A 72089-nucleotide genomic window follows, 5' to 3' on the forward strand; every position below is an offset into this window, starting at 1 on the left:
GGCAAAGTCTCCTCATCCTCTTCTCTGAAAACGCTGCCCAGACTGGCAGGTTTGCCCGCTGCCCCCCTGCGTCTGTTCCCACCGCCGCTGCCCTCCACGTCCTCCACCGGCACCACTGTGAAGTTGGTGGGCATCCTTCGATCTTCGCTCGCCCAGGAGAAGGTATGAGGAGCGGTTCAGTGACTCACACACACAGTAGCACCAGGATGGCACCGGATGTTGAACCTTCACCCCCGCCCCTCCACAGGATACAAGGGAATAGGAGTATCCACAGGAGCCTCAAAGAAAAGAATGGAGCCGCATGGGGAGGCAGGCAAAATTAGGAATTCAGCTTGATCCGCCACATGGCACTCCAAGTTCCAACGTTTTTGTGTCCTCTCTCTCTTTGTGTCTCTATGAAGACTCAGTGCCCTCTAAAACACAGGCTGAAGTGCCTCCTTCTGCTCATGAGGCAGGCCAAAGTCCTCCAGTGTATCTCTTTAGTCTCTCTCTCCCTCCAGTATATCACATAAGTCTCTCTCTCTCTCTCCTTGTTCCTCTCCCTCCCTCTTCTCCCCACTGCTCTAAGACTGCAGCCCCATGTGACCCTCTATTTACCATAGGAACAATGCTGCAGGCCATACATGGTGAACTCTGCAGCTCCTCCCACCACTCTCAGACCGTCCCACCTCTCTCACTCACACCTTGTCTGTAATGCCAGAAAGGTAGGGAAGCAAACCGCATGAAAAGCTTGTTATGCCACCAAGCAACTCCGAACTAGCAACTGGAAACGCAACCTTGACTGAAAAAGAAACCTTCAGCTCAGAGTTGAAGGGTACGAATGGACGCAAACTCTTGTCTTTTCTGGGCTTTTGGCTTTCTTTCTGTCCTCCCTTCAGGCCGGCAGTTTCCGTCTTGTCTCCCTCAGGTAAACAAAATGGGTGTTTCCTTTTTCCACATTGCATTATGGGTAGTGGTGGAGTGTTGATAGTCAGCCTGGGAGGACATCACACATGTGGCACATACACGCCTCCCACTGTACTGCTCCACAAGGGGAAATCACACACAAACACACTGTGCCACCAAAGGAAACACCTTGAAAGACTTGGACACACTGTTGCTCGGAATCCCGGCTACATACAGTAGATTACAAAGGACAGCCACAGGGGGAACACACTGGGCCTTGGAATGTTTGTGGAAATATTATCTTAATGACTCTTTGAGCCTGAATAAAGTAAGATTTGTGAGTAAAAATAGCTTCATGAGAATATATATTTCTGTACTTATATGAATATACACCAAATTCACAAGGTGAATGAATGCGTATCAGGGGCTACATTATATATGCATCTCTGTGTGTGTGTGTGTGTGTGTGTGTGTGTGTGTGTGATTTTGCAGTATAAAGTGTGTGTGTGTGTGTGTGTGTGTGTGTGTGTGTGTGTTAACTCCCATCCCCCATCATAAAGTAAGGGAGATTTAGTGGTGAGTCAGTGAGACAGATAAGGAAGGTAAAGACAAACTCACTCTCTCTTAAACACACACACACACACACACGCACACACACAAATTCTTCCTCACACAAACACATGCACACACACGCACATTCACACCCTCACACAGGTATAGAATAGAATAGAATAGAATAGCCAGTGATCATAGGTAGTGATGTGGAGGTCACTGAGGAATCTCATAATTCCTGTTAGTTTTCCTGAAAACTAAAGCCACGCTTTATAGTTTCAGATGGTTCATAGGATGCTCCAACACAACACAATATGTGAATTTCCTGTATTTTGAAAAATACAGGAATTACCCTATAATTGTTGTACCACCATCTGTCCTAATTAATGTCTTTTGACTGTCATTTAATGTATTTTTACATGTATTTTTACCTTACACATTATATATGAATTCCTTGTACATGCTTTGTTCTTGGATAGTAAAGGTGAATCTGACTGTGATGAACTCCCTTCTAACACACACTTCATGTGTTGGATAAGAATACAATTGTTATGCTTGGTAGTGCATTAAAGTAATAATCCCTAACATTTTCATATAAATCATCTTTTTTTTTTTTTTTATTTAGTCTCCATCTTTGGTGCTCAGCCTCATTGCTGTGGTGTTTCTGCACTGCTCTTCCCAGAGATCACCTGTCAATCAAACAGTGAGTGACATCTTTTTCCTTGGATTTTCTGTTGATGCAGTTTGAGTTTCTCTTTTCTTTGTCTGTTCAGTCATGGTGGCTATCACTGCTCATGCTAACTACCCAGTTCTTCTTCTGTTTATTCAGAACAAACTGCTGTTGCTGCTGCTGGAGACATAAAACACATCACTTTCTGTGCACCAGAGGATTTGTCCTCAGAGACACCTACCAGACACCAGGGATAATTATCAAATCCATGAATGCCAACTCAATACCTGTGTCCTCGTGGAGAAAGTTCTTCCCAAGTTCCCAAGAGAACAAACTCATGAAAGCAAGCACATAGAAGCATTAGCTTGAGATGGGCTGCATGCTTGATGTTGTGCGTACCGCTGTTTATTTTCCCAGCTGTTTCAACTGGCTTTGTTGCACTGTTTGCAAGTGATGCATCGTTGGTCAGCAAATCTTGGGGCTTCCCATTGGCTCTCATCAGTCAAATCGCCATCCGATGCTTCCTAGGCTGGCACCAAAACTTCCAGGATCTTTATCCGGAACCATCTTTGCGTTCTATTGTTTTGGAACGTGCTTCAAATGTAAATCCTTTCATGAACTGGGTAGGCTGAATCATGTTGTATCAATCAGAGATACCTTTATTTATGTGAAAATGTCATGGATTATTAATTTAATACATTTTTCAACATCATTTATATCAGACTTTTACTCCTTGCTGTCAAACATACACCAGTATTTGTTGCTGTAATAAGCCAGTTTCCCCTCATAGTTCAATTAAGTTTTATCTTATCTTTTCTTATCTTATCTTATCTTATCTTATCTTAACCCATCTTTGCTTAGTTTAGCTTATTTTAGCTTTGTTTAGCTTAGTTTAGCTTAGCTTATTTTAGTTTATCAAGCCACATCAATTGTGACTTGTTCAAGCTCTTGTTTTGTAGTAGTCTGCTTCCCCCTACTGGCAACTACACTACAGACTTGCTTTGTTGCTAAAAGGCATACACAAATATTACTGAATTGTACATTAGCAAGCAAAATTAAACTGAAAGGGAAGGGAGATCAGACAATGAGTGGTTGTTGGTGGCATGATGACTCTAGATCACTTGCAAACTATGTGTTGGTATATATTGTGAAAACTCTATAAGTATCAATATGACAAATTCCTGCACATTTATTGAGATTGGTGATTTAAGTGATTCTGACTCCGATGCTATCCAGGCTCTAAACACAGAGACTTCAGACAGACAGATGAATGGCAATGCTCTTTCAGCATGTGTGAAGGTGTGTAGTTGTGTGTTAGTAACAGGATCAGAGAGTGGCAGCTTTCCTTGGCCCTTGGTCCTAGGCGTTAAAGGATGCTGATTGACAGCTTACTCTGTATTTATCTTTACAGGACCACATCATCCAGTATGCATTTTTTTTATGTCCTTCCTCTGTAGCTACTCTCCCTCTAAACCAGTGCGTCTCAATCACTTTGGCATGTAAACCTAAATTTTACTTATCCAATATTTGATAACTCACCTTGCTTTGCTCTAACATTCAAGCTGGGTTTCCTTAAATAGGGATAGTTACATCAGATTCTGTGATCTGGCAAATGTCTACTGTGGAGTGTTTTTGTCCACGACCCTGTCAGAATGTCTTGCTGTGACCCAAGAACTGAGAAACTGTATCTTATGCTGATCAGGTCCCCAGGCACTATGAATTATGGGTGGGCAGACTAAACTAAACTAAACTGACAATCTCCTGCATCTTGTCCCAGGCTTTTAAATCCAGGTTGCCCAGATGTTCGGCCAGATGTTTTGTCTTTGAAGACTGACAAGCATTCGTCCCCAGGCATGACTTTCAAAACTGCTGCTCTGTGTAATATTCTGTATGAAATGTGTAGACGCTGATAAACAGATTTGGCCATTGGAAAGGCAGTGAAAGCTAACATTGCTCTTGTTTTAACTTGCAGAGCCCCCTGCTGCAGTTGGCCCGGTATCTGACAATCTCCCCGCTACAGAACCCACACTGACCGCCACAAATGAAAACTGCTATTTGTTCAGCTTTGTTAAGGAAGTGGTGTATAATGAAGGCGAATATGTTATATTTTTTTCCTTTCATTTTCACACCAGCTGCATCCAAAAAAGAGCTGAGCTTGAAAAGTTAAACTGCATATATAAATTTACATTCACTTTTCAATCCTCTTGACCTTCACTGGAACCCATTTTTTTCCCAAGCTGGATATATTGTTCAATTATGGATGTCATTCGAATCCAGTTCCTCAGGTTTCAAAGGAATTATACATATATATATATATAGATAAATAGATAGATAGATAGACAGACAGACAGACAATTATTTTAATTTAGATAGAGACGTTGTCAGTGCTGTGAATTTTCACTTCATTTTGGATTTATAGCCACAGCCTTCACCCTGAAAGAACATTGCATTACTCAAATGAGAAAAATGCAAGAAACCTGCATATTTAATCTGAGTGGAAACCAACATCACTCCACTGTTTTGTCTGAAACATTATGTTATAGTGTCATGATGTGAGAAGTTGTATGATTCTGTTCTGTAAACATCTATATGCAAGAGGTTTATCATCTATATGCAAGAATTAATTGAATAGTTGTTGTTTTTTTCTGACTGCATGATCTTCCGAGGATTTAAATGTAACAGAGTCTGAAGATACAGCAGTAAGAAGTGTAGCACCTACTCTAGCAACTGGGCCTAAGTAGACCCCTTTAGAAGCAGTTCAGTACGGGCATAGGGCAAGTGCAGCAGGGTTGTGGAGGCTTTAGTTTTGGCACGAGCAATCCTGTATGGAGCAAAGTTGCACCATTTGAAAAGCAGAAAGAGCAAATACATCGGCAGGAGGAAGTGGCAAGGTGTGCTAAAGTTGTAGGGACAATGCTGAACTCGGAAAGTGTAGAGTGGAAAGAACACTGGGGGTTCCAATTCAACCGAGGAATTGGAATTGAAGGGTTAGGGTTAGGGTTAGGGTTAAATTCCATGTTTTTTTTTTGTTTTTTCTTACCACATATCTGAGATTACACATAGTGTTATTTATTATCAATACTGAATATCATAAAATGTTAAAGGAATATTTCAGCTGGTATTTGATGCATAACATGTGATCATAATACATATATTATGATAGAATTTGTCTTTTATTTGATTCATAATATTTCATTTATAATGTTTAGCAAGTGAAGACAACCAAAGTGGAATTTAATGGAATTCAATTCTGTTTCCTGTCATTCCAATTCAATTCACATTCTGTTTCCTTAAATTTGGGTGCAATTCCAACTCCAATTCCAACTCCAGGAATTGAATTGGCATTTACCATGCATTCATCTCAATTAAATTCATAAATGGCCCCAACCCTGGTAGAAATCCCTTTTACAGGTCTTCAGGCTCTTCCATGCAGTGCCAGCAGAGGGCGCTGCAGGCACATGAGGCCCAAAGATTAGAGTTCAAGCCTCCATAGAGGCAGGCGTCCGTCCTGCTGAAGTGTCCTTGAGCAAGACACTGAATTCCTACCAGCTCCAGGTCTCTGTTCTGTAGCTGAGCCTGACCTCTGACCTCAATGTGGAGGAGGGCAAAAAAAAGAGAATTTCTCCTTTGAGGATGAATAGTGTAACATAAAGCATTATAATAACAATGGAATAATGTCAAACTGCCCTTGATCGTGTTACTGAACTTCTAACTGCTCCAGAGATGGTGCAGCTCTCTGGATCTCTCTGCTTGTGTGTGTGTTCATGCGTGCTTGCTTGTGTGTGTGTGTGGGTGTGTGTGTGTGTGTGTGTGTAGTGTAGGTTGGCGGGGAGTTGCAAAAAAAACTCCCATCACCTTGTCCTGAAGAAACCCCCGAAAATTTCCCTGCTGGACTCCGGTGCGTTCTCCCCTAGCTTGTCAGCGGTGCGATATCACTTGGCCCGCGACTGAACCGCCACAGCTTCTCCTTTCCTGGACAAAACTGCTATTTTATACTCCTCAGATGGCTTAAGTGTGAAGGTTGAAAAAAAAGCGAAAGAGAGAGAGGTAGAGGTGAAATCAAATCCCTTCAGCAAACAGCAAAAAGGTCAGTGCTGACGCAGGCCCGGGAGAAGGCAGCCCTCCCTCAAGACTATATTCTTAAGTGGCTAGATTTCTATTTGTAGCATTTTTACCTGTTTACCGACTCCCCCGCTCCGAAAACCAGGTGGCTGGGCAAACATACTGGAGGGTTTGGACGACCTCTTGTGTCATCACACCGGGGATGAATTTCAACTGCCTTCACTGTCCTGTCACACCGCAAAACGCAATTATCGGTGCAAAGAGACTCGTGTTTATCAGGGCTTGGGCCAGTTTCAATTCAATCAATTCAGGAGGTGGATTGCCTTCAGGAGGCAAATTTTGATGACTTAGTTTCTTAAATCCAACTTCTGAATAAATATGAATACATGAGAGTGAATATGAATTGCAGTTAGAATTGTGATTAAATAGGAATTTGAATTGAGATGGTCTAGGCATGACGAAGCAAGGTTACAATGGGTTTTTGAGATTGTGTGTTGCTCTATTATTTTTCCAGTGATGATAACTGACAAACAGCATTGAAAAATGTCATAAAGATCTGGGCATGACCTAAAACAAAATGATTTTAGCTTTTCAACAGAGGCTGAATTCGGTATACACAGCATTATGGTCAACATATAGCATCAGTGAGGATCACATACAGTAGCTACCTTGTGCCATAATCCCCTTCTTTTTTGGGACATGCCCACTCTACATGCAGCAATGCCCAGAACACCCAGTAGTATTTTCATTTATTTAATCTCTCTCTCTCTCTCTCTCTCTCTCTCTCTCACACACACACACACACACACACACACACACATACATACACACATAAACACTGGGTGCTCTTTCGTCACAGTGAAGCAAAAACAACAAGTTAATGAAATTCATAAATATTAAGTTGAAAATAGTCTCGTCGTCGGTGTGTGTGTGTGTGTGTGTGTACACTCGGCCGGCCGTAAGCGACAGGAGGGCACCAGGCAAACGTGCCCAGGCGTCAGACAACTATTTTTGGTACGAGCGGAAAATTTCCAGGGGGATTCTTTTTTTGGGGGGAGGGAGAGGTTGGGGGGCAAGAAGAAAGTCTGTGAATCTCAAGAGTGAGAAAGAGAGAGAGAGAGAGAGAGAGAGAGAGGGACTGTGGGAAATATTGACCCTCTGCCACATTCAGTTGGCACTGCAGGTCTGCGTGTGGGTTACCAACAAAACAGGAGCAGAGGGAGCAATGCCAAGCCCATAATTTGGATGGGGATGAGTGTATGTGTGTGTATGTATATGTGTGTTTGGTGGGTGGGAGGTGGAGGGGGATTCTGGTAAAGCCAAAATTCACCGTATCTGGGCACCAGCCTCATAAGGTCTTCACATTGAAAAAAAAACAAAAAAAAATCCACCCTAACAAGTCTTGTTTTCCTTAAAACAAGTAGAAAAATCTGCCAATGGGATCGAGATCATTTCACTTGCCTGTTTTGAGCATTTTCAGTGTCAGTACATTGAAATAAGGCAGATCGCTCCTCTAGTATCAAGATAATGTAACTTGATTCAAGAAAACTCTTATCCCAAGCGCTCTACCTGGTGGGGAGGGGAGACAGAGGGAAACATAAGTCGGAAGAAGGGAGGTGAAAAGGGGATGGACAGAGGAGAAAAGACAGGCGCTACTGCCAAGCTGAATGGAGTACAGAGGCAGAGGGAGGGAAATGGGAAGGGAGGAGAGTAGCGAATCAGAAGGTGGGTAAACTGTGACCTCCAGACGGTGATCATATAAGGCAAACAGCCATCAATATAACCAAAAATCGGAAAAGACAAAAGATGTGGGAGCACTAATTGGTGCCAGAAATGTCCAAAGCAATCAACAGGTGCTCTTCTGAAGGAAAACTACAAGAATGTATTAAAAGAACAAGAGGGTTTGAGGCACTCTGCTGTGATAGCAAAAGAAAAAAAAAGCCTTTATTTTTTCATTCATTTTTTAAAATAAAGGCAAAAACAGAGTGCCTTCTCTGGTTTTCAATACACAAACAAAGATCACTTATATTTTCTAGACCCTATCCTCATACAATCTAATGCTAAACACCACAAATTTACATACTAAAGATTAATGTCAGTCTAAAAAGGTGGGGAATTCTATTCCACAAATACAAAGCTGGGTAAACTGAGTTAGGGGGGGTTAACTGGTAGGGAGAGAAGGGTCAAAGGAGAGTGGAGATGGGGAGATGCAACCCAAAGTTGATGGACAGGGAGAGGTGAGGGAAGTGAAGTGGGGAAGGAAGGAGGAGATGATCTGTGGGTTGAACGTAGGAAGCAGGGAGTGTGCAAAGGCAAAATAAGAAGGGCGATAGGGAGCGGAGGGTAAGGAAGGATTTCTAGAGGAGAGTAAAGAGAGAGGCGAGAAAGAGAGGGAGCTTGTGCAAGGCATGAATGAGTGTGGAGGGCGTTAGAAAAAAGCGCAATTGACTCTGAGATATCTGTCTGAGATGTGTTTGTGTCAGCCGTCACCCACTCACTGTCCTGTGCAGCTCAGTGGGTAGAGCATTGGCAGTAACACTGATTCCCACTGGTACTGCCTGTAGTAAAAAAAAAAGACGTTGGTTTTAGGTAAGAATCCACATTTATAATATTGGATTAATTTACCTTCAAACATATATAAATAAAAATCCTCTCATTTATTGGCAAAAGAGCACTGGGAAGAGGAATGACTAAAGAATTACTGAATTTGTAATGAGTGTCGCAAGATAAAAAAAAAAATATATTAGAAAAACACAGCAGAAAATGTGGGAATCTTTCGAGAATTTGGTATTACAGTCATTAAACTCTTTTTTTTTTTTACAATTTCATAATGTTCCAGGTTTAACTTTCAATAAAAACTTTTCAATAAAAGTAAATTTCATAAGTAGAACTGTCTGCTGGTAAACTAGATTAGTTGGAGAAACCATCTAATATACTGTATATATAGCCTTTTTCTTTCCTCGTGTTTTATTTCTTTCATTTATAATCACCTCAAGCAGCATGGACTTGAACATCAATTGACATTTAATGCCAATTGAACTGTGGATTCATGAACTGCAGACTTAAATAGCCAAACAAGTTGTGTAAATGCGTAAGTGTGTCTTTTTATATATTGTATTGTCCATACCGCATTGTGCATATGGGTACAATAAACTTGAAAAAAGAAGAGGTAAGTGTCCACCAATCAGCATAGTGCACAGTGAAGCTCATTTCATCGAATGCAGAGGAAGGATGAACTCAATCCTTGCAATTAAACCTTTTTCTTTTAAAGCCCTTCACATGAATCTAGTCACACAAATTGAATACAAAATTAATCTACGATGCACTGCCATGAACCCAATATGCTTTTGTCGTGACTTTGAGAAGCTTCCAGAGCTTCCGTTGTGTCATGAGAAAGTGGGTTGAAATGGCTCAAAGTTATAAATACGACGTAACCATCAGAAAACCCCGCGATGGGGAGATGATTACCATGTTTCGCCACCAAAACACAGCTGCTAACTATGTTAAAATAATAACAACGTCTAAATCTATGAGTGGTCGAGGGCCATGAGGGGGAAGTCCAACCGCACAATCAAACTCTGACACACACACACACACTGCCTCTCATCCTGTCCGCAGTGATTGTTAGCCCACATGCGCGGTGTGTGTCCACCCAGGAGCTAACCGAGTCATATTTAGAAACTGCCTCACTTGTTCACATGCTGGACACATGCAAATTGTGCACTTTCGTCCATGGAGGTGTACTCACACACACACACACACACACACACACACACGTGCGCGCACACCGGTGTGATGTTTCAGTCATGGCCAGCTGCGTTGAAAATTTCAACCATATCTCACCAACCCTCATAATTGCTAAGTCCCTTCCACGTTTCTGTATTTTACTGACCAACACACACAATCAAAAAGGTTTTATCGCTAAAACTGGCAACGCAGGAGTATGTTGTTAGAGTTACACAAATACCAGCCATGACTATTTATTCATTGGCTATGAAAAGACTCATACTTTCCCGTACAGCTAAATGTTATGGATTAAGTGTCCTAGGCCTGTAACTAAGATTATTTAAAGAAGCATGAGATGACAGTTTATGGCTGTAAGTGTAAAATATAGAACCTAAGGAGGGTGACTCAGTTCGGGTTTTGGTCTGAGCGCAAACATTTTGAAGGCTTTGGCCCTGGCGGATTTACTGAAGCGTTCAATGCATGTAATGCCTTGCTAAGGAGTGCTGCTAGTTGGGGCAACAGCGGGAGTATACTTCCACTTCCAGGGCCAAGTTTCTCTCCTTGTCAGGGGGCCCAGAATCCTTAGCAGCTCCCCACGGGTCCTTGCAAATAGTGTGGACTCTGTTTTGTTTCATAGAAAACAGAGAAACGCTTTGGAAGTACTGTACATTGTCTGATACTGCTGGACAATGTATGTATTGTATTAGCTTCTGGCACAGTTGTATTGATCGTGCAATTGTATATGGCCCAAAACATCCTATTTTACCTCCATTCACTGGAGCTTTTACATAGGGATCATACTATAGCATCACTATTAATGCAGTCAAAGGAAAGTTTCTGATAACAAGTCAAGGAAGATGCATTTATGAAAGTGTGCGGTTGCGATTTGGCAGTTTTTAATGTTGTTGACCTGAATAAGAAATAATTCAACACCAGTGAACAATTAAGTGAGAAGCTGGAATCCGGAATACCATTGTATAACTTCTGCCTGACTGACTGACCGCCTGCTTTCTTATGCCTGGATGGGCTGCTTTCCTGACTGACTGCTAGGTTAATTGCTGGCTATTTGCCTGTCTGTCTGATTGTCTGACTGACTGACTGACGCCCCGATTGACTGACTGCCTGACTGAATCCCTGGCTGATGGACTGCTGCCTGTTTCTGATGTTTCTGTTTCTGACTGGTTTTTTTTCTGACTGACAGCCTGGATAACTGACTGCAGCAGGCCGCCTCTGCAACAGGAGCCTGTGAATTTTGACAGTGCTGCGATGCTTGCCTTTTTTCTCCAGGGAACCTCGCCCAAACTCAGTTTTACACATTTGAACCTGGCTCACAGTTCCTTTGTGTGATATACATTCAGTCAGGAGGTCAGATCCATTTCAATCCTACAAAATATATATTTACATAGATATAGTTTTGGTATATAGGTTTGCTAATATATCAGGTTTAATACAGATATTGGTCAGTCAGTGTCGTCCACCACTGATATGATGGAGGTTCCTCCCTATTATTACTTTTCTTATATTAGAAAGCTGAAATGATTCCAGTGTGGTATGGGAGTAGCTTCTGTAAAACCCGCAATGCAATTTTAGTTTCTTTGCGCATTTTCTTTGCTCATTTAATTATTCATTTATGTTTTTATGAATGAAATCTTCATTTAAATGCTGTAATGTATCCCATGGTTTTCCTTTTGCCAGAATTGCATTATTATGGAGAGTTTTCAGTGGAGAGTTTTAGTGTCCTGTGGTCTAAATGCTGTACATAAAGATTGTATGTTTTTTGGCATGGAAATAATCAAATTTAAAGATACTGAATATTGGCACGATATATCAGATAAAATATGATCAGCTACAATACAAAAATGTTTGTATTGGTATCAGCCTTCAAAAACATGGTTGAACTCGGTCCACTGCGTTTGAAAGATCCATAACTGAGAAAGGGCTCTGTAACCAATGAGTGTGTGTGTGTGTGTGTGTGTGTGTGTGTGTGTGTGTGTGTGCGTTTACCTGTCTCCCCAAGCATGTATGTGCCTGCCTGTGTGTGTCTTGCTGCATGTATGTGTGTGTGCCTCTTCATGTATGTGAGGGGTGACTGACGGGGAGCTTTCAGCTGGAGCCTGACCACATCTGTGCCAGTGCAGAGGAAGGAGGGGAAATGCATCCTGGGAAGTTGTGAGATTGAGATCGACAAAACACAAAGTTGGTCTTTGTCTGTCCGGCTGCTGGCACAGCCAGTGGGCCTGAGTACCTTAACATCAGCTCACTCTGTGGACCGAGACTGAGCTTTCCTCACTGTTGAAAAGTAAAAAAGAATATAAAAACTGCTGGAATTTACAAAAACTTGAAGTCTTGAAGTGTTAAGTTGATTGATACAGTATGAATTGAAAAATAAAAACAAGAAATCGCAGAATGCACAGAATTCAGATCAGTCTTGTAGACACTTCAATGTATTCTGATTCAGTATTTTTCTTCTATGGACTTCAAACCTATAAAGCTTCTCTGTTACACATCTTTGCAAAGTTATGATCCACTTTACCCTTTGGATTATAATGAATGAAACTATCAACAGGACCAAAGAAAAAAAGAGTTTTGCTTGTCAAGAAATACATTTCTGTCCTTAGCACCTTAATAACTAGGCTACTTGCTTTGTTGATCATATATGAACATCAATGTTTTTCAGTCTGTGTTGGCACTTTATTATTTTGCTGATGGCAATTTCAGTGATTCATTAATTCAAATGTATTCGCCAGTCGCATTTATTGTGTGTTGCTCTGGATAAGTGTTTATTAAATTCCTAACATGCAAAGTGTAGTGAATCCTGATCCGAGAGGCTTGATGTTTGGGCTCCTAATGCAGCTTTCCTCACTGTAAAACATGAAGCAACTTTTATTCATAAAAGTTGGACTGACAGGGTGTGAAGAGTTTATGCATATTTTTTGTCAGCCTACTGTAACAATATCAAGTGTTTTGACTGAATTGACGATGCGTTTTTTCCATTAACTCAACTTGAAACAACACGTGGAGCCAGCGACAAGAAGCAGGTCTGAGTGCTTTAACATCAGTCCTCCTCCCTGGACCTGAAACAAGCAGCTTTCTCTTCCTCTCCACTCCCCTCAGTTCCTGGAAACACCCCGCGCTTTCTAGAAAGAATTTTCATTTGAAAGTTTGATTCGCGGCCGAATTTGAGATGTTGTTGAAATGTGAAAGCTCGAATTCCTGAGGCTATCTGGAGGCTGCGGGGACTGATATTAAAATAGCGCGGCCACTCGACCATATGTGTGCGAAAACTGAAAACAACTGTAATGTAATACAATGTAAACTAAGGAGCAGATTTGAGCCCCCCCCCCCCTGGTGTTACTAGGATTTAATACAACTTGCTCCAAGAACTGGGAATGCCGGGACCGGGCTGTTGCTTCATCATTCAAAAACAGTTCAGCATTTTAGGAGACTTTAATGCTGAGCAGCAGAATAAAGCTTATTGACTTTATGAACTAAAACCCCGACTGTGTGATAAACACCAGAGATGGTAGAATGTTAAATGAAACACGATTAGACTGCAATGTACAGGTAAATTAAGCCTGATTGTGATTATATCCATAACATCAATAATGATAGTCAACATCACATTGATCAATGAGACAGCAGTTACATTAGTAAAAAAAAAAGGCATATTAGGATTTTATCTCCACGTGTTTTAATTGTAATTCTGCCATGCACAAACCTGGCCAGCCAGGCTTAATCTGTATAAATCTATGGACAAAAGCTGGGAAATGTAGCATGAAATAAAACACCATTATGTTACATACACAATATTTACACACATATGAATACACTGAAACCATGATAGAATTTGAGTATCAAGTATATACCGTGCATGCAAAAGCTGTTTTGACATCTTACCATTCATTACTTGTTTGACTTTATGTGACTGGCAATGGATTAGGAATATAAATGAACAGGGCAACAATAGCAATGCAGCATTTGATAGGATAGACTGTTCAATATTATTTACAACAACATTATGTACAAAAATATACAATATGTATTCAGACTGTCAGCATTGTTCTTGTATACCATATTACCATTATGGCTAAAGGCAGTGATACACTAAGCAACGTTTTAGGCAACTGCGATGGGCAACAATGCCTAAAGAGTTGCAGCATTGTCTAGATAAGAGCATTCTGTTGGAAAATGTCTCTTTGTTGCCTGTTGCTGGGAGCTTTATCCATCTACATTGCCCCAAAAATTACCTAGTGTGAGATGTACATCTTGAATTATTCAGACACTCTGAAACAGCCTCAGACGTGATATTTTTGCCTAGATTTTCTGAAATGATGTGAGGCAGCCTAAGTGTTGCTAAATCTGGTCAAAATGCTGTAGTGTATATCAGCTCGTAAAAAAGCCCCATGTTTTCATGAAATCACGATAGCACAAGATGTGTGTAGCAGTCCAGTATGGTATGTTCAACTTTAATTTTAAATTTAGGGAAAAGGGGTAGAAAAACACAAAGTGCTAAAAATGAATTTGTTCTTGGTTGCTGTTGTGAGTACAGAAAAAAGTACAGAATTCCGTACTGGCATACTTTTGTTCCAGGTTTACAAAATTATCATTTTTATCTCTTTTTCTATTATGGGATGCTTGTTCACTTATGACCATAGTGAAACGGGAAGCCTTGAATAAAGTCATGTTACAGTTTTAGTGTCGGAGGCTGGATGAGAGGCGGAATCGTTTAGGTATGAATGTAATTGCAGGTCGTGAGATGATAATGAATGGGTTTGCTGGATATGAAGTGGCCATGTTTGACAGGCACTCTGTCCTTTGGGAGTGGTTTTTCAGATGACTGCGAACACTCTGAAGGCTTTTCCACCTGTGGGGTTCACCAGGCTGGGAACAGGAGAAGGGAAAAGGGAGAAGATATAAAGATGTGTAAGTGGTATGTGCATTTCAGAGTGCTGACAAATTTTGACTTGAAGTTGTATTTGAATATTAATAAAAAGGAATATTGATGAAAGTCATTTCATCTTTCGAAAATGCTACTAAAAGGCTATAAAAATCATAATCGAGGCCATATGCACAAGGTTTTACTGGTGTTTTCAATAATGTATGTTATCAATAAGAACAGGAGCTCTTAAACTTTCTCAGCCCTGGTCCCAAATAAAAAAAATTGTCTCTTGTACTGTTTCAGTCCCATTAAAACATTATGTGGGGACCCACCAGCAAAATACCTGTGACCAATCTTGGGTCCTCACCCATAGCTTTAGGAACCAGGGTGCAGACCAAGGGTTCTCAAGCCAAATAGCGCCAAACTTTATGTTGTTAAAGACTAAATAAGCCCCCAACCCAAATCTGTGTAAAGCCTGACATCTAATGGTAAAAAGCAAGCTACTTAAATTGTCATCTGCTATTGGCTGGTCTTTGGTGCCCGGTGATGTTTTCAGTTGCTCTTTAAAATAACACAGGCTTGTAGAGACCTGGCTAAGCTTTACCAACGTAACTTACAACTCAGATCATATTACTTCCATTGTAAGTTTACATTGTAAGTAATTTGCCAATCACATTGATCAAGGTAATAATGCTACATGGGAATCCCAGACTTGGATGTAAAAAATGTCCATCTCTGCATACACAAAAAAAATGTATATGAAATAAAATTCCTTGTATTTCTGGCCAGTTCTCCCAATTGAAATACACAAACCTCATATTTCTTCTTCTTTTTTGCCATACCTCTCTGAAGTGATGCTATTCTGATAACTGCCACTGTATTGCTTCCTTTTATCCACTGGCATCACATCAAGGTAGCCTCCTGCTTCATTCTGGATCACTCCAGCATGTATGGCTGCTCGACAGATACTGGATTTCTGGACAAAACACAGAAAGTGTTCAATCAAACCATATTTATAAAGCACATCTAATCTGCTCTGCTCTCTAAAGAATAAATGCAGTAGCTGATTGTTGCATGCTGCCAAGATTATATCATATTATGTCAAAGCCACATGGATAGCTCAACACAGTGCCTCCACTTATGGTACCTAACTGAGGAACTGATAAGACTATGTTAATATGACAGTGACTTGTCATGTGTGTTTGGGTGTGATGGTTCAATGGCAGGTTGAAGCCCAAAGTGCAATATTGCTCTTCTAAACACCAATATTGGACAGTCTTGATTCTATGATTGTAGTGGTCGATTAATTATGATAATGAAACAAAATGCAAGGACTTACGTCTGAGTAATATTTTGTTCCAATGACTCGGGCTCGAGTATCATGCAGACAATTCCTGGGACAATACAACCTAAAGAAAAAGCCATATCTCACTTTAGGTGATAGGATATTTACAGTACATCTATGGGTCTATGTTCTTGCTGTTGAATCAGTGAGATATATTATATTAATCAAATTACAGATTGTCTTTTAGTGTAGCTGCCTATGATGTAAGGAAAAGCTCTTTCCCTGCATTAATGGAGCATGATTATTTTCAAGCAGATTGTAGTTTTAGTTATACAAACATTTCTTGGAGGCAGAAATAATCTCATTGGTTGAGTTAAGCCTCAGTGGGTGGAGCCAAAGAACCACAGTTTTTCAGAGCGCAAGTGAGCTAACTGCCAAATTTGAAAGGGCAAAGAAAGAACTCTGGTCAAAATATAAATAAAAAATATCAATGGACTTCTTTTTCACTAGTTTATGACCATGCAAATGATCTTTGCTCAGCTAACTAGATTAAGTTTTTTCAGTTAGTAGCAAGAGTTCTAGGCTTCATATTATTAGCTTCCTCTTCTGTTACCTCTTGCCTTTTTAATGTTACTTGTCTAACATTGCTTACTACTTCGTTGGCACCACTCACTGAGGTTTAACTCAACCAATGACATTATTTCTGCCTACAGAGCAGCTCTGCCTCCAAGAAATTTTTCTCCAAACTGCTGTCTTCAATGAATAAATGTTACCTGGGACAGTGTCGTACAGGTTTCTTGAAGGGGCAGAAAATTGCCACAGTGGTCTCACATGTTACTGCCTTAACTGGGAGAAAAAGACAGCAAAAATATGGTATAAAAAAAGAGTACAGTCTTGTTGAAAATAGATCTTCACTGAAAACATGACAATTGTATCTTCATTGTCAAAAGTGGTTTCCTACCGGGCACCGTAGCTACTTTGAAGGCATTCGCACTCCTGTTTTTCCTGTGAATTTAAACAAAACGGAAGTTATGGTATTGTGCTGTGTTACCATAGATCATATGTTCAGTAGCCCTCCATAAGTGAAAATATCTCTCTGGACTGAATTAAACTTAAGTAAAATTAAACTCTTTTTAACAAATAAACCAAAGAGAGAGACTGACACATACCCAATTGACTGAATGCCATTCTTGTATGACTTGGTGAATTGTTGTTTTCTGCCTAGTCGGGTCACATCCAGCCATCCTCCATCGTTGTCAATAATGCCAGCATGTAACCCAGCTCCACACACACTGGATTGCTGGAGTAAGCGACAAAGACAAGGCTATTTTACAATATACTCCAGAATAACAGCAGTAACTTGTGACCAGAAGGGAGCCAGCTTTTGATTCTCCTTTTGGTGTGGAAAATCTGGATTGGGGAAAGTGAATGATTAACAATCTCCCCTCCCCCAACAACTGCTACCAAAGTGTCCTTGAACAAGGCATTTAACCCCCGATTGCTACAGCAGAGCTGCTGAGTGGCCAACAGTAGAAAAATAGAGTTGTACTCGGCAGCTCCCATTTCTGTAAGTATATGAATGTGAAGCAAAGCGTATCTTAATAACAATATGAACTTTTACTGGACACAGGTTAAAAAAAATCAGCTGTGAATACGGTCTACCACAGAACCAGATCCACTGTCTCCGTCAGTGACTACCCTCTATTTTCCACTTAGTGATATCAAGATCTCATTACAGACTATTACCAAGAGATTAAAGTCTTAGACCAACAGACTCATCTACACAATTGCAATCTCCCAGCTGAAATTTTTGGACTTATTATGGGATATTTTTAATCTGTTTTAAATATAAAAAATATATATATATATATTAATGGCGCTTTTCCACCGCATGGTACCGGCTCAAATCAACTCGACTCGACTCTACTCGCTTTTGGTAGAACTACTTTTTTTCCCACTGCAGATAGTACCCCCTCAATGTGTTTTCACGTCGCCTTTTGGTATCGCCTCAGCTCGCTTGGAACCTCGACGGAGGTGCTACCAAAAAAAGTACCAGGTACCAGGTAATATGGTACCTGGTACCTGGTACTTGCCCAATGGAAAACCAAAAAAGGTGAGTAGAGTCGAGTCGAGTTGAGCCGGTACCATGCGGTGGAAAAGCGGCAATATATAGCCAAGTGCAATAACTTTTCTTAATTCATCACTTCTACAGTTTACATTTATTCTGGATTTACATATTCTTTTATTATGTGAATGTATTTTGTATTAATTTCATGTGTATTGCTTGTTTTTGTTCATGCCTTGCTGCACAAAAATTTTTTGCTCACAAGATATAACCTTGACTTTGAATAATATTGCAAACTACAGTCTGACTTCTTAAATAAAATTGACCTAGGGAGAGGGTCCCCATAGGACAAGAGTAGCAATATGTTTTACTAGGACTTGGTCCCAGGGTAAGGTACTGAATTTCTTATATTGGTTTGCTAGCTGAAAAAAGTTTAGGAACTCTACTGTAGCCTTTTGCTGCACTCGATAGGGGCTGTTATTGCACAATAAAAACACAAAAGATTGTCCCAAATGATAATTTACCATGTCATAATATGCAGTCCCAACTACTTTTCCAGGCCTGTCAAGGCAACCAGGTGGACACTCATACCTATGGGCAGAAGCAATAGTTAAGTAAACAATACATTGCCATACAAGTTCACTCCATTCACTAAAATTAAAGAACACAAAAACAAAAACAAGAAACCATAAGATTCTAAACAACTATCCAACAATGTCATTTTTTCTGTAGCCAATGAAATGCCATATATACAGTAATCACAGGACTAGAAGATCAGAAAGGGACTATAATACAGATAATGCAACAAAGTTAAGGCAATGATGGGAACGTATTTAAAAGTTCTTTTGGTATGTTTGTATCTGAATTGTCTTATAACAAATACAGTACCAAGAATCATTTGCAAATACTGTATTATGTAACCCTGGTCTGCTACAGTATTACTCTTTTTGTTAGTGTGTACCTGTTACAGGTCGTCCCCTTGCACTGATCTCTCAGCTTTGTGTCACACTCCATCTGTTGGCCTAAAATCACAAGTAAGCATATTACTTAGAAAAATATTATGTTCATACACATATCTTATAAAAAATCAAAGCAAAATAATGCACACTGTCCTATTTGCAGAGATGCATCATTGTGGGAGCAGTCCTTACACATCTGCTCTGTGCTGACAACCTGGTTCCTCTCCAGGTTGTCATTGGGTGAGGGGTTGGGGGACTGGGCTCTGGGTTGGGGGGGATCCCTCTCCCTCACTGGGTCAGGTTCTGGTTCAATGTAGTTGGTCTCCTCAATCTCAGGAGCTGGACGCCTCTCAACACCCCCATCTGAAAACATGAACCGGTTATGCAATAGGTTTATAATAAAACCAGTTTCTAAAAACCTGGTCACTTAACACTACTCTTACACCCTACATGAGTACATTTATATTTACATTTTAGGCATATCCTAACCATTAACTTGACTTGACAATGAGTGCAATAAAGAGAATAAACATGTTCAAAGCCAATCAGATTTTTTGATTTTTCCACTTTCACTCCTTCCACCATCTGCCATTGTGAGAAACTCTGAAAGCTTTAGCTGTGCTTGCTCTGGAAGAACAGCGCCCTCTTCCTGTTTTGTGCCGTAAAGCAGTTCCTCTTTGTGCCATAAAGCAATCCAACAGATTTCCTGCCAAATCCCCGGTGGCACACAATGTAAAATGCAGAGTAGAGGCCGGTAGAGGCTGCCAATTTCCTCAGTGATGGTCTTGTTTCTCAATGGTAATTGTAATAATGTCTCAAAATTAAGGTGGTAATGATTTTAAAATGGCACACATAGCACTTTTAACAAGACAGGAGCCAAATCAGGGCAAAGTAGTGGATGTAAAATGTGCATTTCCCTAAAATTAGCTCTTTAACAACCTATCTCTCATCAACTGTCCAGAGCATAGCCAACCAAGGGAGGGCAGCCCATTCTCCGCCAGTAAATCTACTAGCATTACAGACAGTATAGTGAAGGTATACAGTAACGCAAAAAGAAAAAAACACAACAGCAAACCACAATACCGTCCCAAACCCACCTTTGTAGCAGAGGTTGTCCCTGCAGCCTCCGGCGTAGCTGGCTGGACAGGCAGAGCAGGGAGTTCCGTGTTTGTATGGAGCATGACCCCACCAGTTCCCCCTGAAAACACCAACCATAACAGGGATTTATGACAGGAGAAAAGGACAAAAATTGGTGCCCAAACATAAAGTAAAAATTGTGATGTAGCTATATGAAGCAAGAGATGAAGGAGGTGTGATGAAGTACTCCATGAATGAAATACAGTAGTTTACCATCTATTGTAAGTCTTGCACTTCCCTTTGCACTGTATGTGATTCCATCATATTTGTGTTACTACGTATGTTGATGATAGCTCTCTGCACCAATGCCACTAAGATACATTTCTGTATTTGGCTAATCAAATGATGATTACAGTATACACTGGAGCTTGAGGCTTTGCTTGCAATAAGACAACTCAGATATCTAATAAAGAACCCAATTAGCTTGAAATGTGCATGTTTTAGTTGATAATTGGTAAATGTTGTAATTTATGATTAGTGGATGATTTAATTGATGATTGGTGAATGTTTTAATTGATGATTGGTGAATGTTTTAATTGATGATTAGTGAATGTTTTAATTGATGATTGTAAATATTTGTGTCTTTCCTTTTGTGCTTCTGTTCATAAACTTGATGCTCTCACAATGTGTTTTCTGAGTACTACATAAAGATTATGAATGAAAATGATTCTGACGCTGAAATATCAATTTTTACATGTTTACAGATGATCTTTATGATGTTGAGGGAGTTGTATCACATCTTATTTACTGATAGGAAAGCAAAAACCTTACGGTGGAGAGTAGTTGCAGACCAGATAGACGGCTTTAGCCCAGATCATTCCCCATACGTTCATGTTGTAACACACGTTGATGGCACAGCCAATACGGTTGCTAGTCGCCCACACCAACTAAAAAATTTAAATAGATGTACAAACAAAGGAAATCGGTCAGTGGTCCGCTCACATTTCTCAGGGCTTGTGGCTGGATTTTTCAAAGTCCACAAATACTTAGTGTCAAAAGTGTTGGACTATCTCAGGTACAGATTAAGCCATGCCTTGATTAAAATGTACTTCTCAACTGCAGCATTTAAGTTAAAAGTGGACCAATTACGCCGGCATCTGAATAGTCTACATAAGTATTTATTTGACCCTGTCCTCATCACAGGAACATAAATAGAAAGAATGAATTAGGGAAAAATCCTGCACAGGAGGTCATGCGTTTTACGTTTCTGGTTTGTTTGGAATAAACAGAAGAAGAACTGGGTAGTTAGCATGAGCAGCGATAGCCACCATGGCTGAACAGACAAAGAAAAGAGCGCCATCTACAGAAACTCCAAGCCCTTACCTGAGTGTAGTGGGTGCAGACCGGCCCTGAGCATCTGAAGGGGCAGTGGGGGTTACACTCCTGGGGATACGGGTAGCTAAAGTACCTCACCTCATCATACCAGGCCTGGACATGGAACGTAGGGGGGCGGTCCCTAATGGAATGGAATGGAAAGGTATTATGGTTTTTTTTTGCAAATTATTATTGTTAGGTAACAAAAACGTACATGGGGAAAAAAGTTATTCAAATGCTGTCTATCAATCCTATCTTATCTAATCTATTGATAATGTCTATATCCAACTTTCAGCAACTGAACTGCCTTGCTGAGGTTTCCATGAAATCATACAGTGAGTTTTGAGTGGGGATTGTAGGCACTAGGATCATAAAATCTACATGAAGTACTATTAATACAAACAACAACAAAAAAACACCCTGAGCTGTGAAGTTTGGAAAAACAGTCTGGGCAAAGGCAGAGTTTGTTGTGGTGCAATTTGATTTGGTAACATCTCTATTGACATAAGGTAAGGTAAGAAAATGATAGACAATACTATTATTATTATTTTCTATTGGATGAAACAGCAATGAACAACTGACCTACTCCCCTCCCCTACTGTAGTATCTGTGCATACAGACCTGCCCCAGTGTGCACCAAGGTTTTGTCCTATTTGTGTCAACATGTGGCTCGGTCCATGTTCCCAACGGCAGCTATGTGCCCAGTGCTCCGCGCTCCTCTCTAACTCATAATCCCACATCTGGAGAACACACACACACACACACACACACACACACACATAGACACGCGACAAAGACAAACATACAGACACTTTGTAAAAAGGTATTTGCCTCCTCAAGATGATAAACTAATACACAATTGCACACATGCAGAATTATATTAGACATGAGTGGTATTAACACATAAAAACATAGCAGAACACATTAGGACATACACTCGGTTGATCCTAGTGGCAGATTGGAGTTTTAGTTATACTGAAATACTGCTTAAAAAAACATATTGCAGAAATCTAATTGGTTGAGTTAAACCTCAATGGGCGGAGCCAAAGAACCAAAGTTTTTCAGAAAGCAAATTAGCCAAGTGGTAAACTTGAACGACAAAGCAGCAGAACTTTGGTTGAAATATAAAACATAAAACATAAATGGCAATGGCTTCTTTTTTCATTCATTCATGTCATTCATAATCTGAGAAGGTCAGCAGGCTAGCTAACTAACCTTGATAGCTATACGCTAGTATAGCTAGTTTGAACTTGGAAGGTCAGCTAGGCTAACTAGCTAACCTAGATAACTTAGTATGGTTAGATTGCATTTTTTCAGTTAGTAGCAAGAGTGCTACCTCCTCTTACCCCTTTACCTTTTTCAATGGGCTTCAGCCTAATGTTACGTAGCCAGAAAAACTGTGGTTCTTTGGCTCCGCCCACTGAGGTTTAACTCAATGACATTATTTCTGCCGCCAAGAAATGTTTGTATAACTAACTCCAATCTAACTCCAATCTAGCTCATCCTGGTGACTCAGAGGGTTAATCAAACCCACCAATTACCTTAGTCAAATATCCTATCATTTCCTTCAAGCAACCTCATAACCACAAATCCCATGAAAAAAAACAATCTGAAAAAAGAAGTGCACATACTTGAGGGGAAGTGTAAGAAACATACCCCTTTCATGTCTAAGATGAAGCTGCTCTATACTGTTAAGTACTGTAGCTGCAGCACATGCCTCCCACAACTTTAACACAGGATAGTCAAAACTAGGCTACTCCTATCAAACACACACACACACACACATACACACACACACACACACACACACACACACACACACACATACACATGTATGAGAGAGAGAGAGAGAGAGAGAGAGAGAGAGATCATCACCAGCACATCAACTTGCAGCTTGGTGCTACTATTCACTGTGGTTATTTCATAGCTTGTTTCCAGTAAGTTTTGGTCTCATAAAACAAGCTAAGAGAAAATAAAGAAATAGAAAGCATACCAAACAGAGAGTCATTGTTAGGGGCCTTGATGCCATCTTTACAGTAAAACCACTCGCTCTCTGTGCGTCAACACGCTGCAAAATTAACCTCAATTGAAGTCAAAAAACCTGGAAACTATTCACACACCTCTAGTTTTGGACAAAGGGGACCTGCATGGGTAGAGGGCTTGAGGAATTCAAATGTTGCAGCAAAGTTAAGTTACTGTTGACATCGCTGGGGGTGGAGAATAGGCACAGTGTGCTCTGCTGTTGGCTTACTGTTCGGTCTTATTAAGGCTATCACACATCAAAACTAATAGGATAATGCTTAAGAGTGGAGCTGTAACTGCTCTGATTGACCACCATAATGTGTTCCACATGTTCGGCTATGGGTAGCATACTGTGCACACTGTTGCCCATTCACTGTGGCCCCCGGTCTCTGTTCAGGCCCCGATTCGCACACTTGCAGGGGTGATATTTCCACTCTGTAGTGCTTTGGCCACAATCCAGTAGTGGGTAAGATATCAGCACACAGAAGTGATTTTCTGCTCTAAGCTACTTTATGCTTGCTCAGCAATATTGTATTTGTTCATGCTCAGCTGTTAAGGCCATGATAGTATACGCAACAAGTTGAGGAGACACAGATGACCAAGTGCACCAACAATTATGACCAAATGTATTTGAATTGCCCATTTCTAAAATCCTATAAATCCTATTTGGAAAAAAAAAATCATCAGGTTCATCATTCAATATATCTAAAATATAAAGGGTTTGTCTGTAAATCAAGGACTTAAAAATCTACTATCCTTTAAAAAGCTAATTTGGACTATCAATCATTTTGTTGTTATAAGTGTCACTTTTTCAAATGGTTTATATCTCACTTTGGAACAAACACTCTTTTTATTTTTGTTGATTGTGCTTTTGTTCCTTGAAACTCCAATGCAATTACCCACTTTGATTTTATTCCCGTTTGCAGTCCCTATCCCTGCTCAATAAGGCAATACAGCTCATCTCAACCCCTCTACACGTTATGGTGGAATTCAAGTTCAGGGTGAAGCTTTCACTGCTAACAAACTGGTGTGGATACTAATGATCTTAGCCAGCTCATTATTTTCTCCATGCTCTTGTTATTCTTCATGCTCAATTATCCAGCAAAGAGGAAGATGGACTGCCCACCCGCCTTGGGAGAAAGGTCATGGTAGCAACTCCAAATCTCCTTCTGCATTCCATAGAGCATTAAGCTCCCAAAATACAGACCTGTTTCCTACCATCTGCTGGGACCACCTCTGCTACTGAGGCAAGTGTAATATAAAGAGGAAAGCTTTTAGAGCAGTAGACTTTAGGGAGATATCCACTGCTCAAGATAGACCTCTACAGAAGAAAGTATGAAGGAAGGAAACGTGAAATCCTGCTCCTCTCAGAATTGTTATCACTAGCCATAACCTGTTTGTTTAAAGTAATAATTTGCGACTTTTTCTTATGAATAAATGTGATGCGTTTTATGTTTACAGAAGCAACAACAGCAGTTTGTTGGGATAAATATATGAAGGTAGAAGAAATATAAGAAGCTGCAGTCTACACTGAATGTCTTTATTATTACAGTATATTGGACCAGTGCCTACATTGACTAAAAGCACTGACTGCTTATCACCAAATTGTCGCCAAAACAAGTCAAACTGAAATAAAACTGACCTTTTAGCCTTTTTAGGGAATTCAATCTGTTACCATACACCTATTTATGCCAAAATGTTTTTACAAAAAATATATTTTATTGTATTTTTATATCAAATCACATTACCTTTACTTCCTGGAAAACGTAAAATCTTCAGTGGTGACTTCATCATGTACCAGTAAAAATTCCAACCAATAAAAACATCACAGATTTGTGAACAATCCCTTCCCTCCCATCCAATAAAACTGCCTTTCTCTTCCTAACTGATATCCCATTGGTTTACACTTTTGAATGATCCCTCCCCGCCCCAACATCCTGTTTCAACAGGAAATACATCACATTAAGGAAGCAAAATGCTCTCGAAATGCGGTTTCATTGTTATTTCAGGGGCTTTTGCTGAAAGGCTATTGTAAAACTGTAAAATGAAAGAGTCAAAGCTACAGTGAGGTGCAGCACCTTGGCCTCCAAATCATGCACTCTGAAAACCAAATACTGGTACTACCCTGCCTCACCACCACATTATCATCAGTAATAGTATCCCTCGCTAAAGAAACACTGGTTTAGTGTATATAACATACATTTACACTGCTGTACCCCGCACTTGAAACGGTGAGGCTCGACATGGCTGAAATAGATTCACCACCTCGGCACCCAAAATGAAATGCATGTAGGATCAAATAAAAGATAACATTCACCTCAGCCAGGGTTTGAGTGAGTTACGATGGATGAGGAGAGAGAAGGAGAGAGAGAGAGAGTGGAGGAGGGTGAAGAAAAGCCTGAGGGAAGGCTTGTGAGGCTGAAGATCAAGGAGGAGAAAGAGCGAGGGGGGGGAGAGTCGAAGCGAGAGGAGAAATGGAGTGATAGAGTGGAAGACGGAGGGAGGGAGGGAGGGAGGGAGGGAGGGAGAGATGGTTGAGGTAGAGGGCAGGACAACACTGCGGGGGTGAAAACTGGCACCGGGCCAGGGTTAGCAAGGGCGGGCAAGCAGGCGCACAGCACTGGAGCTGGAACTATAGCCAGCTGGTGGCTTTGGCTCTCTCTCTCTCTCTCTCTCTCTCTCTCTCTCTGTGTTTCTCTGGTCAGGATAGCAGCAGTGGTAGAAGCAGCAAAGTGCTTTTCTTGCTTGGCAGGGAGACCAGTGACTTTGATCAGTCTGAGCTCTGTGTGCTTCCAGGGCAAAGAGTTAAACCTCCCTGATCTGGCTAGAGTCACTAGACATGGACCCACAACCCTGGAAGAACTGGGTGTCTATTCTATTCTATTCTATTCTGAAGGGTTGTGGAAGTGTAGCTACTGAGAAACCTTGAGAAAAGTTTTGTCTGTATGCAAAAATAATTTCCCTAAAATAAATTCCTCAAATATTGGTTTGCCTTTGCATGTCGCTACTTGATGCACGCACACACAATACACACGCATACACACACATACAAACTCTCTGCTCATCCAATTATTCAGCACTTGAGGCAGCACTCGGTTTCCTGAAGTGAACTGGTATTTCTCATGAAGTTAAATAACAGAGAGGTATGCAGGGATGGACCTTGGGACTGTCTTCAGCAATATCACGTATTCCAGCTTAAAACACAGACTTACCTCGCTGACAAACGGCTGCGGCCTCAGCACTTACCATGTACTCCATGTTGGAGGCAGGCGGGTAGACCTGGCCACGGAGCTTGTTGTGCAGATCCAGGATGAGGTGCATGTCTCCCTCGCTGATGGCCCTCTTCCCTCTCGGCCTGGCCCTCCACCACTCGTCGTCCCTGTCCTTGTACTTGTCCAAGATGGACTCCAGTCGCGTGGAGTTGGGGAGGACCAGCGAGAGGACCGTCTGGCTCAAACACAGCAGCAGGCCGGCCACTCTCAGCCAGCCCCGAGAAAGAGGAGCAGGAGGAGGACGGTGCTTCATCATGGGGTAAACACTGGATACTGAAGGATTGTGTAGGTTCTTGGACGGAGGGTATTTTTTGTTGCCTGCAAAACAGAGAGGGAAGGGAACGCAACAGTGGGGATAGACAATAATTTCAATGAGGGCAAGGCTTTCACATGCTATTTAAAATCTGAAGAAGAACTGATTTTGTAGAGTAGCCTCAATTTGAAGGGGAATACCACTGAATTTCAGCGTTGGGCACTCGCACTCTTCATTTGCTGCTGGTTCCCATGTTCATGAACAAGAGAGAAGAGAGCTTGCACCGCCCTTTAATCTGTGATGCTACACCAATGTACAGCTCAATAGGGAACAAACTGGGAAAAATAAAAAGGGTATGAAGAGGATTTTCTGGAGATCAGGGCACAGACTTTCTGGTTTGGGACTGGTTGCACTTCCATAATAAAACATGGAGTTGGTCTGCAAAACCAGGCTGAGCATTTGCGCTACATCAGAACTTACATTCTTGTTTCTCCTGTGGTTCCCATCATGCTAAATTCTGATTGGATTATCAAAGGAGATGAGAATATTGCTAACAATCTAAAGAATATTGTGACTCATTGAGATGAATGGTATTCCCCTGATTATTTCTCATACATGGGAAAGGAAAATAAATGCCGCATCCAATAGAGAACCTTCACTACAGCATCTTTAAAGGAACCTAGAGGCAGTCCAATCTATTCTCTGTCTTTTTAATAATGCTGTAATTATAGGGGACTTGACTTCAAACATGACATCAATACAGCCTTGTAAGTATTCAGGGTGCATCTGCAGTTCACTACCTCTCTACACACAGTAGGACCACTGTAAATCCAGTTTTCACACGTTATGTCATTGGAAAGTATTTTTGTTGAGCACATGTTAATATTTCATGCGCATGCGTGGGCTACTGTACGTATGTACTCCGTGCAATGCAAGCATGCACTGCAGGGAAGCTTGCCACAGTTTAGTCATGACAAAGAAATGTTTTAATGAAATCATGCATTTGAATTTTTCATTTAATTATCCCTTAGAAACTATAGTAATCCTATAATAACTTTTACAGCAAAACTACAAGTCCCTATAGGGATATTATAAGAATATTATAGTGATACTATAGAATATTTTAGGTTTTTTTTTTAAGTAAAAAAGTAAAGTAGTAACGTCAAGTACCACAGACACACTATAAGTCCTATAGGAATATTACAGTGTTCAGTGTATAATTACAAAGTCACCGATGAATTGTTTTCTTTACCTTTCAACACAATACACCGGTCACGAGATCAAAATATCTCCGAGGCGCAATATTCCAGCTGCTAAATCAGTTTGCAATTACAGCAGAATGACACTTCTCCACTCCAGAGAGCCTTTAATTCCTTCCATCACAGAGGAAAATGAGGGCAGAGAGTCGGCTTTCTTTGAGACTGTACATCCACGGTGGAGGACGGAGAGCTCAGAGACTCTGTAGGTACCTGTTGAATTCCTCAGGTCCCTCAGTGCGCTGCTGGCTTCACGAGAGCGCTGCTCCTTTTGCGCTTATATGCCAAATTTGCGCTCAGCGACGCGCAGAGCGGCGGACCACGCCTCCAGACCCCCAACCCCTCCCACCCCCCCAGCACACACACACACACACACACACACACACACACACACACACACACACACACACACACATATATACACCCCCCCGGGCAGGACCTCTGAAAGAACTCCAGGCTTGAACTATTTGAGGACTGAACCTGATCCCACTCGAAGTGACGTGAAGGTAAACTTGTGGATGTTATGAGAGCAGCCCACTCGTGTTATGAAAATGCGCATTTTGCTGTTTACCTGTTGTCAGGATTTGGGGGATTTTTTTTATTCAACAGGAAGCCATGGCCAAACTAGTTCTTAATAGCCCAAAAATAGGTAGCACTATCAATAATTATTTGGCTTACTATGAAAAATGTAAAGCTCCATGTTGAAGTTGGATATAAAGTCATCCTAATGAAAAATCACCATATCCATATGATATTCCTATAAGGACTAATGGTGTGTCTATGGTACTCAATAGGGAGTTTACAGAGGCATTATCATGCTTTACAATATTTTTTTTAGCTCCTAAGGCATCACTACAATATTCCTATAATATTATATATAGGGAGTAATAGTGTGTCTGTGGTACTCAATAGTGAGTTTATAGTGACTTTATCATACTTTATGGTAGATTTTATCTCCTGTTGTATCACTACTATACTCCTATAGGGACTTATACAGTTTGCAATGACATCTGTATAGTGTTCTTCTTTATGTATTAGGTTATTTTTTGTACGAGCAGAAATGAGCAGAACTTCTAGGTTTTGCACCAAGGCGTCCTACATCCCATCCTGACCATCAGTGTCTGGTGTATTCCTTGTCCTTGAAGGTTGAACTTGTCTGAGATCCCGTCAGGCTTTTCGTGGCTGTGTGTGAGAATAGCAGCAGCAGCAGCAGCAGCAGCCAGCAGGGTGGCCAGTATTCCCCTGCGACATGACCACAAAGCACTGATTCATCTGCCTTTACATACACTAGAACATTTGTGAAAGTTTGTGGGTAGGATGTGTGTGTGTATGTGTGCGTGTGTGTGCACTCTCTCTCTCTCTCTCTCTCTCTCTCTCTGCTTCCTCTGCCCTTCCCTGATTGTCCACCAGGCAGTGCAGATTTTGCCCGCCATGGTAGAAAGTTGAGTGTATTTTCTTTCGAGTTGTCCCCATTTCCCCCCCAGAGCTCTGCTTGTGGTGGAGTCCGAGGGCAAAATGAAGGGAATTAGGTAAAATGTGTTGAAGAAAACAGGACAGTACTGTAGGATAGAACAAGCTGAACAAGATGTACTGGACAGAAACTGGTAGGGATGGGACGATATATCGAAATTCAACATATCGCAATACAAAAATGTGACAATACGTATGGTGAGTCAGGAAAATTTATTGCGATATTTTTATCCACCAAGTCATAGAACTAATTTACCCAATGGTCACTAATTGTTGCTTAAAATATCCATCAACTTATAAATTAATACTGCCTTTTACAGCAATTAGTCTATGCACATAGACATTCTTTAACCATGTCATCATTCAGTAAAGTTAATAGAGGTGGACTACAATCATGTATGAGCATTTATCAGGACAAAATAGAATAGAAAGAAGGCACTGCCAATGGAAAGTCCAGTCATGAACAAATGAGTGAGGTTAAGCTTTGGCTTGTGAGGGACAGAAAATGGCAACGAGCCCTGACTTTACAACCGGACAACGTTCTCCATGGTCACTCTAACCCATGATTCCACAGTTAACTTCTTTGATTTCACAATGACTGAAAATATGGCTTTCAGTGCAATCTGTTGGCCATAAAAATATAAGTAGAAGCATTACAGATATTTAGGTGTAATAAAGACACAAGACAAAGACTAGCCAACGCCAGTTCATCAGTGCATGTGTGGACCAGTGCAGCATCAGCATCAGCATCAGCAGTGATTCTGGTTCAGGCTGGTGATGACAGAGAGACTGCAGAGGTGACGGGCCCTTGGGTGCCTCCTTGAGGGTGCAGCCTAAGCTGATAGCAGCCTGGCCCACTGTCTTTTAACAAGAATATTTCTCACTGTAAAAGTGTATGGCAAATTTCAGAAAAAGAAAATAAGAATATACTGTATATAATAATAATAATTTTGGTCAGGATTTGAATCCCTACTCCACTAAGTTGAAAATCAGACAAACTCAGAAGCAAAATGTCAAAAGTATTCTTCTTACCAAATGATTGTTACTAATTATTGTGTACATCTACATGCCTGTTAATATTTATATATCATAATATGCATGTATGTATGTGTGTGTGTGTGTGTGTGTGTGTGTGTGTGTGTGTGTGTGTGTGTGTGTGTACAGTATGTAGATATGAGAGTAGATATTGTTAGCTTTAATTCAAGGGTCTTTGCAACTGTTTTGATATGGCAGAGCAATGTTTGAGCTGTCACAGGTATCTGCTGCCACCTACTGGAAAAAGCTTTTTTTGTGAAGTGCAATTTTCCATCTGAACAAGTCCCATGCATCAGCTGTGATTGAGCAGATCCATGCAAAGAATACAAAGTACAAAGAGCCAACAGTCATCATGAGCATCATCCAACATTATGAAATCTTTATTGTGTAAAAGATGACAAAGATACAGGTTCTTCACTGCCACCAGTGTCAATAGTATGATACAGTGTAATTAAGGTCCTGATAACATTGCATCACTATACTTGTAGCCTAATGACCTATAATTAGACAATTCTAGCTTTTATACAAAAATATACTATACACTTCATGGAGCTATCAAAATTAAAAACATACACATAACATTTGTGTAAAAGGTTTGTGGTGACCTGATTTGATAAATAGAGTTTGAGCTGTTTCGCTTGTCCTCATCAATCCTTGTTTTTTTCTGATCCTGCCTTCAGCACTTTCCCGGACTGGTGATTAAGTGGGTGAGAAACATCTGAGCCGTCCTGAAAGAGAGGAAGAAGTAGCGAGAGAAAGCAGACAAGACCTCAGTCAGCAGGGGGCGTAAGAGAGCTGCTGGACAGAGAGAGAGATGCCTGCCGTCTGCCAACCGCTGCTGCCCCTAAACTGACTGTGTGTGTGTGTGTGTGTGTGTGTGTGTGTGTGAGAGTAGCAGTAGTCATAATGGTAGTTTTAGCTGTAGTAATAGTGCAGTGTTAAGAAAAAGTGAATGTAGCTCCTGACATTGGTGGTGGCATCAGCAAAGAGTGACTGGGCTGCAAACTGTTCTGAAACCAAACCAGTAGGGGGCGTCATCCTCCAGATACAATTTGTACCAGCTAAATGCAGCATTGTGGTGAACTCTAAGATGGAAACTGAAGGAAAAAACAAGATGCAGCTCAGGTCTAATACTTGTTTTTAATGAAACATAGCCTTGTTTGCTGACAGAGCCTCATTTTACAAGCTAAAACCTTTTGAACCAACTTGTCAAGAAACACTTGTACAACTGCCTGCCAGGATTTCTAGTGCTCTGTTGCGCTGCCATGTGCTTCTGTCTTTCCAGCTTCAAGTTCCAGTTCAAGTCAACTGTATTGTCCCAAATGCACAACTGGTGCTGCAACAAGCGCATGACACTCAATACTCCACATAGATCCAAGACCAAACAGTACAAGACATAGAAACATAAAACATGAAGAGGTGACTCACACCAATATATAGAGTCCAAAACAGCTTGAATATTACAAATCAGTCATATAGACTGTACAATAAATATAAGTATACATCATTGTGTGTGTGTGTGTGTGTGTGTGTGTGTGTGTGTGCTTTTATATACAGTAATACAGACAAGGAATGTACTTCAATCCTTACAAATCCAAAGTATTTTACTCTCCAAGCTTTCCAAAACCTTCTAGACTGGCTCAAACTTCTGTATTATTTGAATGTTGTTTGTGTTTGGCCAACATTTGCACGGACAGACAGACTAGCTGAAATAATGAAATTGTCAAACATCGACATCTGCTGACCTAATCCTGATCCTTATATCCTTCTACCTCATTTATTTTCACTTCTGCATGCATATGTACTGTTATCTATCTAATATCTACCACTACATCTTTCCAATGTTGACACCCATGTTGCCACTGGTATTCATTTGTGTGTGTGAAATGTATAAAATCAAACATAATATGGGATTGTGTGTTGAATGCTGTATGGGTGGTATCATGACTGCTTCTATAGATGGTGTACAGTTCTAATTTCCATTCTCACTGACACATGCAGTAAAAGCATTCAAACCTGCAATAAGCGATATCAGACCTTATAACCAATCCTAAAACTAACATGTGCTATGTGGAGATTTCATTGATTTCATTAGCTTAGCTATTAGTATTTATGCACGGTGCTTTACAAAGATTATCCTTGGTAGTGAAGGAGTTTTCAGCTGAAACAGAAAACTTCTCACCCCCAGAGGGTGAGCAGAATGTTCAGAATACTCAAAAGACTAAAAGAAGTCAAATGTCCACACTGAGAATCTTAGTTCAAAACTTTAGTGATTCTTTCAGCAAGCAAAAAACAGTTACAGAATTCTGGATCAAATGTGCCTCGCCCTGACCAATAACAGCATCAGAGCCAGTCCACAGTCTGATAACCTAACTTCTCCTGATCCAGTATATTTATGCTATTACAGACAAAGAAATGTGCAAGTTGGGTGCTGTCCTCTTCTCATTGGTTCGGGCCTTCTCCTCTTCCTCATCCGACTCCATCCTTGGGTGGACCTAAACTTTAGGGATGATAAGACACACACACAATCCTGCACAACCTTGGTTATACCTTGAGTGATTTCTCCTGTGCCTTGGGTGTGTGTCTGACAGGTGGTTTCCTGTGTTCTATATCATATCTTAATAAGGAGTTGTTTTCAAGAAGCTGCGCGCCTATCTTGCATTTGACTGACCTTGAGCTCCTTACACAAAGTTACCATCACACACGCACCCACATTCCTTATTACTAACAGCTTACAAGTATAAAACACAATCCTATTACTTTAAAAGGCTATAATGTTCAAAACAGTTTCATAGCACCCGTGAAGATATTTTATTTACAACAGTAGGCCGCTATAGTGCAGTGGCTTTGCTGTCTGTTATGTACAAATGTGTTACGGTTTCTGTCACCCTCTAGTGGTCAGAAAATGATGCCTATTGCAGCTTTAAAGGTAGAATGCACCTTTGGGATCCTCGCTGGCCAGTGGAGACTCTACTACAGAGTCTGCACCAAATTTGCAGTGGTGAAGGCCACCTGCGTCCCAATTTCCTTCACTAGCAAGAGGCTGATGACAAAGAGGATGGAAGGCTTGCCCCCATGCTTGCCGTGCAGCCCATCCAATGAGTGGGCAGCAAGAAGGCCTCCAAGGAAGCACTGGAAGTTAGACAAAGATACACCACCTACCTCTGTTCAGTGGGCGAAGTCGTGTGGCAGCATATTGTTGTCTGATGCCTCCCAAACTCCCACCACCACTAAAAAGGCTCTTTTAAGAGCCACTTAAAACCTTAGACCTTTCTGTGTGTGAATGATTTTCTTTTTTGTTCCACACTCACAATCTACACAGTGCAAAGTTAAGGTGCAGGTGTACTCATGTCCTAGAGAGTTTGACTAATTGACAGTGTATGTAATAAGCAAAATAAACTAATATTTTTATTGAAAACAAAATGCCAGATGATTCTTACAAACTATCAATCACACAATGAAGCTAAACGCTTCACCTCTATTGTGATAAATAGTCAAAGATCTCACAGGGTTTGTTGCTATCATGAATATACCTTGACACCCTTGGAAAACAAGTAGTAAAAAACACTTTTTTAATCAAATTAAACGATGTATTTCTTTCACATGTTAAACAAATATGTCTGAAAATTTACATTTCAGTTTAATGCATGGTTCAAGCTCAATTTTAGAACTGATTTTGACTGAATTTTGTCTCTTTTTTTTACAATCTGTGCACTTATCCTGTTACACAGCTTGGAAGCTTTTATGCAACTTTCAATTGCTCTGGAGTCATACTGAAAATAAAGTCGAATCATTCTGTTTGGACTCACTTGCTCTTGTCTCTCTTTGTTGGTTAATCACTATTGACAAGTACTGTTATGTCATGTTTCCATTGTCACCATGTTGTTGACAAGCTGGGAGGCAGATGACCACATACTGTGTAATGCATGGAGGGACAGAGACACACAGACAGATGGCAAAAAAACAGGGAATCCATATAATCATTTTTTCCACTACAAAATTCTCTTTATCTCCAGCTCTCTCTCACTCACTCTTTGCCCTTCTCTCTCTCATAGAGTCACATTTAAAACCAAAAATCAATGTGCAAACTTTGCTTTGGCAAGATGACAAGCAGATCTTCATCAAACACTAATGCAATCTGCAAACACAGACACCCACACACATTGGTGGAAGCTGCTGGCTAATTATTGATTACAGATTTCTCGTCATGATCCCACTATGACCTTATTAATGATGAGTCGAGGAGGCTAGGGACAGTCTGCCAGACGGACAGACACACAGAGAGTAGACACTGCTGTCTACCTGGGGACCGTTTTCATCAGACGAATCTCCACCTAACTTGTAAGGATGGGGAACATGCAGTGCCCCGCCGAGGATGCGGCCCTCCTGGCCTCTGTCGCCCGAGATATCTGCCCTTTCCCAGACTACAACCCCAGTCCTCACTTCTTCAACATGCTGTCCATCAACTCTTCACATAACCTGGGGAACCACTACGCGGCGGTGCAGGCCTCCCTGACCCCCAAGCAGCTGGAGGACTTCACCCTAGGCCTGAGGACCACCGTGGGCAGGGAGGGGAAGGTCACCCTGGGCGGGGTGGGGGTGGTGGCCCTGTCCCTGGCCGTGCTGTTTGACACCCTAGCCAGAGAGGCCAGGGGTGAGTGGGTGTCAGAATCAGGGCCCATCCCAGGTCTGTTCGTCAAGAACCCGAGAGGGACCTATCCACCGTATGTCTACACGGTCAGCGAGTACCTGAGACTGGTACCTTACATCGCCAACAATCCCACTAGAATGAGAGAGGAGGCAAAGAGGTAGGTACTGTAGCATGTGTTTGTGTATGTGCACATCTGTCTGACTGCAGTAGGTGTGCACTCGCATGTGTGTACATGCATGTGGACTACAAAATTAGTTTGTCATCACTGAATGCACATGTCAGCTTCAGCAATGTTTTTGTGTTTATCTCCCTAAGGTACCTCAGGCAGCTCTTGATTGACAAGCAGAGCATTGACAAAGCAGAAGACAACAGGTCCAGCAACAATGAAGAAATCACGGGGGTCAACTTCATGCTGGGGCAGTTTTTCGAACACAGTTTACGCTTTCACCTCCTCCGCATTGCCAACTCTACAGTGGTAGATGAGATAGATAAGTCTGTCAAAACAGTACAAAGAGCCAACGGAAATGCGGTCCCCAAAGAAAACAGCACTGAACCCGGAGTTGATGCAACTCCTGTCGCCAGAAAGAGACGCATACCTCCCCCCGAAAAGTTCACTGACTTTAACCTCAACTGTGATGCAGAGGCAGCCAGCAAAGAATTCCTGGCTGAGGTGCAAAAATCAGACAACCAAACCAAAGAAGCATTTAAAAGCTGTCAGCCGTTCCATGGGCGTGTACTGAAGACGTGGCTACACTTCATTGCCAGTCTAGTTTGGCTAGATGTCATCAACCACCCTGTCCTTGAAGAAGAACAGAAAAACGGTGATGCATTGATTGCTCAAAGACAGGATTTTGACCTGAAGGCCAACGCACTCGGAAAATGGGCAAAGTAGTTCATTGGTCAACCTTCCAAATATGCAATTAAATAAATAGTGTTAGTTCACTGAAATGCATCCTATAGCGATATCACTGAAATTCACAACAGTAGTTGAAACAATCTCAGTGCAAGTATTAACGATATAACTATGCAACCGTTGTCATTTGTTGAATATTTTAAGTGACAGAATCTTTAAACCAGTCTTAGAAAACCCTTGATACAGACCCAATCTCTCTCTCTCTCTCTCTCTCCCTCTCTCTCTCTCTCTCTCTCTATATATATATATATATATAAATATACACTATCTCAGAAAAGCACCTGTGCACCTTTTTGACTACAATGAATAACATGGCCTAGGGGGAAAGACCGTAGAATATCATCCTATACTATGAGGGGCATCACAGACACAGAATTCAATGCTTTCCTCTTTAGGATAACGTCATCATTGTTACATTTAAAAAAAAAAAAAAAAAAAAAAAGTTAAAAATGTGTTATTAACAAAAGTTTACTTATCAGATCAATCAGATTACTCATTTATTATGTTTGGAACAGCAGTTTTCTTTTGGTGTACATTATGCTCTATCAATTACCCATAGTTGAGAGGATCTGCAGAGACATAACAGGATTTACTCACTTTTTTCCACATTTCTTCTCATTAAACCTGTTCCAAACAAGCGCATACTCAAAACATAAAAGAAAGTCGATGTTGTCACTTACACAGTTTATGCATAATACACATACAGTATATCTGAATATACTATTGTGTTAAAATATTTGCAATAAAGTATAAAATCTCACCTTTGTGTGGCTTGTCCTAGTTGTTTTCATATGGATATCTTAGAAATGGCTGCCACTCTTCTTCTACGTCTCTTCCCTGTGCGGCGAGCTGGTAAACATGCTCTTTGCGGCCCCCTTTGCATCTGCTCTTTCCACACAGTGACCAGATGCAAGAGGTGTGGGGGCAGCAGTATTCTATATACAAATAGCTCTTTTGAATAAATACTGTGGATTGCACAATATCAGGTCAAGTAGTTTAATTATTTTCAAATATCTTCATCTGGTTGAACGGATGGCTTTTAGTCAACTTTAAAAATTGTGTATGAAAATGAAATAAAGAACACTGAATTGTTTTTCATTAAATTAAAGTCAGTTTGTTCCCACATCTACTTCTCTGTGCCAGAAATAAGCTAGAAGGTTGTGCAAAGACATTAAATCTCTTATTAATGGCATGACTTCCTACAGTGCTACCTGGCACCAGTCATTTTAAAGTGGAAGTGAACTCTATGTACACTGTATACTTTTGACTTTTTAAAAACCTGTCGACAATATGTAACTCTTTCCCTTCTCAGATTGAACCGGGCAGCATCTCTGTTGCAAAATTCAGTGGTTCACACACATTTACAAAACTTTACTTGGTCTGTGTCTTCTGTACATGACATAGCCTAGTTTCAGACCTCATACACTACTTCAAATGTGCAGGTCACAATTTATTACGAGGACCCAGAATTTATTTTATACCGTAGGAACATGTGCCACTGTTTTCATGTGTGTTTGTTTTCAGTGTGTCTAGCTGTTGTATGTCTTCTGTCCATGTCACAGTGTTTGTTTCTACACATGTAGTCTTGTCTTCATGAACTGTCAAGATAGCAATTGTAGTATTGTAGACACACACACACACACACACACACACACACACACACACACACACACACACAGATTTTCCCAGTTATTTGAAAAATAGGGCATGTAATTCTGACAGAAAGTAACCAACTAAGACACAAGGGGCATACAAGTGATAAGCAGAACTTGATTTCAGTAGCAGAGTCACAGCTACAGTGGGAAATAAACAATATATGGCACATTCCATCTAGTCATTGTGTGTCCACTATGTCTGTTGGATTAATTGTGTGTCAAATTTGGGTTCATGCAGTTGTACGGCATGTACAAACGGTTTGCAAGAACATACTCTATTGTATCACAGAACTTGAATGTTTGCTATGGTAATTTCTATGAGCAAAACAGTAAATCGACATATTCTGTGGTTGTTTTTTCTGTGTTCTAATAATTTCTGTGAAATGTATATTATGTAAATAATCTGACGTTACCTTTTCACAGTTGTCAAACAACAGCAAGATCATTAAAATCTTTTTTCTTTTAGTCTCAAAATGCTAACATGACTCCTCTCTTGAACGGAAGTTTGCACGGAAGTTTGCTAGCTTGTTGACTTCCAGGAAATAAACATTTTAATGACAATGCAGTTCTTTGATAACTGTGAAAAGGTAACGAAAAGTCATTTACACCAGATACATTTAACATAAATTATCAGAACACAGAAAAAGCAACCACAGAAAACGTTGATTTTTTGTTTTGCCCGTAGAGATAGAGTGGGACATATCACTGTACCGCACTTTGTGAGTGTGGCCCATTTGAAACATCACAGCATTCTTATCTATGGCATTGTAAGGGTTAGTTGTGACCTACTTAAAAAGACAGCAGCAGCTTATAAAAGAGCACCACCTAGTGGAGGCATGAGTGACAACTCTATTGTTGCTGCAAAACCTCTTGCCTCAACGACTTGTTGTAAGTCGGTTTGCCAATGGTACACATATAAATGGCTGCCACTCCAACCATCCAGGAACACTGATTTGAATGGGAATGACCATTCTATCGATGCTCTGTGATTTGTATTTTAAACATCAAATCTAAGACATTACTTTTGAATAAGCCTACTTTAGAACTATTATAGACATGCTGGATGGGTAGAAACAATGGCTAGTCACAAGATCATGTGAAATCCAATCACAACCAGCAAACAAAGAAACCAGCAATATCCTGAATACACATCCTGAAAATCTTTCCTTGTTTTTTTAGGTTGGGGAGGACAATAAAACCTTTATTAGCAATAAGCTACAGCGGGCCATAAAACGAAATTGCACATCCAGACAGCTGAGCTCTAATTTCAGTATAACTATGAGTTTGCAAAACGTCTCTACCCATTTCTTATTGCCTCAGTGGCTTAGAAAACTGGCTGGAGTGTAGAAGCAGACTTTAAGCTTTTCTTATAGCTGAACAGCCCAACCTTTTTTGTAACTGAGCATAGCCTACTGTATAAGTCATAAGTCTACAGGAGAGTGCTATCTCTGAAACGGCAAGATCTTTGTTCCAGTTTCATCCATTTCTACATCAGGAAGACTTCAGAGTGAGTAGCTGCTGATTATTAACAACAGGTTGATATTTTTTTTTTTATCTCTCTGACTGTCTTCTCTGGAGCTGGGGTCACGTTCTCTCCTGGGCTTATTACCAAAGTTCTGCTCAGTGTAACACTCTTGGTTTTTACTGTATCAATAAGATATAGAGGTTCCAACAGCCTCTTAATATTATCTCCAGTGATGCAGTGGAGGCCAACCCACCTAAACTGAGTTTACCTACCTTCTTATTTGTGGAATAGACTTTACCTTCCTTTTTTGGCTGAAATAAATCTTTATCAACTGAATTCATAGCATACATCATAGTAAGTACTATCAAACTGGTGAACTGTAAGTTATATGAAGGTAGGGTGTTTTAAGGGAAAAGAGGCCATGAATGAATGCTTTTCTGAAAATATAATTGATTTTTTTTTAAATTATTGCTGTTTTGGTGCTTTGTGATGATCAATGACTGGAAGTGATACTGCTATTCCCCAAAATAATGTAATGTTTGTTTTTCTCCCATTTTCAAGGATTGCCATGGAAAATCCAAATGATTATGAAATAAATGAAGAGATTGCAGAAGCGCTGAAGAACAATGATGCAGCCTCAGCTGTTGCAATGGTCCAAGAGTATTTGGAAAAGCAGGATAATATTCCATTAAACATTGCCATCACAGGAGAGTCAGGCTCTGGTAAATCTACCTTTGTTAATTCCTTCAGAAGCTTAGACAACAAGGATGACAGCGCTGCTCCTACTGGTTGTGTAGAAACCACCATGGAGGTTACAGCATACCCACATCCAAACTACCCAAATGTTACTTTGTGGGATCTCCCTGGGATTGGCACCACCAATTTTCCTGCTAGCAAGTACCTGAAGCATGTTGGATTTGAAAAGTTTGATTTTTTCATCATCATCTCAGCTGATCGCTTCAGAGAAAATGATGTGAAGCTTGCTCAGGAGATTCAGAAGATGGGGAAGAAGTTCTACTTTGTTCGCTCAAAAATTGACCACAATTTACGTGATGAGGAAAGAAGTCAGAGGGAGTTCAACAAAGAGAAGACTTTTGAACGGATCAGACAAGACTGTGTTCAAGGTTAGCATCTTTTCTAATCTGATGAGAGTGTAATTATTGTATTTACTGGATTTTCACTGTTGAAAACAGACCAATCTGTATGCAACACTAAAGAAAAATCTGTCTGGGGGTGGAGTTAGGTTAGATACACAGTTTGTTTCAAAAGTAGGTATGCAGCTTTTAATAATAATAAAATACAAAACTGTATAGTGTTAGTCATCTTTATCTCTATGTAGTCATTGTAACAAAATTATTCAACATTCAATAGTCCATAGATAATAGGCCTACCTTGAAATACAGTGAGTATTATATTGAGTAATGTACGTATAGCCTATCTACTTTTGGAACACCTAGTATTATCGTCATTTTGTCCTATAGGACAGTAAAAAATGTTACTTATTGTTCCTTGAAGTTATGTTCTACAAATTTTGAACATTTGTCAATAAGAAAGGTAGCATTAAATTGACAGATTGTGCTTCAGGGCTACAATTAATCATTAACAATTTCTTGTTCTTTATCCACCTTTTATCTGGTATGATTATGTTTACATTATGGAGGGGAAACCAGAAATCAGTCTATCTGGTGAAACAATAAAATTGGCTTATGCCATCGTAACAAACATTCTCTTGTATCAAAAATTCAATGTGGCCCCTTAAAATATGACTGAATACCTTTTTTGAATTGTTTGGAGCTATCCTTCGATTCAGTTTACATATTATCCACCCAGCAGTACTTATTTTTTTAATAAAATTTCAACCTTTAAAATTGATTGGTCTGTTATCCTACAATCTTCTCCCACAAAATACGTTGTTTTGCAGAACAGTGGACCACAACTATCTTATTTATAGTTAACTGTTGTACATGTGGTTAGCAAACACAACAGCTCTTCAAAGTAAACTTGTTTTATTTTAATGTGATCATCTGAAGTTGAACTGATCAAATCACATTCCTTTTGTGACACAGGTCTTCAAAAACAGGGTGTGGAGTCTCCTAAGGTCTTCCTGATCTCCAGTTTTGATCTCCACCTGTATGATTTCCAACTCTTAGAGGAAACCATGGAGCAAGAGCTTCCTGCACACAAGAGGAATGCTCTGCTGTTCGCCATTCCCACCATCAACCTGTGGATCATCAACAAGAAAAAAAAGGCTTTCCAGGCCAAAATTAAATACCATGCTCTAAAATCTGCACTTGCAGCATCTCCACCAGTTCCTGGCCTTTCCATTGCTGCTGATTTACATATTCTGGTTAATGTCAACAGACAGTATAAGAATGGGTTTGGTCTAGATAGCAAGTCACTGCAGAAACTTGCTGATAGCACACATGTGCCTTTGAATGATCTACTAGCTGTCATGACTTCTCCCCTGGCTGCAAATGTAATAAACAAAGAGCTTATTATTAAAGTAATGTCCATGTCTGCAACAGCAGCTGCATTAGTCGCAGCAGAGGAAGGGTTGAGATTCGTTCCAATATTTGGTATCCCTGTAGCAATGACAGCTTCCTTTATCTCAACCTACAACATTCTGAGTAATTGCTTGAACATGCTTGCTGAGGATGCACAGAAGGTCCTGAAGAAGGCTCTGGGTTTGAACACCTCAGTGTGATATCATCACATGAACGACAATATCACATTTAGCAGCACAGTTAAAACATAGCACAATGCTAAGAACTTGACAATCATTTTTGAGTTGGTGCAGTGTGATTTTTCATTACATTATGTATGCAAATGATTTCTAATCTAACAGCTCTTTTCAACAAACACTTTGTTCTGTACAATGTCATTTCAATATAATAGTGAAATTTATACCTTCTTCTGGTTACAGCAATGACTTTTATTTGATTTCAATAAAATGTGCATTAAATTGAACTGAAAAAATTTGTTTTGTCACTACATGAAACTTGTTCCCACATCTATTTCTCCATGTCAGAGATAAGTCAGAAAGACTTGCAAACAATGAATTTCTTGAAAATATCATGACTTCCTTCACTGCCACCTAGCTGTTGTCTGGTATCATTACAATACTTTGAGATTTTAAAGCGGCAATAGACTTGGTGTTCACTGTACACTCAGATTGCATCCCTGTTGCAAAATTCACTTGTTCACACTCAATTACAAAAACTTGGTCTGTGTCTCCTTACATGACAAAGTGTGTTACAAACCTCATCCACCACTTCAAGTCTGCAGGTCACAACTTGTTAAAAGTACCCAGGATTTGTGCCATGGTGACGGCTGCTTCCTTCTACTGGTAGAGTGGCAAGGGCGTCCATAGTTTGTCAACAGAACTTGGGATGTATGGGGACCAAGGTTTATTAAACAACTTTAGCACTGCAAAAGCACTCTTATTGTATGCCATTTACAATGATCTTACATGATGAGCTGCAAGTTTCTATTTTATTAATGGTTTATAGTTTATTTCATTAGTTAAAGTTGTAAAAGCAGGTCTGACATATTCCTATGTATTTTGTAAAAAAATACATTTCACCTACACATGACATATTGTACATAATGAATACATGCTGTGTAAAACTATATATGTAGACATTTTAATATATATAGACCTATACAGTATATAGACATTTTTATACATTGGGCAAGGATGGACCAGTTGATATGTTAATTAATCGTTTATGTTTATTTAATTTGGATGTGTGAAAGTGTATGTGTGTAAGTGCCTGTGTATGTGTAAATATGCATGCAAGTGAAAGTTTAAGCATGTTAAGTGATGCTTCTTTTATTAAGAATTTAAATGAAATTATTTTGTTTCCTTTCATTGATAGTATCATCTTAACAAGCAAACAAATGAATAAATGTACAAAAGTTACCAACTGTTGGGTTATTATTATTCTAATAATTATAATAATCATAATAACATATACAATAATAATTATAATTGGATAACCCAACAGGTTGGGTAAAATCATCTACCCAACACATAGGGTCGGTGTTATTTTAACTCTGTGTTGGGTTATGGGTAATGGGTTGGGTTAATTTTAACCCAACTATTTTTAGTGAGAAAGACAGAAAGATATAAAAAAAAAAGCACGTGCAAGATCAATGTATAATATAACAATTATAATAATAATACATAGAACTACAAAAGAGAAAATATTGTTTCAGTAGTCTCTCTCTCTCTCTCTCTCTCACACACACACACACACACACACACACACACATACATCTTCCAACATTTATAATGTACTGTATATACTGTATGTTAATCAATTTGTGAAATAAAAAAAACACAGTGCAACACAGTGGTTAAAGCTACTGCCGGCAGAATTTTAAACTTGATGACTTTAGCGACCCCTTGAGTCCCTTAGTGGTAGTATCTTACATCAGCTGTGAAAGAGGACTCACTACTTGCCCCATGGATACATGCACATTGCAGCTAAAAACGGTTGTCACTCCACAATGGACTGCTTAATCCTGTTAAATTCACTCAAAGTTTAGTTATTAAGGAGAGTGACAACCACATTTTACCTGAAAAATGTCAGATATTGAATTTGAGAGTGGATGTGGTTAGTCTGCATAGTATGTACCAGAACCGGACTGAACAACTGGTTGTTAAGTGACGCTTACCGGGCGATGCTCCTTTTGAGAAGGTTGAGAAGGGTCTGCCTGCAGGCACTGTGTAACCTCCACCAGGGGGCACCTCCACACAGGGACTGGAACTGATGCACCTTCACACCAGGCACAGAAGTCATGTGACCTCTCCTCTCAAGTGTTAAACAAGAAGGTCTAAACGTGGCCAGCTTTGATGTTATGATGATGTGTTCTGACCAGAATAAGGCCTGGTGGTGACCAGCTATGTGTTCTGACCTGTGAAATTTTTAGCTTTTGGGGCTTCTGACCAATTGCTGGGGGACACTGCCAATCCGATCGTGTGAGACTGATCAATGGCTTTGCTATTATCTTTGCTATGCACTAGTCTAGCCTACATTTTCTACCCAAATAAGGGATTCCGGTTTGCTGCATTTCTTTGCTTGAGCTCTTTGGTGCTAATATTGATTTTTTTTAAATTGGTTAATATGGTTGTAGAGAAATTTCGAGGCCAAATACAGTATATATATATATATATATATATATATATATATATATATATATAAATCGCTTGCATTTTAGCATTTGATGTCACCTGCTAAATAAATTAAGGCTGGAGCCTCAAAGGGTCTCAGAAATTACGCCTGAAAGAGGCTGGAGCCGGACAGAGGTGAAAATTTTACTTTGCTGTAAAAGGAAAGGCCTTGACCTGGAGAGTAACATATGTCAATATGAAGAACATGGGTGGTTCCTGCACTGCAATATTGCCCTTTGAACTCTGACCCCGGGCCACATTTGAAGGCTTATTATGCAGCAACAGAACAGGCTAGAGACATGGGGTCAACTTCTCTAGAAAGCTATTGAGCTGCACTTGCATGGGAGTGGGGTTACTGATGGCAGGCGGCACTGAGTAGGGTTGAAATGCAATGTTTTCTGAAATTCTCCTGCTTCCCATTAAGATGGCTCAAATCTGACAAAAGCAGAGGCGTCGTTAGGATCTTGAAACATTGGGGGCTTAGCCCAGCCCAGAAATCTTTAGATTTTCACCCGATAATTGCACCATTTTCAAGTTATTTCAGAGTAAAACGAATATAAGATGTGAGACACTGTGCTCTACCAAAAGGTTCCGGTCAGGTGCGTAGGCTGGCTTTCACAACATGAAATCAAAATAAACAAAATGAGTGCAATCTGAGTTCTCATTCAACTTCGTTATTATTTTTATTTTCAGCAGCAGGAGTAAAACCCTAAGAAAAAATAAGAGCCTTGACGTTGATGAAGCAGTCATATGCTAGATTGTATGTTGCCAATGCTTTGTTCAATTTTGAAAGTTGACCAACCCTGGTCTCATAGCTTCTGCTTCTATTGTGTGACAAGGGCTCCTTTTGAACTGTGACAAATTTGAACTGTGACAAACTGTGTTAACGCTGTGTCTTGTCTATCTGATACTCTCCTTTTCTTCACCTCTCCAGTAGCTCTTTTGGTGTCTCATCTGTCTGTCGCACTCCTCATCTCCTCTGCTCTCTCCTCCTGTTCTCTTCTCCTCTCTCCTGTCCTGGTCATAAAAAGGATGCAATCAGCATATGCCAACCAAAATCTAACCAAATCTCTCATTTTTTGATGTGATGATTAGATCGTAAACACATGTTATTTATCAATTTATTTTATACATAGACTTAACCAATTATTTGAACACACCAACCAATATCAGATTATACAAAAGCAAATCATTAATGCACTATTCCATCCCATAGGGGCTAAATAGTCATCAATGCTCATTATTCCATATGGGCTGACAGTCACACAACACAGCAACACTATTGGATGCCAGCTACAGGCCAATATTCAATGCAGCAACAGATGTACATCAATCAGCATTCTATTGCTATTTATTACTTACTGCAGTGTAATCAGTGGATTCTGTGCTCTCTCCATCTGATAACATCTATCTTTACGGCCTCATCCCTTCCTCTGTTGTGCTCTTGTTGCTCTTTCAAGTTCTCTCTCTCTCTCTCTCTCTCTCTCTCTCTCTCTCTCGTATTGTATCCGTTAACATTATTGGTCTATGTCTTCTCTGTATCTTTCCACTCCATACCACTCCTTTGTTATCTGTTGGTGTCTCTGCCCTTTCATGTCATGTCTTTCCATCCCCAAAATCTTTATTCTTCTATTGTGCTGTATCTCCTCTCCTCTCCTCCTCATCTGCTGCTACAGCAACAGGAGATACTCTTCCTCCACCTCCTCTAGCCTCGCCTGCGCCTCGTTGCCTTCATCCTTTTTCTTTTTGAAAAAGCTTCTTATATCCATAGCCTTCAAGTCTTGCCTTAGTGAATTAGCTAGCTAGCTACCACCAGAGGCCAACAATGACAAGCCCTGTAACCGGTGCGCTCTCTCTCTCTCTCTCTCTCTCTCTCTCTCGCGCTCACACAAAATGCGCGCGTGCCAAGTAGTGTGAAGTAGATCTGCTGCTTGAATGACACACAGAGGACCCAAAACGTACTTGTGTTTTTGATCAACGATATCATATTATTTTCGAGGGCTTTAATGCATGATCGGAATGACAGATGTATAGATCCGGGGCTATTTTTTTATTATTCTTATTTTTGTAAAAAAAAAAAAATAAATAAAAAAAATTGAGATCCGGGGCTATTCATAAAACATTCAGGGCTGTAGCCTCGGACGCCCAGGCCTAACGACGCCGCTGGCTGAGATGATGATGAAAAAATCAAACTTTTCAAATCCAACATGCTTCAGGTACTTGCTAGCAGGAAAATTGATGGTGCCAATCCCAGGCAGATCCCATAAAGTAACATTTGGGTAGTTTGGATGGGGGTATGCCGTAACCTCCATGGTGGTTTCTACACAACCAGTAGGAGCAGCTCCCTCATCCTTGTTGTCTACGCCTCTGAAGCCATTAACAAAGGTAGATTTACCAGAGCCTGACTCTCCTGTGATGGCAATGTTTAATGGAATATTATCCTGCTTTTCCAAATATTCTTGGACCATTGCAACAGCTGAGGCTGCATCATTGTTCTTCAACGCTTCTGTAATTTCTTCAAATGGTTCCTGATCATTTGGATTTTCCATGGCGATCCTTGAGAATTGGAAAAAAACAGATGTGAAAACCATTGCAGTTTTCTTTTGAAGGTATAAGCACATTATCATCCAACATTATGCACATACTGTACATAGAATGCAAAATTAGGAGACATTAGGATTGATACCAAAGGAATGGATTTGAATTAAGACCCTGTATACTACATTGAAGACAATCTCCAATCCAATTAATTGAAAACTCTGCTGCTAGGCTCTTGACTAATTCCAGGAGATGGAAACATATTTCACCCATCCTCGCTTCTCTTCATTGGTTGCTTGTGAGTTTTAGAATTGATTTTAAGATTTTATTGATAACATTTAAGCCTTTACAGGGTAAGGCTCCTAGCTACATTTTAGATATGCTGGTCCCTTATGAGCCACAACACAGCCTGAGACCCTCAGGCATGCAGTCTCCTGGTCATTCCTCTGACTCGTTAACATTACTCGCTGCCTGAGCATCTCATACAAGCAAAATCAGTGCTGTCTTTTAAATCATTTCTCAAAACTCACTTTTATACAAAGCCCTTCTCATAGTTTTATAAATGTATTCTTTTATCTAGACCCTTTTACCTGTGTTTTATCTTCTTATATTTTATGGTTTTATTGGTTGAACTTTTATTTGGCTCTTTTACTCAGTATATTGTTGCTTTGTTTATCCCTTGTTGTGGTATTGTAATAGTTTTTTTTTTGTCTTTAATTTTTTATGTAAAGCACTTTGTAACCATGTTTAGAAAAGTGCTATATAAACAAAGTTATCATCATCATCATCATCATTATTATTATTATTATTATTATTATTATTATTAGCGGGACACCACAACCTCTTTCTTAACTATATCTACTCTATACACATACCAACATTCAGAAAGATTTCTAGCCCCTGGTCAACTCAAAGAATCAATTATACGTTCAGAAAAGCATTCATATGGCCTCTTTTCCCTTAAAATACCCTACCTTCATATAACTTACAGTTCACCAGTTTGATACTACTTATGATGTATACTACAAATTCAGTTGATAAAGACTGATATCAGCCTAAAAAGGAAGGTAAAGTCTATTCCACAAATAAGAAGGTAGGTAAACTCAGTTTAGGTGTGTTGACCTCCACTGCATCACTGCAGATAATATTAAGAGGCTGTTGGAACCTCTATACCTTATTGATACAGTAAAAACCAAGAGTGTTACACTGAACAGAACTATGGTGATAAGCCCAGGAGAGAAAGTGACCCCAGCTCTCCAGAGAAGACAGTCAGAGAGATAAAAAATCAACCTGTTGTTGACTATCAGCAGCTCTGAAGTCTTCCTGATGTAGAAATGAATGAAACTGGAACAAAGATCTTGCCTTTTCAGCGATAACACTCTCCTGTAGATTTATGACCCACACTGTATACTGACTTCAGGGGCGGAAATCACGGGGGGGACAGGGGGGTCCGGACCCCCCCTTCCTGGGACTAACAGAGAGTTGTCCCCCTCAATATATCATTGTAAACATAACTATATAATTTTAAATAATATAATAATATGCATTGAAAGCACTTGTGCTAATTATAGACGCAAAACAATGCGTTTTTAAGTTTCGAAAGATTGAGTCCCTCTCTCATATGCCTCACAGTGGTTTGGTCCACTGCCTACCTGCCTCCCCGAACCCCCACACACACACATTAGCCCTCGGTACGAGTGTGTGTGGAGGATCTCTGGAAGTGTGTCAGTGGTGGCAGACCTCCAGTAAGTAGCTGAGGTTAACTTAAAACAAAGGATGTGTCAGACATTTTTCTTTACTTCTACCACTCAATAGAATAAAACACATTCACAATTGTAATCAGACTACATTTTGTTCCGTTACCTCGCGGTTGAATCTTGTGCGTCAGCGTGTTGGTACGGAGCCGCGTCTCCTAATGCATGTATGTGTATGGAGGCAGGAGGTCTGTCCACAATTAAAATCATCATAACTCGCTGAATTTTCGACCGATTTTCAAGCGGTTTGGTTTGTTACAAATGCCAGACATGTATTTATGATACAGGATAGTTGGTTAAATTAAAATGCGGGATTTCATACCAAAATACTTTATCATTTGTAGATGGTAACAGTAATATTTCTATAATATAATATTTAAGATTAACTTACCCTATGTAATTAGGTTCTAAGTATATTATTTTTTTCTTACTGCATGTAAAATGGCTGCCACTATGTTATTTTGTTCATAATTTTGGAAATAAATGAAGACTTAATTAATAAAAAAGACATAATTACAACAAACATTATGTTAAATATAAGTACGTTTCTGGCAGGCTTCATAGCGTTCTGGACTTTTACACATTGACAGCAAAACATTAGAGATCTGCTTTTTCGGGAAAACAAAATCTAATTAGGCATATATTAGCTTTAGTTCAGTTAATGGGTGCTGCATCTCACCTACTACTGTAAATAGCCTGCATGCTGTGTGTGTGTGTGTGTGTGTGTGTGTGTGTGTGTGTGTGTGTGTGTGTGTGTGTCTATTTGTCAGCCAGCCAGGTCAGTTAAAATGGCAGAGAAAAGAAAAACAGACATCCGATCATTTTTCAGTGCACCGAAACGCCAAGTAGAAAGACCCCAGTAATATCAAAGGCAATTTGATAAAATCTTCATAAGAAAGGAATGAAGTGCTTATGGAAATGTTTCATAATGGACCTCTATATACATTTAATACAACAGTACTTTTGGCGGCACCTTTGGTGTCCCCTTCAGGAATTGCTCTTGAGAAATTTTTCTGTTTATTGTCCCCCCCAACAGTGAAATGAAATATCCGCCCTTGACTGACTTACAATAAAGGTTGGGCTGTTTAACTACAGGAAAAGCTTAAAGTCTGCTTCTACACTCCAGCCTGTTGTCTAACGGCCCTGCTCCACTACAGCCATCGGCGTCAGCAGTGGTGTAGTCTAGTTTATTGTAGTGGGTATACTCAGAGATTTTATTTATTTATTTATTTTTTTGGGGGGGGGGATACATAATTGGCGTGGGGGTCTGGCGGTCCTCCCCCAGAAAAAAAATTGTAATTTAAAACAAATTTCCTGCATTTCTACACCACCTAACCTCTTGGATTAAGTCAAGAAACAGCAACCCTGTATAATGTTAAAAAAAATGACCGTCAAGCAACTGTGTTCGTTGGTAGGTGACGTCAGGTCTAGGTCACGGGCCAACTCAAAGCCCCTCCTATATGGGAAGCCACCACGTTCCGCGCTTCGTAACACAGACAGAGCGCACAAGGTGAATCTGTATAAAGCAAGGAATCTCTGTCTGTCTGTCTGTCTGTCTGTCTGTCTGTTTGTGAGAGTGTGTGTGTGTGTGTGTGTGTGTGTGTGTCCTTGTCGGATTTGGTGCAATTTGGACATGCGACACGTTCAATATTAATAAACTTTGAATAAACAAGCGTACAGCGCTCTGTGCGGCAGCGGGGCGAACGGGCACTGCACTAGTTTTATGAATGGTAGTGTGAATGGAGGAGATGCCTTCCCCTGCAAAACTTATTTTATTGCAGTTATACTCTACCCGGTAGTTGCGAAACAAAATCACTGAAGCATAAGCGGAGCGACCGCGGGGGCAAAGGGGGCGACCGCCCCAGGGACCACGCTCAGTAGGGGCCCCCCTACTGAGCGGCTCGATTCATACCTCTATGCGACCTCATTCCTAAATGACAACGATTCTGCCATGTTCATTAGGGACACCCGTTGCATAAAATCAAGCGCTCCTAACAAGTGGCAACACTGCGTCTCACCACGTGACGAAATGCGCATATGCAGAGCGGGCAGAAACCGGCAGGAAGGAAAACAACTCCAGAGAGCGACATGACGGAGAACAGTAGACATACACAACACTTGTTCAAAGCGTTGCGTCCGATGGCTGCGTCCAAGCGAAAAAATCGCCGAGGTTCAATTCTCAATGGCTGACGCACGCGTTCTCCCTCATTGAAATAAAGTTGAGTTTTCGGAACTGTAATACTTAACTGACTCTCTATTCAAGAGAAAATGTAGTTATAGATACAACTGTTAAAAAAGAAAAAGAGAATGTTGTTATCCTGTACTTTTAAAGTGCTACATTTGTCAATTATTAACAATTATTTGTTAATCTTTTGTAATGTGCTGAGTCTGAGTACGTGTCCAGTCCAGCCACATGACTGACCAGTGTTTATCCTGTTCTTATCTAGACAATAAAAGTGTCATCGCAGAAATAGAAGACACACACAATGCAGATTTAGAAGTAGTTACACACACAATGACTAGAGTGAGGTGTATGAATCAAGCATTTTTTTGTAGCTGTGTAGTTAAGCATGATGCTTTGAAGAAGGTCTTGCATATATATTTGCATATTTGCATATATATATATATGCAAGGATTTGCATATATATGTATATGTGTGTGTGTGTGTATATATGTGTGTCTGTGTGTATATACACAGTATGTATATGTGTGTAGTGTCTGTGAAAAAAAAAGACTAAGCATGACCATATTACAATTGCTATCTTGACAGATCATGACAGATAATGACAGATCATGAAGACGAGACAAGACTACATGTGTAGAAGCAAACACTATGACATGGACAGAAGACATACAACAACTAGACACAGTGATAACAAAAAAATATGCGGTGATATAAATTCTGGGTCCTTTTAACAAGTTGTGACCTGCAGATTTGAAGCAGTGGATGAGGTTTGAAACAGGCTTTGTCATGTAAAAAAGAAACAGACCAAGTAAAGTTTTGTAAATGAGTGTGAACCAGTGAATTCTGCAGCAGGAATGCAAAGCGGACCAGTTCAGCCCAATTCAGTCTGAGTTTGGCAGAAGGGAATGAGTTAATATAGTGGACAGGTTTTTCAAAAGCCAAAAGTGTAGAGTATACAGAGTTCACTTCCACTTTAACATGGGTGGTGCCAGGTAGCAGTGAAGGAAGTCATGCCATTTACAAGAAATTCAATGTGTTTGCAAAACCCTCTGGCTTATCTATGGTATGGAATATTTTATATGCAAAACTTTATTCTGAAAAGTAACTAGTAACTTAAGGTGTCAGACAAGTGTAGTGGAGTCAAGTCTGATATTTCCATTTAAAACATGGTGGAGTAAAAGTATGAAGTCTCATAAATGGAAATACTCAAGTAAAGTAACGGTACCACAGAATTCTACTTAAGTACAGTACTTGAGTAAATGTACTTAGTTACTTTCCACTACTGGGTAGTTGATACTCATGTTCATGTATTGTGGAGTAGATTTGAATGTAAGATTTTAATTAGAAGTCACTCTGATGGCTAAATGTAATCTAAAGCCTCTTTAGAGTGTTTAACTTGAACAGTAAAACAACCAGGGACTCATTCATCCCCACTGCAGTCAGACTGCTTACTTTGCACAAGAAATGATTTAACGTCTGCTTTAACTGTACAAGAACTTTGTATTTTGCACTGATGAGTGGTCTTTTATTGCACTCTTATCAAGCTATTGACTCATTTTCCACACTGTAAAAACTCACAGTGCAATTTAGTGAAATCAACTCATCTTTATCCATTATTATTTAACCATATTATGTTGGTGTTTGATTAAAAAAAAAAAAAAGACAGATATGTGATCATATTTTACAACATTAAAACATTTATGCTTTTGTTCCATTTTTTGTGTGTGCATCAAAACATTAGTACAAACATACATATACATACATACATATATCAGAATGTTTTCATATTTTAAATTCTTGCTTGAGACATCCTGACACTTTTGGGATGACTGGGTGTCAGTGTAAGTGCCAGACAACCGGACAGATCAGTGACGATTTTCAGAAAATCAAGTGCTATATGTTTTACACATTACATGTCATCTATAGTCTCCACCACTTGGGGTTTGAAAAGAATTGCACCATTACTTTGATCTGATACTGTGTGGACTAAAGGTAATAGTTCAAAAGAAGAGCAGTTGAGTTATAAATCTATCGTTTGTCAATAGAATGTAAATAGAAGCAATGTGCTCTACTGTCACTCAAATAAAACTTGTGCTCTTTTCAACTTTACCTACACAATTGAATATAATGTGATTCATGTAATGAATCTGTTGCAGCAAGGGGATATGTCATGACAGCTTGTAGATCATTCAAAGGCACATGTCTGCTATCAGCAAGTTTCTGCAGTGACTTGCTTTCAAGACCAAACCCAATCTTAGGCTGTCTGATGACATTAACCAGAACGGGTAAATCAGCAGCAATGCAACAGCCCAGGAAGTGGTGCAGATGCTACAAGTGCAGATGCGAGAGCATGGTATTTTATTTTGGCCTGGAAAGCCTATTTTTTTTCTTGTGGATGATCCCCAGGCTCAGAGTGGGAGTGGTGGTATTTGGCTCCTGCAGAGCATTCCTCTGCAGGAAGCTCTCTCTCCATGGTTTCCTCTAAGACTTGTAAATCATATAGGTCGAGATCAGAACTAGAGATCAGGAAGACTTTTGGAGACCTACAGTGGCTTTGGAAAGTATTCAGACCCCTTCACCTTTTCCACACTTTGAAGTGTTATAGACTTAATTCAAAATTGATTTAATTTATGTTTTTGCCATCAATCAACGCACAATACCCTATAATGCTGTGATATAAATTCTGGGTCCTTTTAACAAGTTGTGACCTGCAGATTTGAAGCAGTGGATGAGGTTTGAAACAGGCTTTGTCATGTAAAAAAAGAAACAGACCAAGTAAAGTTTTGTAAATGAGTGTGAACCAGTGAATTCTGCAGCAGGAATGCAAAGCGGACAAGTTCAGCCCAATTCAGTCTGAGTTTGGCAGAAGGGAATAAGTTAATATAGTGGACAGGTTTTTCAAAAGCCAAAAGTGTAGAGTATACAGAGTTCACTTCCACTTTAACATGGGTGGTGCCAGGTAGCAGTGAAGGAAGTCATGCCATTTACAAGAAATTCAATGCGTTTGCAAAACCCTCTGGCTTATCTCTGGCATGGAATATTTTATATGCAAAGCTTTATTCTGGAAAGTAACTAGTAACTTAAGGTGTCAGACAAGTGGAGTCAAGTCTGATATTTCCATTTAAAACATGGTGGAGTAAAAGTATGAAGTCTCATAAATGGAAATACTCAAGTAAAGTAATGGTACCACATAATTCTACTTAAGTACAGTACTTGAGTAAATGTACTTAGTTACTTTCCACTACTGGGTAGTTGATACTCAGTTCATGTCTTGTGGAGTAGATATGAATGTAAGATTTTAATTTGAAGTCACTCTGATGGCTAAATGTAATCTAAAGCCTCTTTAGAGTGTTTAACTTGAACAGTAAAACAACCAGGGACTCATTCATCCTCACTGCAGTCAGACTGCTTACTTTGCACAAGAAATGATTTAACGTCTGCTTTAACTGTACAAGAACTTTGTATTTTGCACTGATGAGTGGTCTTTTATTGCACTCTTATCAAGCTATTGACTCATTTTCCACACTGTAAAAACTCTAACCCTCAACTCATCTTTATTAACACAATGTATATAGATGTCAAGATTTCAACTTAAAAGCTAGTTATGAGCTTCATGACTTAAAATCATGAGTTCACATCTTGTGACTTAAAATTATGAGTTGAAAGAACACCTTATAAAGCATTCATTAAACTCAACACTGTTAGTTTATTAGCAGACTTCCCAGTATGCATTGCATTCGGTTTAACTCTCCAGAAACTCTTCCTTCTTTTGGTTTGAATGAAGTTACAGATAGAGACTTGTTATGTATGTATGTATGTTTGGTGAATAATAGGTCAATTTCTGATTTAAAAAAAACAATACAAACATGATAAAATCTACTATCTATCTTATCTATGTATCTTTCACAATCAAGTAAGTTTCTCTCTGATGCACATGGCAAGTACAATCCACTACAAGTAAGTGTATTGCAGCTGCATACTATATGCTGAACTGTTTATTAATCACGTGATACAAGAGGAACTTGAACTTAAACCTAGCAAACCTTGTGAAAAAATAAATAACACTGGATTTTAGTTCATCAATTAATGCATTCAACTTGGAAACACAAATCAGCATGACTAGACATTTGTTGATTGAACTTATTGTCTTAAGTTCACTCAGTTAGCTTTTCTACTTAGAACAACTAACTAATGATCTTTGACCTAACTATTCAGTACTACTTCAGTCAACTCACAATTTTAAGGCAGCAAGGAAACTTATGTTTTTAAGTTGAACTGCCTCAATATTTTGGTAACACTTTACAATAAGGTACACAAAAACATGCGTAGTTACCAAGGAACGAGTAAGGAACAAATCAGGAATGAACTGCTAGTTCACGAATAGTTAACAGGGAGTTCCTGAATGACTCTGAATCAAGTAATGACAAGTTACTTAAGAACAGACTATTATTGTAGATACCATGTTAATGAACCAGTATCTAATGATTAGCTCCTGGATATCTGTGAATGCACATAATGACCACTTACTCCTGATTAGCTCTGAATAAGGTACTAAATGACATGTAAACAATAACAAATCATTACTTCCTTATTACCCCCATATTAGTTACTATTTTTGTGTCCCCTCAAGTAAAGTATTGCATCATACTGAGTTGCTACTAAGAATGCATCATTATTTTCTGATTATATTACCATTAGTTACTGTTTTTGTGTCCCCTCAAGTAAAGTAGAGCATCATACTGAGTTGTTATTAGGGAATGCATTATTTCTTCATGATTATCTTCCCATTACTTACCATTTTTGTGTCCCCTCAAGTAAAGTTGAGCATCACCCTTCCCAACTGACAAATAACTACTGATTTGTTCACGGGTATGCATCATTCATGATTATCTTACCATTAGTTACCATTTTTGTGTCCTCAATTAAAGTTGAGCATCAACTTATTAACAGAATAAAGCACCAACTGGTCATCACCAAAATAATGCAGTTTAATGCTGTAAATTGTGAGCTGGCTAAATTTTGAACTATTTGGTTACTATGTAGAAGTGGCAGGAAAGTTGAGACGGACAACTTCTTTAGTTGACTACACCAACTCATGTGTCATTTATTTTAACCACCGAGCAAGACAATTTCCTTCGCGCTCTAAAACACAACATACGCCGAGCAGACGTCAGACTCAGAAAACCAGACTTTCTTAAAGGGACCGTGTCTCCTTAACCCTGAGAAGCACACAATATTATAACTGTGTGTGTTAAACATACCCAAACCACAGATCATGGTGAATAATGTCCATAGAGTCCGCCACATACGTCCCCCCAGAATTCACCATAACAGAGAAAGTCAACGTGGAGGGGGACGGATGACCCGGCCACAACGGCTCCGCAGAACGGGAGCGGGGGCCGGGGCGCCCGCAGGAGGCCTTGGGGACCCTGCGGCGGCGTGGGGGCAGGTTGGGGGGTGGAGGCAGGTCAGGGGGGCGCCCCCGCCGCGGGGGTAGGGCCAGGCCAACGGGTTGGTCCAAGTCCAGGTGAGCTGGTTTGAGGCGGTCCACAGAAATGTGCTCCGGCTTTCCGCCGACGTCCACCACGAAGTGCTTGTCCCCGGCCTCCAGGATGCGGAACGGGCCGTCGTAGGGAGGTTGCAGGGGCCGACGGTGGGCGTCGTGGCGGATGAAAACGTACCCTGCTGACTGCAGACTTGTGGGGACGTGAGACCGTGGGAGGCTGTGATGCGAAGTGGGGACCGGTGCAAAAACACTGGCGTTGTCCCGGAGCGTGGCCCGTTGGCGGGCTGCAGACCAGGGAGCCGTGGTGTTAGGGACGAAATCCCCTGGGACCCGCAGCGGCTGGCCGTAAACCAGTTCGGCAGATGAGGACTGGAGGTCCTCTTTAGGGGCGGTCCTGAGGCCCAGCATGACCCACGGGAGCCTGTCGACCCAGCTGCTGTCCTTGAGGCTGGCCCGAAGAGCGGCCTTCATGGAGCGATGAAACCACTCGCACAACCCGTTGGCCTGTGGGTGGTACGCGGTGGTGCGGTGGAGCTTCACCCCCAGGCCCTCTGCGACTGCGTTCCAGAGCTCGGACGTAAACTGTGGGCCTCGGTCAGAGGAGAGGTCAGATGGGGTGCCGAACCGGGCAACCCAGGACCCGATGAACGCCCGGGCCACCTTGGTGGACATCGTCGATGACAGCGGGACGGCCTCCGGCCATCGAGTAGTCCTGTCCACCATGGTGAGGAGGTAAGTGAAACCATGGGAGGGGGGAAGGGGGCCCACCAGGTCCACGTTGATGTGGTCGAACCTCCTTTCGGGCACCTGGAATGGCACCAGGGGGGCTTTGGTGTGGCGGTGCACTTTAGAGCGCTGGCACTCCACGCAGGTGCCAGCCCAGTCTCTCACGTCTTTTTTGAGCCCGTGCCAGATGAACCTGGCCGCCACCAGCTTTATAGATGGCTTTTTGCCCGGGTGGGAGAGGCCATGGACGGCGTCGAACACACGCCGTCTCCACCCAGAGGGAACGACGGGTGGATGTCCACTCCCGATGCGGGCAGGACACTCCTCTGCGCACCCGTGTCGCACAGGAAACGCCGTCCGGAGATGGTGTCCTGAATGAACAGCAGCCTGCCTGCCCGGCCGACGCTCAGGACCACTACTGAGCGCCGGCCCCGGCGTTTCCTCGGCACCGCTTGGCTTTGGGCCCAAACTTTGCGTGGTAAAAACACAGGCCGGGGTCCTGCTGCCGACGAGGAGCTGTTGCTACGGCGGCGACCGTTGTGCCTCCAGGCAGTGGTGACAGAGCTGGGGCAGGAAGCAGCGCGGCCGCGCAGTGTTGTTGACCAGCCAGGAAAAATTTATCAGCCTCCTCGGCCAGAGCACGGCAGTCAGTGATGGCGGTGTTGGCCAGGGCAGCCCGTACCTGGGAAGGCAGCTGTCGCAGGAACAGGCCTTGTAGAGAGAAGAGCCGGCTAGCCTGCTCGGCGAGGAGGTTCACCACTCGGGATGCAGTTGAACTTACGAGGGCCGACACCACGTAAAAGTACCTTGTGGCGTCCGCGGTGATCTCCCGAAGCGCGAAATGCGCTTCCGTCTGGGCGAACCAGGCTGAGGCCGACGATTCCCAGAACTCCGGTAGTTTGAGGGAAACTGCGTTAGTCGCCATGTTCATGAAGAGCTGTCACTGGAGACGTCCAGCAGACAAACGTCGGGGTCACCAGTGTAGAAGTGGCAGGAAAGTTGAGACGGACAACTTCTCTAGTTGACTACACCACACCAACTCATGTATGGAGATTTTTTCCTATCTTTATTCAAGAGCGTGGTCTTTCAATTTGAGAGCATGATTTATTGATTTCACGTTCAGATTTTGTAATGTTTTCCCTCAAACCTTGCCCTCGCACTCAAATATGTCCTGCTTGCACTTAGATTTGCTCTGCTTCTGCTCAAATTGTATGCTTGCACTCAGATAATGTTGCTTGCACACAGATTTCCTGCGTTCCAGCTTCAGCCCTTCTCCTCGCACTCAGGCTGCTTCTGTGCGCTCGTGAAACGTCTGCTCTCGGATTTCTGCTCTGCTCTCGGATTTCTGCTCTGCTCTCGGATTTTTTTGTGCAACAACCCTGTCAAAATTCCCCAACCAATAGAATGCCAGGTGTAGTGTTGACCAATGAAATGATCCCTGCCTCGTTGCAGGCGCGTTCGCTTTACTTCTTAGAGCGTCCCGTACGGGCGGTTACTGTTTAACCGGGTTCATCCACTCCCGCCCTCCGGGGCTTTATTAAATACGACTTTTGGAATAAAAGGACAGTTAATGTATATACCAGCGCCTGTACTTTTTCTTTTACTATAATAGCTACATAAAATAGTATCCGTATAGCACACCGGCCTCCCGTCTGTGTGCTAGAGGAGAAAACGACGTCACCTTCATGACTCAGGAGCGGGAGTCTTGCGGATCACTGGCCAATATGGACCGCCAAAGTCAAGGACCTCAAGTAAGTTTTTTATTTTAATGGTGCTATTACTTCCTTCAAATTGAATTGGTTAAGTCATATTTGCAGCACAAGAATGCATCCATGATAATATGTTTGGCTTTCAAGTGTTGTACGTTATGGGAACATTGTTGCTAGGCAACTAACAACAAAATGGACGCCGCCATGTTTCTTTTTTTTCTGTATTTCAGTGTTTAGGAATGGGAAAAGTACCAACAGCAAAAGTAACCAGCTAACACATTAAGACAGTAGCAAACAAAAGTAAATTCAATGAGCTACTACATTTTAAAAATGCAATTGGTGTGTTGTGTATATATCCTTCCCTTCAAATGATGTTTACCGTCGCTGTGTCAAAGTCTGCTCTATCAGAAAGGTTTCACATATTGGAAATACGGTAAACACGTCCCCACAATTTAATTTAAGGATTTCCTCAGCTTTAACAGTAACAGACCCCTCGTTGTTCAACTGGAAAGCTAGTGATTAATGTCTGCAATGTAACTGATTTAATTGTAGATACGTTACAGATATGAATATGATACCTGCAAGTGGGGACGTGTTTACCGGGAGTGAGGGGAGAAAAACAAAACTTGCTCTTGACTGTCTTCTCATATTTCTGAGTCGGAAATTATTTCACTACGGTTTTAGTCAACTGTTAAAAGCCCAACTCATGTATTCATGGATCTGATGCATTCACTACTCTGACTGACGTCTGAGGCGTTTATTAATCCATTTTAGGGATGACCACATACAGAGTATGACATCAGTGTTTGCTAAAGGAATATTCTATCCAGTCTAGAGCCTAAGTTAAAGTAATTCAGTAAGTGTTTCAAAGTGAATAGTGTGACACATCAATTTACACTGTATGTACTGTGTCTATACATGTCTTTGTATTGCAGAGGTGGATGGAGAGCAAGAGCAGCTGAGTGTGGATGAGGATCATTGTGGAGCAGATTGTTGAGGACCATGAGGGAAAGGACATGGAGGAAGAAGACCGGCTGGATGCAGAGCTACGATGAGATGAGCGCACAGAACTTGAATGGATAGAGCGGTCATTCCCATTAAAATTCAGCATTCCTGGATGGTCAGAGCAGCAGACATTTTTATGTGTACCGTTGGGCTAGCTTCTGTATAAACCGACTTATGGCAAGTGGCTGAGCGAGAAGTTTTTCAGCAAGGACCAAAGCAGTGGAAACCTGGCAGAGGCTACTTACAGCTGAAATAAGTTGTCACTCATGCCACAACTAGGTGTTGGTCTTTTACCAGTTGCTGCTGTCTTTTTAAGTAGGTCAAAATTTTGACATCTGTGTATCTACTGCAGACATTTTAACTCCGGAACTGTTCTGCTTTGTGACAGTTCAGTGTTTTGCAAGTTTATGGCTGTTTTTACATTTGAATGATGGCACATATGTACATGTTGTCGTGTTTGTGTTTAAAAAGGCTAAGACTCAATACACTTTGTTAGTAATTTTTTTTTTTATCTCTGATGTCTGTAAAATGGGTGTTATTTTGTTTTTTAAATTTGTGTAGGTGATTGTTGTTAATACGATTTTTATTACATTTGATATTACATTGCATAAAAATGTTCATCTATATACTGTGTATTAATCATGTACTTGTCTGTTCTCAATTAGACTTGACAACTGGTATTATAAAGTAATGACTTAGTAATCAAATAGTTCAAAATTTAGCCAGCTCACAATTTACAGCATTAAACTGCATTATTTTGGTGATGACCAGTTGGTGCTTTATTCTGTTAATAAGTTGATGCTCAACTTATTTTTTTTTTTTTTTTTTTTAACCTTTATTTATTCAGGGGAGTTTCACTGAGAGCAATGCTCTCTTTTTCAGGAACGCCCTGATCACATTCACACCTGGAAGCTGATCAGTACAACCACAGTCTGATCTGCTGGCCACTGAGCAGCTCCACTGGAGCGGTTGGGGTTAAGGGCCTTGCTCAAGGGCACCTCAGTGGTGGTAATGAGGGAGGGGCAAGCGCTGCTTTTCACTTTCCCCACCCAGATTTATCCTGCCGGTCCGGGGGATTGAACCGACGACCTTCTGGTCACAAGCTCGCTTCTCTAACCTTTAGGCCACCACTGCCCTATGTCAACTTTGTCAACTTAACTTTAATTGAGGACACAAAAATGGTAACTAATGGTAAGATAATCATGAATGATGCATACCCGTGAACAAATCAGTAGTTATTTGTCAGTTGGGAAGGGTGATGCTCAACTTTACTTGAGGGGACACAAAAACAGTAACTAATGGTAATATAATCAGAAAATAATGATGCATTCTTAGTAGCAACTCAGTATGATGCAATACTTTACTTGAGGGGACACAAAAATAGTAACTAATATGGGGGTAATAAGGAAGTAATGATTTGTTATTGTTTACATGTCATTTAGTACCTTATTCAGAGCTAATCAGGAGTAAGTGGTCATTATGTGCATTCACAGATATCCAGGAGCTAATCATTAGATACTGGTTCATTAACATGGTATCTACAATAATAGTCTGTTCTTAAGTAACTTGTCATTACTTGATTCAGAGTCATTCAGGAACTCCCTGTTAACTATTCGTGAACTAGCAGTTCATTCCTGATTTGTTCCTTACTCGTTCCTTGGTAACTACGCATGTTTTTGTGTACCTTATTGTAAAGTGTTACCAAAATATTGAGGCAGTTCAACTTAAAAACATAAGTTTCCTTGCTGCCTTAAAATTGTGAGTTGACTGAAGTAGTACTGAATAGTTAGGTCAAAGATCATTAGTTAGTTGTTCTAAGTAGAAAAGCTAACTGAGTGAACTTAAGACAATAAGTTCAATCAACAAATGTCTAGTCATGCTGATTTGTGTTTCCAAGTTGAATGCATTAATTGATGAACTAAAATCCAGTGTTATTTATTTTTTCACAAGGTTTGCTAGGTTTAAGTTCAAGTTCCTCTTGTATCACGTGATTAATAAACAGTTCAGCATATAGTATGCAGCTGCAATACACTTACTTGTAGTGGATTGTACTTGCCATGTGCATCAGAGAGAAACTTACTTGATTGTGAAAGATACATAGATAAGATAGATAGTAGATTTTATCATGTTTGTATTGTTTTTTTTAAATCAGAAATTGACCTATTATTCACCAAACATACATACATACATAACAAGTCTCTATCTGTAACTTCATTCAAACCAAAAGAAGGAAGAGTTTCTGGAGAGTTAAACCGAATGCAATGCATACTGGGAAGTCTGCTAATAAACTAACAGTGTTGAGTTTAATGAATGCTTTATAAGGTGTTCTTTCAACTCATAATTTTAAGTCACAAGATGTGAACTCATGATTTTAAGTCATGAAGCTCATAACTAGCTTTTAAGTTGAAATCTTGACATCTATATACATTGTGTTAATAAAGATGAGTTGAGGGTTAGAGTTTTTACAGTGTGGAAAATGAGTCAATAGCTTGATAAGAGTGCAATAAAAGACCACTCATCAGTGCAAAATACAAAGTTCTTGTACAGTTAAAGCAGACGTTAAATCATTTCTTGTGCAAAGTAAGCAGTCTGACTGCAGTGAGGATGAATGAGTCCCTGGTTGTTTTACTGTTCAAGTTAAACACTCTAAAGAGGCTTTAGATTACATTTAGCCATCAGAGTGACTTCAAATTAAAATCTTACATTCATATCTACTCCACAAGACATGAACTGAGTATCAACTACCCAGTAGTGGAAAGTAACTAAGTACATTTACTCAAGTACTGTACTTAAGTAGAATTATGTGGTACCATTACTTTACTTGAGTATTTCCATTTATGAGACTTCATACTTTTACTCCACCATGTTTTAAATGGAAATATCAGACTTGACTCCACTTGTCTGACACCTTAAGTTACTAGTTACTTTCCAGAATAAAGCTTTGCATATAAAATATTCCATGCCAGAGATAAGCCAGAGGGTTTTGCAAACGCATTGAATTTCTTGTAAATGGCATGACTTCCTTCACTGCTACCTGGCACCACCCATGTTAAAGTGGAAGTGAACTCTGTATACTCTACACTTTTGGCTTTTGAAAAACCTGTCCACTATATTAACTTATTCCCTTCTGCCAAACTCAGACTGAATTGGGCTGAACTTGTCCGCTTTGCATTCCTGCTGCAGAATTCACTGGTTCACACTCATTTACAAAACTTTACTTGGTCTGTTTCTTTTTTTACATGACAAAGCCTGTTTCAAACCTCATCCACTGCTTCAAATCTGCAGGTCACAACTTGTTAAAAGGACCCAGAATTTATATCACAGCATTATAGGGTATTGTGCGTTGATTGATGGCAAAAACATAAATTAAATCAATTTTGAATTAAGTCTATAACACTTCAAAGTGTGGAAAAGGTGAAGGGGTCTGAATACTTTCCAAAGCCACTGTAGGTCTCCAAAAGTCTTCCTGATCTCTAGTTCTGATCTCGACCTATATGATTTACAAGTCTTAGAGGAAAGAATGGAGAGAGAGCTTCCTGCAGAGGAATGCTCTGCAGGAGCCAAATACCACCACTCCCACTCTGAGCCTGGGGATCATCCACAAGAAAAAAAATAGGCTTTCCAGGCCAAAATAAAATACCATGCTCTCGCATCTGCACTTGTAGCATCTGCACCACTTCCTGGGCTGTTGCATTGTTGCTGATTTACCCGTTCTGGTTAATGTCATCAGACAGCCTAAGATTGGGTTTGGTCTTGAAAGCAAGTCACTGCAGAAACTTGCTGATAGCAGACATGTGCCTTTGAATGATCTACAAGCTGTCATGACATATCCCCTTGCTGCAACAGATTCATTACATGAATCACATTATATTCAATTGTGTAGGTAAAGTTGAAAAGAGCACAAGTTTTATTTGAGTGACAGTAGAGCACATTGCTTCTATTTACATTCTATTGACAAACGATAGATTTATAACTCAACTGCTCTTCTTTTGAACTATTACCTTTAGTCCACACAGTATCAGATCAAAGTAATGGTGCAATTCTTTTCAAACCCCAAGTGGTGGAGACTATAGATGACATGTAATGTGTAAAACATATAGCACTTGATTTTCTGAAAATCGTCACTGATCTGTCCGGTTGTCTGGCACTTACACTGACACCCAGTCATCCCAAAAGTGTCAGGATGTCTCAAGCAAGAATTTAAAATATGAAAACATTCTGATATATGTATGTATGTATATGTATGTTTGTACTAATGTTTTGATGCACACACAAAAAATGGAACAAAAGCATAAATGTTTTAATGTTGTAAAATATGATCACATATCTGTCTTTTTTTTTTTTTTAATCAAACACCAACATAATATGGTTAAATAATAATGGATAAAGATGAGTTGATTTCACTAAATTGCACTGTGAGTTTTTACAGTGTGGAAAATGAGTCAATAGCTTGATAAGAGTGCAATAAAAGACCACTCATCAGTGCAAAATACAAAGTTCTTGTACAGTTAAAGCAGACGTTAAATCATTTCTTGTGCAAAGTAAGCAGTCTGACTGCAGTGGGGATGAATGAGTCCCTGGTTGTTTTACTGTTCAAGTTAAACACTCTAAAGAGGCTTTAGATTACATTTAGCCATCAGAGTGACTTCTAATTAAAATCTTACATTCAAATCTACTCCACAATACATGAACATGAGTATCAACTACCCAGTAGTGGAAAGTAACTAAGTACATTTACTCAAGTACTGTACTTAAGTAGAATTCTGTGGTACCGTTACTTTACTTGAGTATTTCCATTTATGAGACTTCATACTTTTACTCCACCATATTTTAAATGGAAATATCAGACTTGACTCCACTACACTTGTCTGACACCTTAAGTTACTAGTTACTTTTCAGAATAAAGTTTTGCATATAAAATATTCCATACCATAGATAAGCCAGAGGGTTTTGCAAACACATTGAATTTCTTGTAAATGGCATGACTTCCTTCACTGCTACCTGGCACCACCCATGTTAAAGTGGAAGTGAACTCTGTATACTCTACACTTTTGGCCTTTGAAAAACCTGTCCACTATATTAACTCATTCCCTTCTGCCAAACTCAGACTGAATTGGGCTGAACTGGTCCGCTTTGCTTGCCTGATATCAGACAGAATTGTCAACTCGTTACACTCCATTTCCATCTTCAGTCTGACATTGCCTCCACGCTAACCGATTTCCGTGGGGGAGGGGATTCGATTTTCCCTAACCAATCACTAGAGACCAACGTATCCCCTGAATCTAACGTCATTTTAAGTCGACACTGATGCGAAAAAAACATCTCCCCTAAATGCATGAATAAATGCCTTCAAAGCAGAGTGCTGTTCGGATTTCAAAGTAATTGGTGCTTTTAATCGATTTAGAACAGCCTTGATAGCAGCGTCTATCTTGTCTACAGCGGTCGCCATTGTTGTTATTACTCCTCCTTGGTTCCGGTGCACAGCTTGACAACGCTTGACAACAGCTTGACAACGGCGTTAGTCCCGCCCGTGGCGCTGATTGGCTAATCGTTAGTCCCCCCCGGTGCTCACTGGACCGATCATTTTTCAACTGAGAAACCGCTGTTTCATGTAACGATGCCAGACCAGAATCAGTCAACTCGGTGGAGTGGGAGGATTCAAAGGTCTGGACCGAGGCAACCGCTTTGCATTCCTGCTGCAGAATTCACTGGTTCACACTCATTTACAAAACTTTACTTGGTCTGTTTCTTTTTTACATGACAAAGCCTGTTTCAAACCTTATCCACTACTTCAAATCTGCAGGTCACTTGTTAAAAGCACCCAGAATTTATATCACAGCAGCCCTTTCATGTGTGTTTGTTATCATTGTGTCTAGTTGTATGTCTTCTGTCCATGTCAGTGTTTGCTTCTACACATGTAGTCTTGTCTCGTCTTCATGATCTGTCATTATCTGTCATGATCTGTCAAGATAGCAATTGTAATATGGTCATGCTTAGTCATTTTTGTTCACAGACACACACACATATATATATATATATATATATATATGTGTGTGTGTGTGTCTGTGAACAAATGCTTACCAGATATTCCCAGTACACGTCCACACAAAACTCTAACTTCATTCGCACCTAGCGACAGTGCAAATATGGATACATTTGACCTTAATTATGAACGGTCGGCCGAGGCGGAAGGTTGGGTAGAAAGTACGCTGAAATTGTCTGTGCTAACCTCAAAGCTAGCCTGCAGCCTCAAAGCTAGCCTGCAGTCGGGAAACAGTTTACCTGTTACTTGGCAACACTTGGTAGTGGAATCCTGAGGGAACTGTTTTTGTTGGCGGAGACAAATAACAGACAAAAATCATCTGTTGTCTCAAATTACCATTACTTGATGAATAGCTTTGTATATACAACTGTTGTATAAAAGCAATATCACACTCGAGGTCATGCTGTTGTACTGTATATCAGCACGGCTGTGATTATCTTCGGCACTTGGCCTGCGGCCTCGTGCCTACGACCGAATCACAGCCGTGCTGATATACAGTACAACAGCACTCCCTCTCGTGTGATATTGCTTAAATATATATATATATGTATGTATATATATATATATATACACATACATACATACATACATACACACACACACACACACACACACACACACATATATATATACATATACTTATAAATCTGATTGGTTCATAGCTGTGGTATATTAACCATATACCATGGCGTCTAATTCCTTTGCGCAATTCAGTATCACTCCGCGTCTGAGAAAAAAAACGTTAGCCTAACAAACTACGATAGTTAGCTAGCTAACAAACAAAGTTATGTAGCTAACGAAATGGAAACATTTAAGGTTAACTTCGACCTCCGGGGTGGCCTAAGTATGGAGGAGTGGATTGAGCAGTGCCTATCTCCAGAAAAAAATCCACCTGCTAAACGACATGCAGAGCTAAAGAGGATAGTTTCTGAATCAGCACCACGATTCAGAAACTATCGGATGCGGGTCTTGACACGAGAGAGATTATGGCCGTAAGTGGCCACAAGTGCGAAACCTCTCTCCAGAGCTATTGGCAACTGAAACTCGGGGACCGGAGAAAGTGGAGCAACATCCTCGCCACGCCAAGCAACACACCTCCACCTAACAAAAAATGCAAGCCTGGTACAAGCAGTTTTCAAAGTCATCCTACTGACGCTGGACAGTTTTTCAGTGGTTGCACAATAAATGGCAACATACAAAGTAATGTAAATAAATAGCCAAATAATGAAATCAATATAACACTAGCCTGTGATGAAAAAATAAATTTGCTAGCAGCTGGTGTGTACGTTGCATAGCAACCGCCTCGCACTATGTGCAGGGCCTATTTTATTTTGAACATTATTATTTATTAATAAAAACTATTTAAATTGTAGTGTGTCTATTACTTTCATATTGCCATACTTGGTAACCGTTTTATAAAAGCAATAGCTCACTTCAGGCCGTGGTATATGGTTATTATATCACGCTTTGCGTCGGGCCGAACAACGCCCCTTAGCTGTGATATAATAACCATATACCACGGCCTGTCGTGAGCTATTGCTTAAATATATGTTGTGTTGGTATGTGTATCAAGATATATGTCATGGAACCCTTCAAGAACCACTCAGTGGACTGCTGTTGATTATGCTTTATTTTACGTGCACGGGAGAAGACCATGGCCGTAGCAACTAAATCTCTCTCACTGGACACTAGATACCGATCACTACTTATACTTGCTCGGGGGGTGGAGCATATAGAGGAAGTTCACTACAACACAACTCACAAAACTAACTACCCAACCAAACAACCATGGAGACAATACAAGTAATATCACTAGACACAATTTACTTGACAAACAAAGATGAAGACCTTCATCAAAAAACACAAAATGCTGACCTGTATAAGACAATAATCCACAATGATTCACACAGCCGGCCTCTCGTTGCCTCAGCGCAACTACAGTGGGACTCCTGGAGCCCACGACAATACCCCTATTATTGCTTCAAGCAATTGATGGCTCTGCCACCCATTATGCCTCCCGGAGACACAATGCGTCCTCAGCAACAGGTCCTCAGCGACCAGGGCATGTCTACATACGTAAAACTTTTTTTTTTTTTTTTTCAACTCAGTGCTCCTCAATTGGAATTACTAATACAAATACATCCTGTAAACCTCCATAGAGATAAGCAATCCTATCTCTATGACATGATCAGCGATTAAACAGAACAACAGCAGTATTGAATCATTTATCTCACCTCAATCAGAGATCCGCCTGTCTCCTTCCCTTCAATCACTACAGAAAATGGGGAAGAGCGAATGGCTCTTATCTTTTTGTTCAGTCGACAGTTTAAACCGCATTCTCTGCAGTGAAGAAAAGGAGAGCCGGTTGGATCCTGCCGACAACGCCAAATATTGTCGTGGAACCCTTCAAGAACCACTCAGTGGACTGCTGTTGATTCTGCTTTATTTTACGTGCACGGGAGAAGACCATGGCCGTAGCAACTAAATGAATCTCTCTCACCGGACACTAGACACCGATCAGTATTTATACTTGCTCGGGGGGTGGAGCTTATAGAGGAAGTAGAATCTTACATACAACCAGCCTGCAGTGACACCTACAGGTCTGGTGGCGCACAGCATATATATACACAATTCTTCCACATATATATGCAAATATGCAAATATATATGCAAGACCTTAAGCATCATGCTTAACTACACAGCTACAAAAAAATGCTTGATTCATACACCTCACTCTAGTCATTGTGTGTGTAACTACTTCTAAATCTGCATTGTGTGTGTCTTCTATTTCTGCGATGACACTTTTATTGTCTAGATAAGAACAGGATAAACACTGGTCAGTCATGTGGCTGGACTGGACACGTACTCAGACTCAGCACATTCCAAAAGATTAACAAATAATTTTGACAAATGTAGCACTTTAAGACATGTTAGATACAATCGCTGCCTTCTTAGGTTTGATGTAATCATGTTCGCATTGCTAACTTATCCGTATAGTGAGTTTAACAATATAAACCCAATGTACTATGTGCTGAGTGCCGAGTGCCACAAACTACCTCGGGCGTCTCTCTCATGAACTGGCAACGTTCTACCAGCAACACTGGCAATTACCTGATGAGGGGGCCACTAAAAATGAATCTTATTTCAAGTGGAATCACAACCAAGCTCTGTTACATGTGTCCATTATGTCTGTTGGATTAACTGTGTGTCAAGTTTGTTGTACAGGCATGTACAAATATACAACTTTAAAGTTCACCTTTCAACTTTATTATCCCCTAGGGGAATTTTTTGTTATAACCAGGTGTACATAAAAAACATAAAAACATGGAATCATATACACAGGAAAGGCATAGTCTAACCTACATGATGATTGTAGGAGCCATGAATGGATTTATTGTGATGGTTTATTTTGGTTATTTTGGTTGTTTATATGTTATTTCACAATCACGGTGATTGATGTAATCAGGTCACATGGATGTGGGCGGTGATATTAGTTAATTTAAGCACCTGTTCACCTGCATGGCAGCTGGTAGAAAGAGAGAGAGGGTGAGTGGGTCGCTGTATTTTTTGTTGACCGCTGTTTCTTGTCTCTGATCGCTGTGATTATTTTGAGTATATTTTTCTGCACGTTATACTAAGTTGATGCTTTTTTCATTAATAAAAGTTATAAAACATATATTTTTGATCTCAGCAAATCTTTTTTGGTAGCGCATCAGACAATCAGCAAACAAGGCCGTATTTCAGCCTCTCAGTGACTCTTTACTTTGTTTCCAGTAAGCCTAGTCGCTACATTTGTCAACAAAAAAGGCATTAAAAGAAACATCACCGGATGGCGCATGGGATCAAGGATCAAATGGAAGGAGATTAAAGTAAGCGATCATCGGAGGTGAATGACGGAAGAAGGCGTCGGCTGTCTACTCAGGAGCCGCAGTCAAAGCCAACCATAGAAGCCAGGTGCGCATTAAGCTGTGTATTAATGGAAGGAATGCGGCTTGCATATTCGCTACTGTTTGTCCATTGGGGACGATTGGCTGATTGATTACCGGTTGAGAGTTGGTTCACCCAGAGTGCTGGCATTAACCTGATTGTATGGATTCCCGGTGCTGTATTATCTCCGTGCTGTCAAATAAGGAATCTCCGCTTTGTCTCTTTGAAGTTGCCGCTGCGCTGCTGATGTGCAAATGTGATGTTTGCTGGATGAATTTCCTTTTGGTCCGTGGATGTGTTTTAAATGCACAAATAATGTAATGAAAAGGAAATTAAAAGAGGAAAAATGAGTCAAATAAATGCTGGTGTTGCAAGTTCAGAAATGGAGTGTGGAAAAAGAGAACCTAAACTCACTGCAAAGGCCTTTGTGAATAAAATTGAAAGGCTTCAACGGGAACGCAAAATGACTGTGAATAAAATTAAAGGGCTCATACCACAAATGAAATCATTCATGAAAAAAAAGGAAAATGTCTCACATGTACAACCCCTTTTGGAGAGTTTAATTCAACTTTGTGAAAATGCCACCACGTCACATAATATGTTGATTCCTTTACTCCCAGAGGATGAAGAGAGTAAACAAAATGAATGGTTTTCCAGCATTGTGGAATACAGCAACACATTTAAAGGGGATGTTGAACAGTGGTTGAGTGAACCAGAGGAACTGCTCCACAATGACAGTCGTGTTCAATCTGATCCTGTTGGAATGAATGAACAGATGTATTTTCTTCCAATAGCTGATGATCCTCAAATACTAATGCAGGCTGCATCCATAATCATGACAGATGACATGCAAGATGATGTAAACCCAAGCGACAATGTGTCAAATGTGGGAAGCACAGTATCCAGATCACAAAGCTCTGCAACAGGAAGAAAGTCTGCTGCTTCTAGTATTTCTTCTGCACGTCTTAGAGCTGAGGCTGACTTGGCAGCATTAAAGATAAGACAAAAATTATTAAAGGATAAACACGAACTGGAAGAAGAGGAGGAACGGTTACATAAAAGGAAGGAGCAGCTTCAATTGGATGAGGAAATTGCAGCACACATGGCTAAACTAAAGGTGTTCAGATCTCAGAGCATCCTAAGTGGGAAAAACTCTACAACAAAGCATTCAGATGGAATGAACTCGTATTTGGAAAAAAGACAAGGAAAAACACAAACCCTCAGCGCTAAGGCCAATCCATTTGTACCACAAATGTCACAAAAGGATATCAAACGTGACCACCTGGATACAGGAACAAAGGCTGAGGAGAAAAATCCATCTCAGTTCATTCATTCAGAGCCTATGTCAGTTAGATGCCATGAACTCAAGCAACATTCTGTGTATCGCAATGCTCAAGAAAATACACAAATGCAATATGGAGATGCTTTGAATGCAAATATTGGTCCAGAAAATGAAGATCAAAGCAATATGTTTGGCATTATGAGAAAGCAAAATGAAATAACTACACAGCAGCAATGTCTCTCATCTTTGCCAAAGAGGGAGATACCAATCTTCGATGGTGATCCATTAAAATATCATGCGTTTATGAAGGCTTTTGAGAACGGTGTGGAAAGGAACACTGGGAGCCACAGTGACCGACTCTATTTCCTGGAGCAGCACACTAAGGGTCATCCCAAGGACCTTGTTAGAAGCTGCCAGCACATTGATCCTGAGAGGGGATATGTTAAGGCTAAGTCTTTATTACAGGAGCAGTTTGGAAATAAGCAGAAGGTTGCATCTGCATATATGGAAAGGGTTCTTTCATGGCCTCCCATCAAAAGTGAAGATGTAAAAGCTCTTCAAGATTACAGCTTTTTCCTCAGAGGCTGCTGTAATGCCATGGAAGAGGTGCAATACCTGCAGGAGCTAGACATGCCTGCTAATATGTTGACTATTATAAGGAAGTTGCCTTACAAATTCAGGGATAAGTGGAGAACTGTAGCCTGTGACTTGCA

The 72089-nt window shown here is 40.5% G+C and overlaps 2 protein-coding genes across 2 annotated transcripts; one reads left to right on the top strand and one right to left on the bottom strand.

Annotated features, from left to right (window-relative positions):
• Positions 1–14161: 14161 nt before the first annotated feature.
• LOC139912678 (cysteine-rich secretory protein LCCL domain-containing 1-like) lies at positions 14162–27540 on the bottom strand. The gene is made up of 15 exons (XM_071900541.1): positions 27471–27540; positions 26803–27146; positions 22156–22274; positions 21544–21676; positions 20992–21107; positions 20181–20281; positions 19276–19446; positions 19086–19146; positions 18649–18715; positions 17229–17359; positions 17021–17064; positions 16833–16905; positions 16114–16183; positions 15617–15750; positions 14162–14776 (listed from the first exon to the last, which is right to left on the bottom strand). Exons 1-15 carry the CDS (start codon positions 27538–27540, stop codon positions 14725–14727), a joined length of 1686 nt encoding a protein of 561 aa, XP_071756642.1. The 3' UTR covers positions 14162–14724.
• Positions 27541–40094: 12554 nt separating this feature from the next.
• LOC139912684 (interferon-inducible GTPase 5-like) lies at positions 40095–42253 on the top strand. Its single transcript, XM_071900546.2, has 2 exons — positions 40095–40650; positions 41593–42253. Exons 1-2 carry the CDS (start codon positions 40095–40097, stop codon positions 42228–42230), a joined length of 1194 nt encoding a protein of 397 aa, XP_071756647.2. The 3' UTR covers positions 42231–42253.
• Positions 42254–72089: the final 29836 nt, after the last annotated feature.

Source organism: Centroberyx gerrardi, chromosome 13 (assembly GCF_048128805.1).
Source record: "Centroberyx gerrardi isolate f3 chromosome 13, fCenGer3.hap1.cur.20231027, whole genome shotgun sequence".
Taxonomy (NCBI): domain Eukaryota; kingdom Metazoa; phylum Chordata; class Actinopteri; order Beryciformes; family Berycidae; genus Centroberyx; species Centroberyx gerrardi.

Bases quoted from the DNA above. Each gene is read 5' to 3' on its own strand.
- LOC139912678 (XM_071900541.1), bottom strand. From the start codon at position 27,540: ATGCTCAGCCTGGTTTTGCAGACCAACTCCATGTTTTATTATGGAAGT. The intron at 27,147-27,470 runs GTCTGTGCCCTG...TCTGTTTTGCAG, and splicing joins AACCAGTCCCAAACCAGAAA to GCAACAAAAAATACCCTCCG. The intron at 19,447-20,180 runs GTGGGTTTGGGA...TCATGTTTTCAG, and splicing joins GGACAACCTCTGCTACAAAG to ATGGGGGTGTTGAGAGGCGT.
- LOC139912684 (XM_071900546.2), top strand. From the start codon at position 40,095: ATGGAAAATCCAAATGATTATGAAATAAATGAAGAGATTGCAGAAGCG. The intron at 40,651-41,592 runs GTTAGCATCTTT...TTTGTGACACAG, and splicing joins CAGACAAGACTGTGTTCAAG to GTCTTCAAAAACAGGGTGTG.